Source organism: Athene noctua, chromosome 10 (genome assembly GCF_965140245.1).
Source record: "Athene noctua chromosome 10, bAthNoc1.hap1.1, whole genome shotgun sequence".
Classification (NCBI taxonomy): domain Eukaryota; kingdom Metazoa; phylum Chordata; class Aves; order Strigiformes; family Strigidae; genus Athene; species Athene noctua.
In genome coordinates this window covers 9,362,928-9,434,390 of record NC_134046.1, presented here as the reverse complement: position 1 = coordinate 9,434,390, position 71,463 = coordinate 9,362,928, and the positions used below count along the sequence as shown (strand labels likewise).

Below are 71,463 nucleotides of genomic sequence, written 5' to 3'. Positions count from 1 at the left end.
GCTGCCCCAACTCATGTTGGTTGAAGAGCTGCCTAAAATTGAGTATCAGGTTGAAAACCTTCAACTGCCTATGTGCAGATGAAGCAGAGTCCCTCTCTTTGGACTCCTTCAGAAGCAAAACAAACAAACAAAGCAATGTGTTCTGACCTGCAAAAAGTGGATTTTTTTTTTTTTTTTTTTTCTGTTTATCTCCTTCCTGGAAGAGGCATCCTTGCCTGTTTGCAGTCCTTGCTGCTAGGGCTGCATTTCTTCCTCGCTGGCTTTCCTGCCCCTCTTTGCCTCTGATCGAGGATGCCAATTAAACTCAGACACCAGAGTGAGAAGAGTAGGCTTATTTTACTGTTAATAATTACAGGATATAACTAATTAATACAGAAAATAAGCAGTAAGAAAAATAGTACACTTAAATATTACTACATACAGTTAAGCAAGGCAACGCACTTAATCATTACTACACAATAGGGAGAATAGTGATTGAGAAAGATACATCACTTGTATACGTTACCAACATCCAGACCCACAGTCACTGGGGAGCCCCGGTTGCAGCAAGGATTTGGAGAACTTTTCCCTGCAAGTGGGAAGTCCTACACGATGCATCAATCCATAGGTGAGGCATCCAAAATTGTGGCAAGAGGTTCCAGCCTTATATACCAAAAATCAGCAAGTCAGAATAACTTGAACCTTTGTTTTGAGAAGAAACATCTGGTTTCATCCTCCTGTTGGATTCTACCCAAAGCCTGGCCAGGGCTCGGGGAGGACAACCAAGGGAGTTTCTGAGAAGGGCAGACACTTGGGTTCTCAGCCTTGAACAAGGCTAAACAAGGAAAGGTGGACAGATTCTCACAGCATTTCATCCTCCCTACTGATTATATTCTGTCTAAGCTACATCTTTCACTAGTGAGCATACATATTTCGTTAATGATCAGATACTAATAATTAACGCTAATGGTAATACAGATTTTACTAATTGCAAATACTAATAATAGATAACGTTTAGTTGTGAGGTTCATCTAAAGGTCAACTTTGTTTCAGGGCCTATTATTCAGGCCCTAGCACTAACTACAGCCTCTCTTCTTTTTGTTCCTCTTGTCAAGCAATCAGGGCTGGGTAAATGCTAGCAGAAAGGCAAGGCAGCTTTATTCGTATGGTGTTTCTCTGTCTCAGTTGCCCAGAGCACTGGACAATTATAGAACTCAGATACTTAAAATAACATCTGGATAAAGAAACAAAATAAAGTGTAATTTACAGTTCGCACTCAGTTCCCCCCCAAAAAGAAAAAAAGATTAGCAGTTAATGGCTTGTCTAAAGAAATCCATCTCTTTAATGGCTTTGAGACTTCAAAAAGGCCAGGCTAGGCAAATGCCCTGAGATGACTGCTTCTGCTAGCAGTGCTGCAGTTCTGATGTATCTTGAATCTATTCTTTTAGATTTTTTTTTTTTTTTTTGAAAGATCATGAAATTAAGAGATCTCTTTGGTATGTCCTTTTGGTCCAGTGCAACTTTCCCTGAAGGACTGGCATGATCTCTTGCAGGCTGACTATCACAACTAGGTTTGGAGTAGAAAAATTCAGGGGAGATTTTGATGGAGAGGCAGATCTTTTGTACAGTGCCAAAGGCCATTGCTGAGAGTCTGTCCTCTGCCTGCCTGCAACTTCCCTGGGGCTGAGGGGACAACAGCGAGAAAATAAACAGTATGGAGACAGAAAACAAGTTTTCTGGTCCCAGCTGTGTGTTTGTCTTTACCCTCTGCCAAACACCGAGGGGTTGCAAAGACCCTCTGTTTGGATAATGGTTGCAAAGAAATGGGAGAGATGGAGGTTGGTGGTGGGAACAAAGAGCCTGGACTTTCCCAGCAGCAATTTCTCCTGGAAATCCATGTGTCAGACTTGGTAAATGTTGCCTAAAGGGAACGGTCTGGTCCCTGCTTAATCCCCACCATGCCGCAAAGTAAGAAGAGCATAATGGGTAGGGCACCCCAAATACCCGACGGGGCCATTGCCGTCCAAGTCTCTGCGGTTTTGCCTCTCACCTGTGGGGTGTCTGTGCAGGGTGGAGTGGGGAGCCTGCGGTCGGGGAGCATCAATAGCACCTGGTTAGCTGGGGAAGCACAAGGCTGTAAGAAAGTAGCCCTGGAGGGCAAACGTTAAAGGGTGAGAAATGAGAGTCTAAATGGAGGCTGGAAGTGACTCCTGCTCCAGGTGGTGGGCCGGTCTGAAGCCAGGAGGAACCAGGAAAGAGTTTTAGGTTGAAAATCAGCTGAAAAGGGCTGGAAGAGTTTTAGGAAGGTAGCAATGACTGCAAAGAGTATGAGTCAGTGTTTCTTGTCCAGGAAACTGAGTACATTAACTGGAAAGATGTGCTACAGGAAGCGCACCGTACAGAAGAGATGTCAGCTCCATAGATGTCAAGATCTGGCGGGCAACTTACAGTCTTGAGACTCAATTTCAGAAGTTTAAGATACTTCAACTGGTGGCAAGTCAGTGGGGTTTGTGTCTTAAATTTTTAGAATAGAGCAAAGCCCATTTAGCTATCTTACTCTGTCATATCTTTTTACTACTATCAGCATTTTGGAGTAATTTTAACTATATGGATAGAAGATATAAAAGAATATTCACTAGATTTAAAAAATGGGTCCCATTTATTTTCCCTAAAAGTAACAAATAGTTATTGCACCTTATTCACATCAGCAGTACAGCAAGCTGAGAACATCTTTTCACATTCTTACTTGGATAAAATAGCTTTTGTACTCTTTAATGGGGAGAATAGGTTGCCAATCAGGTGCTAAATTTGACGTAAACCCACGTTATTTGTCTTTGGGCAGAGGACAAGCCCAAATAACGAAGTTGAAATCTCAGTTTTATCCAACACGGTGTTTCTGATAGTTCTAAATAGTCCAAGATGCTGCAACAATGGTTTGAGCCAACCACAAAATGTGGATCCAGATCTTTCTGTAAGGCTTAGGTTCATCTTTATTTCTAAGTTCTGGCTGCTTCAATCTTGCCTCTGAGGATGATGATCCAGTCAAAGCTGCCTAGCAAAAGTGCTTTCTGTAACTTTTTATCAGCAGAAGTTTCCTTGATCACCACGTTCCTGCTATTTTTCAGGCTCCGATATTAACAGCATGTAAAGTAACACAAGACAGGGAAACACCGCAGCATCTCTCCTCTCTTTTGAGCAGCCCTTCCAGACTCCTCTACTTCGTTGCTAGGAAGATCCGGGTGCAGTGCCACTTGAAATGACAAATTAAAAAATAAGTCAGTTTTTCCAACTTTAGATGCTGCGACAATTCAACGTGAACAAATGCAATGAAAATAATTAAAGTTCAAATAGAAACTCGATATCATTAAAGATCTGCCATCATATCCACACAGACCCATAGTAATTACGATGCATGCACAGTAATAGAAGCCTAATGGTTGCAAAATGTTCTTTGGATTAATTGGCTTTGGCAGCTTACACACTCACATGATTTTCTACATTTTTGCCCATCCTGACAATCATTCTGTGCTCTAGGCAATCTTTGCCTGAGCTGTCTGTCTTTATAACCATCACATTATTCTGGCTTTTTGAACATCATAGTGCAGTAGTTTGCCTCTCAGCATCCAGTATGGTTTAATTATGTCCTTTTTTGTGCACCATTGTGCAGAGGATAGCCCTTTCTTTCCTTTCTAGAGAAGGCAGTTTGCACAGGGAGGGCAACGGTGTTCCTGGAGCCATGAAAAGGGAGTGGTGGGGCCTGTGGGTCTGTGGACAGTGACTCTAATCTTGCTTCATCGGGAAACTAACGCTCAGGGATCACCACAGAAATAACGGGAGATCTTAGCATGGCTTAGGGAATGAATGCCAAACCATGATATTTCTATGTGAATAATATGCAATGTAAAAAACCACAGAGCAAGGGCTAGGAGCGTGGCCTCCAAACCCACTTCAGTTTGATAGACTTATTCCTGAGTTTGCAGAAAAGTGGCTGCAGCTAGAAAATTCTATTCCCCGCTAATTCCCCAAAAAGCCAGTGTGCTCAAGCTGGGCAGCTCCGGGTCAGCAAGACCATGACCAAGAGACAGCACATACCCCATGGAGGGAGCATCATACCAGGTACAGTCCCATCCACAGAGCAATGGAGTATTTTACAGCAGTATAACTGACTCGGGAAGAACTAAAGCCCATGCATTGAATGGGATGACACTTAAGCATGTACTCAAGTGCCTTGTTGCATCAGGATCTAAATTGCTTGGAATAAGGAAAGATGACTTGCAACAGACAGGCCATAGTATGGCAGATTAAGCCTGCCTTTAGAAGTTAGAGTTATCTGATTAAATTGGCATCAGTGTCAGCACTAAAGTAAGCCTGTAGTAGGATGAAGCATTTCAGATGACTGGTGGAAGCACTGATTTTGGAGCTCCTAGCTGTGAGTTTCGCAAATGCTGCAATATGGTCCTACCAGTAAGACTCTATCTATCACTTCAGAAGAGGACGACATGTTGCTGTTATCTTACAAAACATCTTGAGAGAAATGAGGAGAATGTCCCCAAGCCTATGTACATGCATATGTGTCAGCTCAGCTCCCACAGGTGATGAGTTTTATTCACGTTGCTATTAAGCTCTGCAGTACGTGAGGTAGGGAGCAGCGGGGGCTGAGCACCACTGGAAGCTGCAGGGAAATCCTTCACCCTGCATGGTCTGCATGCCAAGCAACGCACGCTGGTGGAGCCAGCTGAACTTTGAAATGTGGGCTTGTTTGAAGCTGAAACTTGAAAGCAAACCTCCAGGGAGGAAGCAGTGTGAAACTTTTTTTTTTTTTTTGCAAACCCTGCAAACTAAGAGCACTGTCTGCCCACAGCTTCAAATAAAGTCTAGTAGATGAGCAAGTCTCAGAAAAGTCTCTTGACTAAGTGTAAGTTCAGGCATTTTGGTCTGCTGATGTACCCAAATACAGGGGTATGACTGGAGCTGCACCGTCCCTTTGTGGCTCCAGACTCAAACTAAAGCAAGGGCTGGGTGAGAGGATCCTGCAGCAGATGCTGTTGCAGGGTGGAGAGAGGAATATGCCTGCAGCAGGCAAAATCTCTGGCTGGTGGGACTGGAGGTGCAACGGGGCCAGGTCCACCACGCAGTGACCTCCAGGTACCAAATGACCTCACACCAGCCCCACTTCCAGCATTGCTAATGTTTATAGAAACTTCTTAAGGTTCAGAATTTGGGCTGGAATACTCCATTCTTCGCCATTTGGGCTTCTTTCAGCTTTCCTGCAGTCACTATCACAGTGCAGACAGCTTTAGGATGACGGTGCTGTAGCCCCTGTCAGCAGGCAGACGCAGTGTGAGTATGCTGTAGCTCTGCTGCGCCTCCCTTTGCAACAGCTCATGGCTGGAATGAGCCACAGAGGGCACTGACACCCTGTTTTCTGAGTGTCAAAGACCAGCCATGGACTGATGCTCTCCAAAGCAAGCTTTGCATGGCCAGGGCAGCATAGGGAGGGCTTTAGTCTGCGCTTGCTATGTTCATTCATGCAAAGCCCATGAGCAGCGTTCTGTGTATGGACTAGAGAGTGTGACCAGCCTGCACCACGGTGGGGACCCAAACAACACAGACCACCACAGATCTCAGCCCATCACCAGTCTGAGTTGCTCCTGTGCTGCAGCCCCATGCTGGGGATCAGTGGTGGGCACCAGAGACAGGTTTTGAAGCAGGTGCTATTTTGAGTTGTGAGTAGCACAAGCCAACAGGGCCCCGCTACCTGGAAACCTCTACGCTGCGATCCAAATTACTAATCAACTTGCCTGGCAAAATTCAGACACCTTCTAAGAAATGCATTTGTTTTCAAAAAGCAGCGCCGAAGCCAAGGTCACATTTCTGACGCACCCAGGCAGTACGGTGTGTTGTCTTTTTGTGACAGTCCTTTAAGGAATGATTAAACAAATGTAATAGGCAGGCACGGATACCGAGGTCCCATCTGTCTGAGGAAGAGTCAGAAGTTAATTTAAGTGACTTCTACAACATGTCGCGTAATTCCAGTGGCAGCAAAGCTAATTAAGATGGAGTTGGTCCAAGAGCGCAGTGGTGTGTCAGTGGTACAGAGAAAACACCGCCACAAAGGCACAATCAAATTGCAGTTACGCTAACGAGCCAGTCGGCACTGGGTATTCAGAGCCTGCGAGGAAGTGCTAAGCAACATAATTAACTAGATATCTTGGTGCCATTGATAACTTCATGAATATTTCATACTCTTTTCCCACCAATCTGTACTGACAACTTGTGACACAGAACTAGCTGGAGTAAAATGCACTTAATATGCAGTTGCTGTAGCTGTAAATTTATCATCAGACGTTATTTTCTTAAGAATGCTCCTCCAGGAACCTGACCAGCTACTCAGCAACTGAGCTGAGCTCCGCAGGCCAAAGAGCAAACAGAGCCCTTCTCTAATGAGTGTTTTAATGGTTCTGATAACATAGAGCAAGTCAGCAGCAAGGGTCTGTAGCCCTCGTTAGGGATGTTCAATTAGCAGGTCCATGAGGACGGCAGCTCCAGCTCAAAGGGGTCGTGCCTGGAGAGTAGATGCACCACTGGCTGCTTTTTCTCTGACAGGAATGAGTAACTTTGTGCGAAGTTTGCTTGCTTTTGTAGGGGGATGATGTGCTGGAGGTTGTGCATATGTGTGCAGAGTTTGTGGTTGTTTTCTTAATATCTGGTTCACTAAAAGTCCCCTTCTAAAACGACCCCACATGGGGAGGGCAAGGCGCTCTGCTGCAATGAAAAGCTACCTAAGAGGTTGCTGCAGCCTCTTCCAGGAAAACCAGCTGTGGAAGATGGAAGTATTTTGTGATAGGTAGTAAATCGCCTGTTCATCAAATCCAGTAAGAAGACAATAGAAAAGCAAACTGTCATATGAACTATTGTATGTTGTGTAAGACTAACAGCAAATGTTTAATTGAATTAACATGATAGTGTGAATTGTGACCGGAAGAAAGGGGGGGGAACAACAAGAGAAGAAGCATCTGCACTTCAAAAGGTGTGAAGAGTTGCAGATGCCCAATTAAGCAAACAAGAGAGTGTTCACGACCATAAATCTCCTTATTCAAAGAGACTGCTGGGCCTAGGCTGATAAGGACGCTGCAGACTTAGTGGATCATCACATTCCAGGCGAAAGGTGAAAAGTACACTGTGAGGAGGACCTACGGCCTTCATCCCAAACGACCACCACCCATAATTTGGGGACCCTTACCCGTATTTTTAACAGCTTCTGCGCAAGCGTAAAAGACTGATAAGCTAATTACCATACGAAGCGGGAATAGGCGGGTCCAAGTAATGTATATGCATAAGTGTATAATGACTATGTAACACTTTATAGTATAAGATTGAAACAAAATGCCCTGGGGTTGCGGGCCCTTGTTGGAGCAGGAGACTCCCCGGCCGCCCAGCGCTGTTTTGCTTGTTGCCGCTTGCTAAATAAAACTCTGACTCAGCCAAATTTAAGAAGTCAGTTTATAACAAATTGGTGCCGTGACTCGGATCGCGGTTTCCAGGCGGAGCCCCATACAGGGGAGGCGCCCCGCTGAATTTCGGCGGCCCCTGCCTGAGGACTGCTCCGCCGAAGCCCCGACCGACGAACCCTAAAATTCGGCAACAAACAAAAGAACACCGGTTAACCCCATAATCTTTGTGCACGAAGTCCCGGACGAAGACGCACAGGGTTGCGTGAGTATAGGCCGGTTTTCCGTTCGGTTGGGGTTGGGTTGCCTGGAGCGTGGTGTGTGAGACGCCCAGTAGGGCGAAGCGAGTGCGGACCCCTCGGTAGTGCGGTTCCCATATCCCGCGAGGGACTGGGCCACGAAAAGGGGGAGTAGAGTGTGTGAGTGTGTGCAGACGCTCCAGAAGATGGGACAGAAGAAGAGCAAGCCTTCTGATCCCATGGGTGGCGTGGGAACCCAGGCGAGGTACCCTCAGATACCACCAGATAGCCCTTTAGGATTGATATTAACTAATTGGGAAAATTACCCCTCTAGGCGGGGTAAGGACAAAGTAAAAATGATTTATTATTGTATGGAAGTTTGGGGAGGCAAACAAATTAGAGGAGACCATCTCTATTGGCCTGTTTTCGGGTCTTTTGAAGAGTGGGTTTGCCAAACTTTAAACATTTATCTACACCAGAGGGGGCTAAACCCTCTAAAACGAGGGTTTAACCTTGCTAATCAAGAGGCAAAAAGACCAGCTCTTAGATGCCTTAGACCGAAAACCAAATTTAATAAAAAAAAAAAAAAAAATTTTTAAAAATCATCTCACGGTCTGAAAAAGGGATGAATGAACAAGAAACCTGCAACCGGACAGATCTTGGCTCTGTTCCGAATAGCAAACAGGAATTTACAAGTCTGGCAAAATCAGCAGCCTGCCCCGATGCTATTAATTGATAATCCCGATCAAATGACTCCCCTGATTCGGGGCTTGCCGGACTCTTTGAAATCACATGCAATACAATTACAAGATCGTTTGTGGAATGTATTAGCCTCACAAGGGGGGAGACAGGCAGGGGGGAGAGCCCATGACTTGGTAAGAGATAGCTCAGGACTTAATAAATTATGGCCGAAGAATGGGCCTTATCAGGGGAACAGGTAAACCTAAGCCATCCATATGCAAAATGGAAAAGCAGGAAAATCTGTCCCCTTCCACTCCACAAGTTTTAGGAGCAAAGAGAAACCTCTTGTGGACTGAGGGAACAAGACAGGGGATTCCCCGAGAGTTAATGAATAGTCTGCCTACTACAGTTTTAGAAAAGCTCATTCGAGCCTGGAAAGGCAGAAGGAAGCTGCCTCCACCCCAGCCGAGCAGACCTTTTGGAGGAAGGGAGGGACAGAACTGAAAACTAACGAGATGGTGGTAATTGCTTCACAAACACCAACTGCCCCTGAAGAGGACTTGATTGATTTAGGGTCGGGAAACTGGATGTGCCATCCCCAGTAAGTGAGCTGGGGGATGGCGGGTGGGTCCATTTAAGGAGGCTCACAGAAAATACTAAGGGAGACTTATTGATTACTTTTCCGCTTGGCTCCCTTAAAACTCCAGTTATTTTTCTAGTAGATACGGGTGCTCAGGTCTCAGCACTCCAAACTGATATTACCAAGCAGAATAGCATAATTCCTGGCAAAAAGCAGATTTGGGTTACAGATGTTTTCGGGGACTCTAAGCCACAGCTAACTGCTCGGCTGAAATGCTGGTTACCTGGGGATGAAACTGCAACAGAAACTATTATAATTCTAAAAAAAAAAAAATAAAAATAAATAAATAAATAAATAAAAAAATTCCACATCCTGAGACTTGACCTATTGAAGGGACAAGCCTGGGTAGATTCAAAAGAAAGAAAATGGAAATCTTGGTCCCCAACTACCTCTATAAGACTTTTACAGCAAGCGCCTGCACTTCCTCCTTCTAAAATTGTTAATGTGAAACCTTACGCCTTACTGTTGTGTTCCAGGGAGGAGATTGCTCTGGTAACAGCAGAGCTGCAGGAACAAGAGATAATCATTCCAAGTCACTCACCCTATAATTCCCCAGTGCGGCCAGTCCATAAAGCTAAAGGGAAGTGGCAACTGACAGTTGACTATCAGCGATTATGTGTCCATACAGGTCCTCTAACAGCTGCAGTACCTAACATAGCTAAACTGACTGCAATACAGGAGGCAGACAAAGATGGCTTTGCCTTTATATGGGAAGGTGTGCAATTTATTTTTACATATCTCCCCCAGGGATACTGCCATCCACTGACCATTGTTCATTATGCACTAGTGTAGGAGCTTGCTCAAATCCCTCCTAGGGAAAGGGTCAAGATATATCAATATATTGATGATGTTCTGACTGGTGGTTCTGATCCTGCTGCAATGGGACAGACCCAGTCAGGAAATCACCCTGCCCACCTCGGGAGCCTCCACCTCCCCCAACTGCACCAGAATACCCAGGAGATTCAGACTCCCCACCAAATTCCCTGAGGGAGCAAAGAGTAACCGGGAGTCAGACTAGAGCAGGACAAGGCAACAGCAACTTATACCCCCTAAGGGAGGTTGCAATGGGAGGACCCCCTAGGTGTGGCGGAGAGGGTGGATCAATTTTTAGGACCAAATATTTATGCCTGGGATGAAATGCAAGCCATAATAGCTATATTATTCACTGCCGAAAAAAAAAAATAAAGGAGACATGATCAGGAGGGCAGGAATGAGAATCTGGGACCAACAACATCAGCAGAGCCCGGCAACAGATATGGAGCGGTCTCTAATTCAACCTAACTGGAATAATCAGAATGAAATTGATAGAGGCCATATGCAAGACCTGAAGACGATTGTAGTCCAAGGTATAAAAGAATCAGTCCCTGAGGGCAGAATATTAATAGAGCTTTTAGTGAACAACAGAAGAAATATAAAACACCTACTGAACGGCTTGAAAGATTAAGAAAAAGCTTACAGTTATACTCAGGAGTAGATCCTGCCACCCCTGCGGGGCAGGCTTTGTTAAAACTCAGTTTGTGGCTAAGTCCTGGGTAGATACTAGGAAGAAGCTGAAAGAGATCTAGGATTGGCAAGAGAGAGGAATGGATGAATTACTGAGAGAAGCTCAGAAAGTCTATGTTAGAAGAGAAGAGGAAAACCAGAGAAAACAAATATGAGAGCAAACGAGGGTATTGGCAATGGCCATGAGAGAGGGACAGAGAGGAGCTTTAGCAGCGATGGGAAGGCCTGTCGGAGAACAAAAGAGAGACGCTCCTAGGAAGGAGGCAGTCATCCCTCCGACTTAGAGCGTAAAAAAAAAAAAAAAAAAAAAAAAAAAAAATATAAGGGAAGTGGAGTGTTTTTATTGCAAAAGGAAAGGGCATGTGAAGAAGGTTTGTTGAAAGAGAATCCAAGATGAGAAAATATTCTTTGAAGATTAGTAGGGTCAGGGGCTCTATGTGCTGGGGACCCCAAAGAACAAAGAGCCCTTAATAAAACTTAAAGTGGGTCCTCAGCGACAAGAAGTAGAGTTCCTTGTGGACTCAGGAGCCAAAAGATCTACCATTCAGGCTTTACTTCCAGGTTGTAAGGTATCATCAGAAAAAGTTAATGTAATAGGAGCTAAAGGTGAACCATTTGAAGTCCCCGTTCTTCATAATATAATTATTGAATCAATATGTAAATATGTGATTGGAACATTTTTATTAATACCAGAAGCAGATTATAATTTGCTTGGACGGGATCTGATTATAGAATTAGGAGTCAATTTGGAAGTGGAAGAAAAAGAACTCAAAGTCAGATTATGCCCCCTTGCAGCTGCGGATGAAGAAGAGATTAACCCAGAAGTATGGTATACCCCAGAGACAGTGGGTAGACTGGATATTACCTCCTTTTGAAGCAACCATTAGGAACCCAGAGATCCCGACCAAAATCAAACAGTACCCTTTGCCGCAAGGAGGCAAGAAAGGCTTAAAGCCTGAAATAGAAAGACTCCTTAATAAGGGACTATTGGAACCTTGTATGTTGCCTTTTAATACTCCAATATTGCCCGTTAAGAAAGCAGATGGGAGTTACAGATTAGTGCATGATTTAAGGGAAATAAACAAAAGAACTGGTACTATGTTCCAGTAGTAGCAAACCCTCACAAGCTATTAAGCCAATTGAACCCTGAACATCAATGGTATAGTGTCATCGACCTAAATGATGCATTTTGGGCCTGCCCTCTTAAAGAGGAATGTAGAGATTATTTTGCCTTTGAATGGGAGAACCCTGACACTCACAGGAAATTAAGATGTCCTAGGTTAAATGTTTACCTCTGGCTCTACTAAATGTCAGAACCCAGCCTAAAACAGATACTAGAATATCTCCCTTTAAAATGTTATATGGAATGCCTTATGATTTGGAAATGCCCCCTGATCACCCTCAAATTAAAGATGCAAGAATAATATCCTACCTAATACAACTAATGGCAAGGAGAAAACAGCTGCGAGCCCGAGGGATGGTGGTACAAAGGCCTCCTTTGGACATAACAATGCATTGAATTCAACCAGGAGATAAAGTATTGATTAAATCGTGGAAAGAATCTTCCTTAACCCCCCCCGTTGGGAAGGACCCTATGTTGTTCTTATCACTACAGAAACTGCTATTCGAACTGCTGAGAAGGGGTGGACACATGCCAGTCGTGTGAAAGGACCTATACGAGATTCATCCTGGCAGGTGACCAGCTCTCCCGGAGATCTGCGAGTCACTCTTCGAAAGACCTAAACGAACACTGTGAAAGTCAAGGTACAAGACATCACAAAAGAACTCAATGAGTGAGATGTTAATATTTTGTTAATTAAAACCCATAATTGTTTCCCTTTCGTGTATATAGAATACAATACATGTAAAGAAGGCTGGTAGATTCATAATACACTCGAGGCGAACCTCCGATCTAGTCGTAATCAAGATTACTGACTAGAACGGTGGTTAACTAACTGGGCCTTAAAATTAGAAACAACAGAGAAGGGGGAAAAAAAAAAAAAAAAAAAATAAATAAATAATAAAAAAAATATATATATAAAAATAAAAAAAAAAAATATATATATATATATACACACACACACACACTCACCCTAACTGGCCTACAAAGTTCCAACGTCAAAATCCTTGTCAAGGACCTGAGATTGAAGCTAAAACGGGGAGGCCTATGCAGACCAGAGTAGAGGTAAAACGTACCCCTGAAGAATACGACTGCTGCCGAGAAGATGAAGCACACTGCTGCTCTATGCAACAGAGTAGGCAGAGGAGGCAGAGACGTACACCAGTGGGGAAAAACTTCAAGCCCTACTCTGAGAGAAAAAGGCTCCTAAAAAGCGAAGGCCAGGAAGGGGTGCAAATCACCTTGACTCTACAGGAGCAATGCCCTCCTTCTATAAAAGTTGTAAAAACTTTCAGAATCCTACCAACCTTCTATTGGATCTATTGGACTATCTGGATAACAAAGAAATGGAGTTTCCACCCTTCTCAATACATTCTGAACATACTACTCATAACACACATGCCACAAGCACGGGCTGGACTGAACCACCAGCCCCATCAACCTTTTGAATGGACCCTAACTGCTGAAAGGGGTAACCAAAAGCAAATGCAGACTGTAATAACATCAGGGGCACCATCATTTGTAAGTTCCCTGTGTACACTTGTGCCCGTAATGCCTTGCACACAGGACTCAGGATTTTATATTTGCCCCAGTTCCAACCCAGGAAAAAGCTACTGCAATTATCCTAACCAATTCTATTGTAAGTATTGGGGATGCGAAACTATAGCCTCAGATTGGGTACCAGAAGCAGGGCCACTTATCCTCTTAATTTTAACCTTAACTTTTGGTCCTTGTATATTTGACAGGGTAGTAAAGATCATTAAGAACAGATTAGAAACAGCTCATTCAATGATCATGGGAACTAAGTGTGAACCTTTGGGGGGAACACCGAAATTGGAAGAAACTTTCATCCTGAGCCAACAGGCACTCGAAAGATTTGATGAACAACATAGTAAAAAGAAAAAGGGGGGATTGTGATAGGTAGTAAATCGCCTGTTCATCAAATCCAGTAAGAAGACAATAGAAAAGCAAACTGTCATATGAACTATTGTATGTTGTGTAAGACTAACAGCAAATGTTTAATTGAATTAACATGATAGTGTGAATTGTGACCGGAAGAAAGGGGGGGGAACAACAAGAGAAGAAGCATCTGCACTTCAAAAGGTGTGAAGAGTTGCAGATGCCCAATTAAGCAAACAAGAGAGTGTTCACGACCATAAATCTCCTTATTCAAAGAGACTGCTGGGCCTAGGCTGATAAGGACGCTGCAGACTTAGTGGATCATCACATTCCAGGCGAAAGGTGAAAAGTACACTGTGAGGAGGACCTACGGCCTTCATCCCAAACGACCACCACCCATAATTTGGGGACCCTTACCCGTATTTTTAACAGCTTCTGCGCAAGCGTAAAAGACTGATAAGCTAATTACCATACGAAGCGGGAATAGGCGGGTCCAAGTAATGTATATGCATAAGTGTATAATGACTATGTAACACTTTATAGTATAAGATTGAAACAAAATGCCCTGGGGTTGCGGGCCCTTGTTGGAGCAGGAGACTCCCCGGCCGCCCAGCGCTGTTTTGCTTGTTGCCGCTTGCTAAATAAAACTCTGACTCAGCCAAATTTAAGAAGTCAGTTTATAACATATTTGAGGTACGTGGTCCAGGGGCAGCTGTGCAGACCTCCTTTTTAGACCAGCCTGAGTTGAATGAACAAAGGAAGTCTATCTGGATATTTTACTGTAACTCCCAGCAAAAGCAAAGCAAAGGATATTTCACTTGGATAAAATATGTAAGATGACACTGGAAGAGTGAGGAGCAGGGAGATTGGGTATTGTTTGTGTTGCTGGAAGTGCAGCAGAAGCCCGTGCACCCCGCTGTGGCAGAGGTAAAGCAGGGTCAGTTCAGGGGAAGAAAGCTGAAAACTTGCTGGGAAAACTTGCCGTGGCTCCGCAGAGGAAAGCGCCAGGCGAGCCAAACGCTTGCTCCGTGTTCAGGCTGCTTCCCCAGTGCTGGGGCGGGCGGGGAGCCAGCGTGGTTACGGTACCTGCTGGTGACGCAGATGGCCTGGCCGGCCACGGGACGGTGGCTGTGGGTGGCGGGGAGCCCGGTGACACAGCAGCTCCCACCTGCGGGTGTGAGTCAGAACCCGTGGCCCCCGCCTGCGCCGGTCTTGGGATGCTTCGGCTGCGCTGCCTGCAGTCGTGCAAACCAGCACGCTCACGATGGAACAGCCATGCTGCTCTGGGAGTGAGTAATAGGATGGGTTTTCCCTTCCTTTTGTTTGTTTTCATAAGTTGAACTTCGGAGAGACTGCGCTGCATCCCCGGGCTCCCTCTGGCCATGGCTCCCAGGGGGCTGCTGCTATGGGCGGCATCACGCAGCTCCTCTGGACATACAGAACTGTGTTTGCCCTGAGAAATGTCAAAGCCATGGGATCTGAGACCCACATAAGCACGAGCACTGGCAGGACGGAGGATTTTGGCACCAGTTTCCCAGTAATGATTTTTACTTGGTTCTCCTCAAGCCTAGCTCCAAACACTAGCTGTGCCTGTGCCAGGCAGGCTCCAGGTCTGGAACTCACACAGAAAAAGACCCACAACCTTTTAGTAGCGAAGAAGGAATTGTAGCTTCAAATTGAAAGCAAGCTACACTTTTACATAAACCTTGTGGTTTTAAGCCAAACATGATTCAAAGGGAGGGTCTGAGTTAGTGGGAGTGAAAGTGCATACTTCCTTGTCCAGTCTGAGCTCCTGGGTTCATCCGTCTGGTAAACACACCACGGGAGGTCGGCACGGCACATGCTCACACCTCTTGCAGCCTGCAGTGGAATAAGGGATAATGATCCCAGCCCTGTCAGGGATGGCTCCTGTCCCCTCTTTTTCCCTCATTGGATTTACAGCCGGTGCAAAGCAGCTGGGAGCAGAAAGGATGTGCATAAAGTGAGGAGTCCCAGGAGCCCTCGGGCTCTCTGGCCATGAACCTGGGCGACTCCATCTAATGCCCATTGTTCATAGTCTTTGCACTGCTCTCTTCGATGATTTAGGGGTCTCAGACGTTACTTATTTTGTTGTTTCCAGCACACAAAATGGGTTACTAAGGAACACAGAGCATAAAATCACAAGTGAAGTGTTCTGCATCATTGTTTTCCTGTGTGCCTGTATCAAAATTGTTGCTGCAGAGGAGCTGGTGCTCCTTGGGCCTGGCTGGGGAGCTTGTGAAGAGCTGGCAGGAACAGGTGGCAGGGAGGATGTGGATGGGGCATCAGAAAGTCCTTTTTCTGGAGGGGCCAGGGATTGTCGAACATGTGATCTGGAGAGGTGGCAGGAGCACTCTCTGGGCAGAAGCAATTTAGAAAATCAGCTGTCAGGGAGGGTCTTCCCCCAGGCCTGATCCTGCCTTGGGGCAAGGCACCGGCTGCCTCATCTTCCCAGGTCCCTTCCAGCCCTGCAGCTCTGTGTTTCTGCACCATAAACACTGTTGACACTCCCATATGGCAGTGGGCTGCTGCCACGACCCTGCGCTAAATCAGCACAGCCCAGTGGCACTCATCCGGCCCCAGAATGCGGCTCCCCGCAGCGATGTCCTGCTCTCCCTGTGCAACCTGCTTCGCTCTGACAGGCTGTCCCCATCGGCAGAGTTAGAGAACTGTAAATTCCCACAAATTGTATATTCCCAGGGAGCGACCTACAGTGTGCTTGGAGGATGAGCACAGTGTGTGGGGTGGAGCGTGGGGTCAGTTTTGTGTGAAGTGGGGGATGCTGCCTGCACGGGGGGCTCACAGCCCCCACATTTGCAGTGTAGCCAGGGACAAGTGGCTTCACACAAGCCTCTTGCTTCTACTGGCAGGTTTGGAGGCTTGGGTGAACCACAAATTTGCATTTTACAGTAAAATTGCCCAGGGTGGTGCCCTCGCACGGTGGGGAACTGTGGTGCTCCCTGGGAGCTGCCTCAGCATGTGGAGGCTGCGCCCGCTCCCAGATGGGCACAGGACCAAGGGGATGGTGTCTGACCAAGTGTGACCCACAGAGACATTCAGGTGGGAGCTGGCGACGTGGCTTGCAAGGATTCTTTTATTTTTAAGACAAATTTGAACCATCTCAATTGGCATGTACTTTGCCTCTCTGTACAACACAATCGATTTAAAATTTGATGCATGTTTAAGCAGCACTTAATCAGAAGGGCCAAATGTTAATTCTATATAATTTATTTCATCTTAGTTAACTTTCAAGCAACACACTGGGAAAGATTAATTTTGCATCTCTCTGTATCGCCTGTGCAACAGGAGCAGCAGCAGCATTGCCACAGATATTGCAAGTATCTTCTTACATTTTATTCATTTGAGTTCATTTTTATCTCTTTAATCATAAAACTATAAAAACAAGATGATATCGCCACTGGTAATTATGTAACAAGCCACTGGGCAAGAAAGAGCACATTTAAAGTTGTGGTATAAGCAAAGGATATTTTGCGGGTATTAACGACCTTGAGTATTGAAGCTGAGAGAGTGAAACAAATGTATGGGGTTACAATGCATTTAAAATACAGGAGGGAAATAATAAATCAGCTGAATAGTTGTGAGGAAATTGAAAATTGTGGAGAGAGAGTAACAAAACTACGTGGAGATTGAAGGACTTATGCCTGTTGCTAAGAATGGTAATGAGAATATGCAATCTGAATAGGTCTAAACTGCCCTTGAAATATCATTATAACTTATTTGAAAAGGCATTTACCATTTGTATGATTTTCCCAAATGTAATACATTTCCTTGCATCTTTGTTCATTCAAAGCATCTGAAATATGTTTGAAATAAACCCATATTGGAGTTGAAAATAACATAATGTTCCAGGAAATCAAATCAAAAACATGTTTTAATCGGTAGGGTTTCCACAGGAAAGTATCACAGTGTAGAGACACAGAGGCAGCATCCAGGTTAATTTTCTTTTCTTTTCTCCCTCCTATAAATAAATGACCAAAGGGAATGAAAAGCATCAGTTGCTTTACAAAGTGAACCATCACAGCAGTGCTCTACTGAACATCAAAATGACAAGCATTAACTTTGTTAGTACTACTTATTTCTCTCTGTATTGCAGCTAGCTGTGACCAAATGCCTGGACACACATATTGCTCTCTCTGCTGCCACTGCCCACAACGGGTGTCAGCACAGTAATTGGGGACACTGGGGAGGCAGCGGGGAAGCCAGAGGCGAAGCGATTTAGGGCTGAATCTAAGGTTTATCAAAGTCATTGGGAACCATCACAAGGGCTCCCACAGCCTTCGCAAAGATTCAGCCCTTTCGCTGTAACCACATCTGAGCAAGTGCAACAGGCATTACTTAATAAGCTTGAGCAGGGAAACAGAAGTTTTCTTTGAAAGTATGTGCCAATCTCCCAAATACTATTTCCAGCAAAAAGGCCACTTCGCAGCTACTACCACTACAGACCGAGAGGAAAATCAAGTCTTTCTCCCCTCTCAGTGCCACAGTGCAAGGACTGCTGGTAAATGGCTCTGAAATAGTGGCTCTGGCTTGCTCCATAGCTTGTTTCTTTTATAAATAATGGTTGCATTTGGATAAACCTTGAACTGATGTTGTAAGCATGTTCCAGACAGGGTTAGCTGTTTCTTAGAGATTGTTGCAAGTCACCCACAGGAAAGTGGTAGGGTTTATTATAAAAGGTGGCTGCAAGCAATATTTTAGTAATAAAAACTTATTTAGAAGGCTTTAGTGTTTTCAACACATCCTCCCCAACAAGGTCCTGTATAGACTGGGACTGTATGGGAAGATGTTGCCTTTTCCAAAGAAGGTGCAGGTCGCTTCTTTTCAACAATTACTCCTCTTTGTGTGTGTAAAGTCCACACTTTTAATGAGCCGTGAAGAAGCAGAGGACCAGAAAAGAAAGTGAAAATAAAGGCAAACAGAGAGACACGTTTGCTGCCTTCCAAACAAGTGGAGTTTTTTTCCCCGTTCTTAAAGATTCAATGCACAAAAGTCAGGAAAATCAAACTTATGGTTCCCCCAACAGCTATAACTCTGCTCCTGGCAGAGAAAGAGCAAGACATAACTATAACCTCATACCCAGCAGTACATGCGACATATGTTCAAGGAAGTAAGTTATGGGTGCTGCGGGGACCATGATTTTGAATGTCCTGACTTGTGAGTTTAAATTCTCAGGTCCAATATTCTGGGTAGTTTCTTTCTTTCCTTTTTGCACCCTATAGTTATAAAATGTATTATAGCTCTTGCTCTCCTTTATGCTGGCACAGCAATTTGGATCCTGCAAGCGGCTGAAGACTCTGCTCTTCATGAGAAGGTGGTAACAGTTATTATTCATAGATTTTCAAGGCTGGATCTGTCTTTGTTTGTACCACAAACCTTTATGCTGATCTATGTCATCATTCACCTCTAAAATGAAAGGTCTGATAGGGTAGCACATGTCATTGATAATCTGCATGGCAGCCTTTGATGGCCTTCAACACACGCTCCCTGGATGTGTGTGTGTGTGCTGCACCTGAACCAACACGCCATGGGCATGTGTGCGGAGGTGAGGGTCCTCCATCAGCTGGATGCCTACATCTCAGTGAAGCAAAAGGTGTAACGGGAGATCACGGTGCCTGTTTGCTTTAAAATTGAGCACATGTACCTGCAGCGGGGCAGAGCTGGGTTTAGTTATATCCCGCCAATTTGCTCTGTCATTTCATGCCAATAAATTTGTACATCTCTTTTAAACTCCTACTTTATTTTCCCAGATGAGGCTTTCAGACATTTGGAAGATTTTCTCTAAGTGTCATTAAAAGAGAAAGTCTACTGTGCTTTGCATTTCAATTGGACTTGTTATCCTAAGGAGTATGTATTGAAGACTCTCCATAAAATTCCTCATATAGCTACCCTGTTCTCTTACTAGCTATATGGATCTACCATTAAAATAATTTTCACAGAAATTATAATAAAAAAAACTAGTATCAAATAATGACTGCTTGGCTGTCCTTTAGAATAAATTTGTTAAACTGTTTGGAAAACCTGTCAACCCTGAGTACAAAATCTGCTGTCTTCCTTCCAGCTGTGGGCATCTTGTGCTGAGAAGGGCGATGAGAGGAGGATGAAATAAATCCAGGGAAGAGGCTGCTCAGCAGCTGGAATGCAAGCAGGATTTTGCAGACCTGTTTTGGCAGCCCCATAGCACATAAGCGGTAATCCTGGCCATGTCGTAGGTGTATATATACAAAGGCAGAACACAACCCTAAAATGCCTCAATCATTTCCTTCTGCTGTTGTTCAGAGTCTCTCCCGTGGATAACTACACATACTCTGATTGTGGAGGTAAAACCCAAGCTCATGCTGCATCTAAGGAAACATCTTCTTTATTCTATAAAGTCAAAGTTTCTCTTTTTGAGTCTGTTTGTGTTTCCAGGACTGCTTCAACCACCTTCCTGCTGCATATCCACTTTTAGCCAGAGCCAAGTAGAGGATAGAGAGCTGTTGGGTTAGTGTGTGTTTTGAAAAAAAAATAAGTTTCTCTTAAAGCTGAAAGTTCTTTAATGACACTAAAATTCATCCCTGAGAAGGACAGTGTCTCAGATCCACGTGTGTAAGTGCTTTGGTGACTAGAGACAGGTTCAGATATGCTCTTAAGGGCTCTGTTGATTTGCAGGCAGAGTTTGTAAAGTTGAGTTTGTGCTGTATCACTGTGTTAAAAATACATCTGCATGGGGCCACCTTCTATATATCCTGCCTGACTGCAGATCTTCAGTGCTGAACTCCACGAATATTTAACCATACCAGGCCTACGTAAGAAGGAATAATGCAGTATAAATAAGCTACATCTGACTTTTCTTGCAACGCTTTGCACAAATTTAACATGCAAGTCAGGTGTCATGGTAGCTGTTGGAAATATGTAATGCTGACAGTATTTGGTAATAAAAGAATAATCGCTGCATGTATCTCTGATGGAAAGAGATTCACATCCTTTTGAATCCCTAATTGTGTGCCACACTACATTAGAGACAGATAGTTCATTGTCTCCACCTTTCAGAGACGGGAAATTCAGAGCAATATGCAAGACGTTCCAGAAATAAGCCGGTTTAATGAAGCAGCAAATTAGACCCTTCTATCTCTTTATTTAACTTGTAGTCCCTTGAATTTATCAGAGTTCATTACAGAGGTGCAAAATAGAAAAGAAGCTGCAAAATTCATTTGTGATTAGAGCTAATGATTTTGAAAATGGCTTTTCATATTTTTCTAGATAACAGCTATTATTTATTATTAAATTTATGTCACGTTTGCTCTAATGAAATTACATTCTCTCCGTTCCCTTGTTTCTATTGTTTATGGTTTGGGTTTTATAAAAGGAAGAATCATAAAGATGCTATACGTTTCTTGCCAACTACACTGCCTTTGAAACAGCTTCTGATAGCTTACTCCTGTGACTCATGTCAGAAAAATGGTTTTAAAATTTCCTTCCCAATTTAATCCTTCTATAACACTTGACAGATAATGAATCCAAGTAAATGCCCTGATGCCTTTTTCCTCCACGATTTCAATTTCAGACATGGACTGAGTAATGGACTGAAGGCTGTAAACGTAAGGGAGGAAAAAACCATTTGAACAGAAAAACAAAAACATGAAGAGTTCCTGCCTCTTTCTAAGGTCTGCTCTCCATCCTGCTCCTGGCAGGCAAATAGGTGCAAACTGAGGGAGGTTTATGTCCACCGCTCTGCATGTTTCAGCAAGTCCCTGACAGCACTAATCCTGCTCAGGGCTGAAATGAGGGAATTTGGGGATGGTAACATTAATTTGGCTGTTGTTTGTCAAATGTTATCGCATGTGGGGGTGCAGGAGCTGGCATCAAGCACCCGGCTGCAGCTGGAGGGAGAACGGGGACCTTTTGTGAGAACCCTTCCAGTGCATAAAGACCTGTAACAGTTTCCCTGATTTTGTTGGTTTTGTCTTTGGTACTATCATAGCTTCCTGAAGGAGGGTTTGTGTGTTGGTATGAGTTTGATAAAGCACTTTTAAAATGCTTAATAATAATCAAACTTGCTTAAGATAATGCCAGCCCATTAGTTCACTTACTCATGCGATATCTTTTCTCTGCTTTCTTCACTATTTGTGTGTATTATTAATAGCTAATGGTCCTTATTCTAGAATACCAGAAGTGGAATCACCATTTCTGACGTAGGGTGTTAAGTGAGCTGCGTGTTTTATTTTTGAAAAAGAATCTCCTGTAATGTTATTTATAATGACTAATGTTACTTTGCTCTGCTCTTTTTTTTTTTTTTGCAGCCTCTCTCTTGTTGCAGTGTTTCTTCTCTTTCTTCTTAATGTGATGAAACCTGAGTATGAATGGGAAAAGTTCACTCATAATGTGGCCAGTCCTGTGGTGTCAAGCCGAGAAAGTTTGTGGTTATTATTTCCTCCTATGGGGAGTTTGTGGATGACCATTTCAGCTTTGAGAGAAAGAGTTTCTCTGGCAGACCATGTGCAGTCTCTGGGTAACTGAGGCCAGAATTTCCCCAAGTTTATCCTGTTAACCAGCAGTGCCTGGGTCAGATAGCTGCTCCATCCCTGGGAGATGAGGGATTACAGTATTTATTCCGCAAGCTCTTTCTGGATGGGTTTCAGATGAACTCAAAGATTGGTGCTTGTGCTTTTTTCCTTCTAATTCTCTTTACACAAAGGACACACAGGGCTCCCGTACCTGATATTTGACCAAGCAACCTTGCATGTAAGTTTGTTAAATACACGCCTAGAGATCAGCTGTAGAAATCTCCCCACAGAGCTCAAGCAACACAAGGAAAAACTCATTATTCAATACCTTATTTCATGCTTTGGAAACAAAAGCAACAACCTTAGCACCTCCTCCTCTTACAACCACGCAGTTTCCATCACTCTTTTCAACTCATAATGAGATGTAGTGTTAGAGAGAGATGATTGTGCCAGAAGGACCAAGGTGAGACCTTTCTGATGAAAAACAAGTATTGATGTTTGTACAAAAGCTCCATTTCTGTGTGAAAGAACAAAGCTAATGCCACCTTTGTAAAGGTCTTTGGCATTGTCCCCCGACTCCTGCTACGTCAGGAATATGTTTATGGAAAGTCTGCAAGATCTTACTGAGCGAACTTGCCAGAGATTTTCTTTACGCCAAAAGAAATGTTGTCCCATGGATGCTTGCAGCAGCCTCGGTTAACTAACAGATTAGGTCGGTCTGGAGATGCTGGGAATACGCAGCTATTCTCCTTCCCTGCGTCACTGGGTAGAATTGCTGCTGCCAACGGGCTGGCAGAGAGGAAGGGCTTTTTTCAGAGCAATTGGTATCTTATCGCAAAGTGAAAGAGCAAAAAACCTCTGTGGTTGTGCACCTCCTGCAGTAAATTAAATCTGAAGGCAGGAGTGCAGTAAAAGTATGTTTTCTGCTAATAAACTGAGCAAAAGTGACAGGGAAGTCAGTGCAACATGGAGCATGCACCTTACTTTTTGCTATTTTCCTGATGATTTTGTCATTTTGCAATACCCAAGGAATTTTGTGGATGAGTAGCGTTAACCTCTTATCTCTGGTAAGGCTGCAACATGAATTGCAAATACTTGAAATGTTAGGCTGCTGTAAAGCTGTAAGTGAACTCTGCAGCTATGCAGGGAGTATGATAGTAATAAATCTTTGACTTTTTTATCTAGCAAGCTTAAAAATACCTTGAAGTTTTTTGGGTTTTTTTATTCAGCGAAGTTCAAAATGTGGATTAATTTCTCCCAGCTATGACTAGATAATGTGTTAGTAAGGGCTAGTATGTGGCTTGGGGTGCAGTGATGGGCATGTACTGTATCCAGCGTGCAGCATCCTGCCGCCTGGACCTAGACCTGCTCCTGCCTGTATGCGACCCAGCGCCAAAGGCAGCGGCTACTTCTGCTGCAGCCCAGCCTGCAGAAGGACCAGCACCCTCAAGGCCTGATCTCTGCAGCTCACCAGCCCAGAGCACCCTACCCACTGCCTCCCTGATCCCATCCTGGCCATTACCAATGGAGAAGCACCAGCTGTAGGGATTTGGACCAAAAATACCAGCACGCAAGATTACAACAGCAGTAGCAGTGGTTCAGTGTTCTCCTTTTATTTTAGCCTCTTTGGCCACTATTGAAACACCACAAGGGCTGGGGCAGGAGCACACAAATACCTCCGGGCTTGCTCACTCCTGGCTCTGCACTGCTGGGCAGTGAGGCCCAGGACTGCTGCTCTCCCTCCTCCTGCACCAGCAAGCCGAGCTTGCGGTCAAGATTGCCAGTGCCCTTGGCTATCACATCAGCAGCGGAGTGAGCCCCTGCTGCAGGCTGGAGCCGGCCAGGCCATGCTGAGCACTAGTACCTTCGTGTCACCCAAGGGCTAGCCTGTGCAGCCTCACGGGAACTGCCATAAAGCTTAGCCATGCACCTTAAAATGATTAATTTCCATATTAACACAGCCCTCATGAATACACCCAGGGCTCTAATCTTAATGAATCACATAAAATGTTATGCCCTTTGGAAAGGCAAATAGAACCTGAGTAATTATGAGCCGCTTTCTTTCTTTTCTTGACGTCCAGCTCTGCCTATTCAATTTGCTGTCTCTACATGCAAATTTTCTTAACACACCTTTGCCTTTGGAGCTGCAGCAGACCGCCAAGCGAGCTCTGACGCTAAGGTCACCCCCCCCCGTGCCTGGAGCACCGATGCGTGTCTGGAAGTGTAGAAGCAGATGCTGGAGGTGCAAAGCAGAGACAGCAATTACTCATTTCCCAAATGAGCATGCACGAGAGGAGGCACTGACCCAAACCCAGCACTGCCGTGAGAGTAACCCCAAAGGGGAGAAATACCATCAGGCTGGGCTGGGGAACGAGGCCTCCTTCCCTTGGGGGGCTGGGGGTGGGCAGCAGCCCAACCCAGGGTCCCCCGGCGTTGAGTAAAGAGCCGCAGTGTGGCCTGGTGTGCAAAGGGCTCGAGCAGCTGCCAAGACGCTGGGGTGGCCCCGCTCTCCCCTGCAGGACCTCCATGGCATGGCCCGGCCTTTGAAGCTGCAACGGTTGGGGCTGATGCTGAGGGAAAGAGCTGAGGATTTGGTTTGTTCTTTTTCAAAGGCTTTATTCCTCTGACAGCTGAGCTGGAGTCAAACCCGACTGTCCACTGAATCCAGCCCTTTTATTTTTCCCTCTTTAAGTTCCGAGTTTGCACTTTATATACAGTAAGGGCAGGCTTAAGCTCAACTGTCAGAATAAAAGCCTTTTCTTTTTATATCGCTTCATATCGCTTCCTCCCCACAGTTCAAACACCTCCAGCCCAAGTGATAGCAGCTTCAAAGTCTTCCCAGCGCTGCAGCCTCGACTTTCGCCTGCTGCAGCCTGTTTTGGTGTCTCTTGATGGCCTGCAGATCTGAGGACAATCTGTGGGATTTTAGTTGTTTAAATGAGAGCTGTTAAGGTGCAGCAGAGGGCACGGCTGTAGATAACAGCAGGTACCCTGCATGCTGGGAGCTGCAGCGGGGAAGCCAAGGCAAAGGGAGCTGGTGTTTCTTATGCAGAGGGATTGCTCTGTCCTGCTACTGAGAGTCGTGATGAATTTGTCCTCGTACATAGAAACCTCAAGAGCTTCTCCAGCTTATGGTGGCTTAGAGGAAAAAGCATAAACAACCATAGCCACCCCAGGGCCAAAGGAGAGCCTCAGCTCCCAGGGGACGGGGAGGTAATTCCTGGATGCTGCTGCTTGAACTCAAGTTAGGGTTTGGCTGTGGCAAAGCTTGCTCTTCCTGTCCTCGTTCTGGACAACTTTTCTGGTAGAGGAATTTGTTTAAGATGCCAAAAAGATGATAATGTATGGAGTGATTTCTTTAAATTCCTGATTTATTGAAACACACCCTTGTTTTCCCCTAAGTTTGTGTTTAACGTTAAGCAAACAGGACTATTCATTTGGAGAAAATTATGTGCGTGATTGAATATGTTGCTCTATTTAGCCTTATTTTCAACAGAATATCCTGTTTATGCAGTTAAGGAAAAGTAAAATTCACATCCATGAAAATTGCTCCTGCTTTTTTAAAAATCCATGCAAATTGTTGACCATGTTGCACCAAGCTGTAATCAGGAAGGGTAGAACAAGGAGCAGATATGGGGAGGTTTCAGCTAATAACATTCATTCACACAGGAGAAGGAAACAGCAGGAAAAGGTCAGTGTAGGCTAACAGTTATGCATTCTCTTCAATGGAAGATACACTCCTCTCTTTTCTCCTAGGCAATTATCGTAATTATGTGAACAAGCCATTTAGCAGATTTCTGACTGAACAAGCTATCGGCATTGGCTCCAAGAGGTAAGTCACTTGATATCACGCCAGTTAAACACAAAGCACTTGCTGCTTAAAATGTCATCTCAGACAAGACAATGAAATGAGCTGGAACTGTCCCAGCTCTGACTATTAACCTTGGCAGGATGAAGCATGTAAGGACACCATGATGGCAGATGTGAAAGGAAACTGAAATAGGTAGAAAAGTTTTACTGGGGGACTTAAATACCCGAGTGGTCTGTTGAGAACTGATTCATTCCCACTCTGCTGCATTTGGCGATGTAAAACTAAGGGATTGCTGGTTACATCACTCGCTGGAATTTAGGGTAAACTGAAGGAAATATTTCATCATCCGTAGTGTAATTGCTCTGCCTTGCTGCAGGAAGTTGAGTAACTGGGTTTAGAAAGAGTTGGCTTTAGAAAGAGCGGGAGCAGTACCTGCCTGTTCCGCTCTCGATGCATCCGACAGGTCTGAAGACAGTTGGTTGTTCATGCAACCGTGCGTTGAGGGACTTTGAGCTGATGTCTCAATGCTTCTCAGAAACAGGACTCCAGCACTGCAGGGCAATCCAGCTGGGCAGTGATGGTCATAAGAAAGCCTATTCCTGATTTATTCATGGAGCTGCTACATAGATTGATCAAGGGAGGAGTCAATTTAGGAAACAGTGCTGTTCCCCGGAGACCAAGTAATGGACTGAGCTCAGGAAACCATGCTTAACTGGTTTCTCACTGCTGCATGCTGCTGTCATGGTACTGAAATGTATTGGTCACCAAGGAATTCCTAAATTAGATGTGCCATGATTGGAATGAATAGCAATGTAAAAGAAACATCACTCTTCAAAATATGAATTACAGCTCTCTGTGAGCAACAACCTGCAGGTTATACAGCCCTGAAGCCTGGGGAAGTTGGCTGCAGGTTGTCTTTGGACTCAGCAGTTTTTGCATGAGGCTCTCATTAAAGAACGTGAGTGTTTTGAACATTGGGGTTATTTTGTATTTTCAAGCATTATTTTCAAAAGAATAGTGGTGTACTGGGAAGGGATTTGCTATATAGTACTTGAAAATCCAGCCTTTAGAATGAGAGACTGGAGACTCTTCCTGGGAAAACAGCCAGCCCCTTTCTGAGGGCAAAACCCCACTTATCCTAATGATACTACCACATGTGTCAAAACTGGGTTTTGCGAGTCTAGTCGCTTGCTTTGTTCCCAGCAGGGTTTCATCAGTGGGTATTACCCCAGCACAAGGTTAAAATAGATCTCTGGACCTCAAGTGTTTTGTCAAGGCAGTAAGAAACAATGGTGTGGTCTTATTCAGCCATTCACACAACCGAGCTGCCCTCAGGCAAAGCTGTTTCTGTGGAACTCTGGTCACAGGAGGAAGGCTCTTTTGAGGACAGGAGATGTTGGCTTTGGGAAAGGGAAAATGTCATTTCTACGTGCCCCTGGGTTGGCTTTGTTGTTTTGGCATAGTCAGTAGAAGGGGAAAATGTGGACCTGGGCAGTGAAATGGGTGGTGCAGGTCCACATCTTCAGCATGGAGATACCTACTAATGAGCAGGTCTGTGGTGGGGAGATGATCCCACCCAGGTGTGCATGGCCTGAACCCCCATGCTATGCCCCAAGGTGACCCAGGAGACGGAATTAAGACAATATGCAGCACCCGGTAAAGCAGATTTGAGATGGCAGAGCTGCTGCCACGGGTGCTGCCAGGCTGCATGGCTGAGCACGGACAGCCTCTGCTGCAGCTTTTGCCTCTCACACCCCAACCACACTCCTTTTTGCTGCTTCCTTTCCCTCAGCCTCGTGCCATCCTCGTCCTCCTCTCCCTCTGTTCCTCCCCATCTGTGGTCTAGCGACTTCTACCAGCTAACGAGCTGTTCAGAGGATGAAACGCATCTTCCCAGCACTCGGTTAGCTGCTGAGGCAGGCAGCCAACACCAGCCTGCATTGCTGGGGGTTTGGTTTTGTTTGATCTTTACCATAAAAGCAACCAATTTGAATTCCTGGCATAATTATTTGCCCTTTGCACTAGTGGCTCTTGAAAAGCGAGCTGGCGGAAGAACAGAGCAGGGAGTAGGAGGGCGAGGTGGATGATTTGTCCTTTGTAGCAGCTCGTCCTTAGGAGGTAATGCAGTAGGTCACACTCTTCCCTCGAAAGCCAGGGGTTGGCAGGCACACTGAGCTGCAGACGCAGCCAGGGCTTCCCTGCCTGCCTCCTGCCCGCAGCCACCTCCTGCTGCCCTGACCCCAGGGTTTGCGTGAACCTCTCGGTCAGACTAACCCAGCCAAGCCAGTGGTTGAAGTGGTTGCAGGACTCCAGCCCAAGGCAGTGTCCTCACTTGTGTGTGCAGGACTCACCCTAGTGACTGCTGCTTGTCAGGGTCCCACATATTTGGCTAAAAGATAAAACCAAGATGCTGACGTCTTGGTGATGCTAAAGTCACCATGGCTTTTCCTGAGAATAGCCCAAACGGATCTAAGCTTCACAATAGCACTTTATTTTCTGCATCCTGAGAGAAAAAATAAAAACAACAACCCCACCACCACCAATCCAGGGGTTGGATTCTTTTTTCTTTTCTAGTCCAGAGTTGTTCTTTAATGTGGGCATGTGAAGTTAAACACTAGTCAGTTGTCACCCCAGATCTGGTTGTACTCCCGCCACAGCTAAAGTCATTCAGAAGAATGCGATTTACTAAGCGCTTCTGGATTCTCAGAAATGCAAGTCACTAGAGAGACATTATAATTTTCTAAGTTCATACTTATGAGAGTAGTAAGTGAAGTTTCTGTGTTGAAGATGGCTCTGGTGAGGGGAAGCATTTTGCAGCCATCCCCACAGGGTCTTTAATGCCCGCTTTTTGCTAACATGACGTTTCACTGGAATTTTCACCTTTCTGAGCAATCATGCACATGGATGAAAGGGAAAAAATGGAATTCAGTGGTACTCCAGATCCTGGAGACACCTCATCTCTCCTGTGCTTGTGGCAGTGAAAGGTGAAGCAGCACAAAGTGCAGGGGAGGGAGAAAAAAAACAGATATGAGAAAAGGGGGAGAGAAAGCAAGAGGGGAAAAAACCTCATGGGGGACCTGGAGGCCAAGACAGATTAGAAAGTGGATGAGATCATTCTGTGCATGTGTTCTTCCTGTTTCTGCCTTGGATGACCAACATTCAGAGCATCAGGGAAGGCTGGAGAGCCATGAAGCTGCTAATCCCCCATTAGCAGTGGTGAACGCCCCATCCAGCGGGATGTACAGAAACGTGGTCCCAGCTGCACTATTGCTTCTACTTCCCTCCCTGCAGATCATCCCCCCACACCCTGCCACACACCAGAGACCTACCATAAATACCCCAAATTAACAGGAGAAAAGCTACAGCCATCACATACCTTGTGAAGAGAGCAGGACAGAATGAAAAGGTGCAGGACAAGGGATTTTAGGAGTGAAATTCCAAGTTGATTCTGGGAATTTGCAACAGCCAGGATGTAAAACCAAACAATGGACTGTTGCTTCTGGATATTGCCTCTCTTGACTTAATATGCTCCTAAGGGCAAGAGCACAACCCGCTCTGTATCCTCTTGCTGGCCACCACCATGTTCCAGCAAAGGACTGGGAAAGTGAAGCAACAAAATGAAAACAGAAACTAAACTGTGTGTTAAGGAGAAAAAAATTTCTGCCTACTTGCTGCAGGCAATCCAAGGAAGCCATGCAGCACAAGTACAGTAGAGTAAATAAAACTGAACAAGCAACCTCTTCTTGGTGCCCTTGGAGATAGCAGGAAGCCAGGTATTAGCAGCATTCATAGTGCTACCGTGGGTTTCCACGATAAGGGGCACAGAGGAGACTGGGGAGGTGTGGGAGGCAGGGGCACGTACTCGGGCAGCATGACCCGGGACATGCAGGCACCAGGGTGGGCTGCAGGCATGGACCTGCTGAGGGTACAGGCAGAACTGGCAGGGACCAGAGGGCTCTGGCAGGGAGGAAAGGTGGGTTGTTCTCTTTGTTAAATACCAGACCTGCTTAGCATTGGTCTGGCCAGCTCCTATTAAGGCATATGAGGCATAGCAGCACTACAACAACGCCCTCCTAGATAACCCACCTGCTTTTGGTAGATTTCTATGGCTATGTAAGAATTTCCATCTCCTTCCCCTATGGCCCAGTGAGTCCCATTTCAAGGAAGAACTACATCACTCCGTAGGTTTAAGTTTGTGCAGAGAGAGAATGGCTCCACCAGCCAGTCCCCTACCCACAGCTTCCAGCTACTAATCCATTTGGGCATGCAAAGGAAAGATATTTCCTACCAAAAGCAATCAGTAGGAAGAAAAAAGGTTGAAAGAATGTTTCCTCAAAGTTCAGCTAACTCCCCAAACCAATACTGTGTCTTCTTGGTAAAAATTTTACGTTTTTTTAAAGACATATCTGAAAAATTACAGAAAGGCATTGAGTCCCTGCCCATCACATAAATCCGCAGTCCCTGCTGAATCACTCAGGACTGTGCTGCCCTGGACTTTGCACACGCAGTCACAGGGATGTGTAGAATTCTAAATAAAATCTGTGTACAAGTCGAAGGAGTAATTTTTCAAGAGCAACTAGAAATTGTTAGTTTTGTTTGTCTGTTTGCACCTTTTTTCTTGTTTTACCACTGCCACTGTTTCAGGAGTAAACTGTAATATTCCACTTCAATCCTTCTGAGCTGATGGGAGAACGTGTACTTCGCAATCAAAATGATTCACGCGGTTACACGATCCAGTGCAGAGTAATGGAGTAAGAATCCCTAATCTAGAACATTAGCACTTATCTGTTAAACGCTCTTTTTTAACAAACTGCAGAACCATCATCTTTTTCCTTACATAAGGTTCTTCATGGACTACTATGACAACAGCAGCACTGAAAAGCAGCATAATGAGACGCAAGGAGAACTAGGAACATACCGCTAGAACAGCAGCTCATCACTACTATTCTTATCTGACCTCAGAAATAAAAACACTTTGAGATGCTTTTTTGTTGCTGAAGATTTTTTAAAATCTGTTTCATTTTTATTAGCGTATTCACAAGGCTGTTTCGGTGTATATGCTGATAGTTGACTCAGTCTGCAAGAATGTATAACTAAGAGCAGAGCTGTGTGGCTAATTTTATGGGGTGAGAATATTCCTGAAATCACACCAGGAACTTAAAAAAGTTTGTTGATCTATTGGAAAGGGCTTGGAGATGAGCTACCAGAATAATTTGATGGTGGCGAAAATGTTGCTTCGTAGTAAGAGAGTAAGAGGGCTCAATGTTAATAAAGAGGTGTTGTGCAATTTGTTCCCAGCTTGTAATTACATGCAGAAGGTGAAAAATCTTGATATTGGAGGGCATAATATCATCTGTTTGTCCAAATCCGTGAAATTCAAACAGGAAATGAGGTTTTAAGAGTTGGAGCAGTTTGCTGAAGGAAATGGTGAATTCTTTGTTGGTTTAAGTCAGTGCTTGATTTCTCTTGAGATATGTGCTAGTTTAAAACACAACTTATATCTCTGTATTTAGGATTCTCTAATGAAATTTATGGCTTGATTTAGTAGGAATTCAGACTACAGTGCCGCTTGTAATCCTAAAATGGGCACGTCTCTTAAGACTTTTTAAAAATGAATTAGTTTATTTGATGTCAGAAGAGGCTAGATGTGAGCCTGGGGTGTGGTAATCATGAAGAACGACCACTGTGGCTTACTCTGAACTGCAAATGGCAAGGTGTCCCCTGTATGGTAAGTGGTTCCTTGTGGCTGCTGCTGCTCTCCACACTGCCTCTTCACCTGCATCCCATCCCCGGGCAGGTAAGTGCTGACCTCTCAGCTGTGCCTACAAGTTCACGCAAGCAGCAGCCTCATGGACATATCCAAAGGCAACTACTGTAGGACTTGTGTATAGCAGTCAAAATTACCTTTCATTTTCTGTACGTTACACAATTTCGCAAACCATTGTCTATGTGATCAAGGATCATACCCATGGGTGCCCAGACTTGCTGAGCCATTTACGCTTCAGATCCCAGCTGGGGTTTACAGTCTCAGTGAGAGTTGCAGGTATGAAGCCTCCATTTCCCAGCCAGCTCGCTGCTGGTAACTTGTGAAGGCATTGGACAACTTCAGCCACATCAGAGAGAGAGGGAGAAAACTTAGAAGTAATTTTCAAAAATCTTTGCAACTTAAAAAACTATAAATGGTAGTTAGGTAAATGCTGGGGACCCAAATTAATGCCAATACAAGCAGAAAGGGTCTCTTCTGCCTTCTGTACAGACCTGAAGACAGAGGACAAAGGATTGAGAAGGGTCTTGGGCTGGTTTGGACTGGCCTCTGCTTCACTGAACATTAATTATTGGCATAAAGCGGAAATGGTGAGTGAGAAAAGGATGGCATCCCAACCCAGGTTACAGTTTAGAAATTAGGATATTCTTGCATGGATTGTGTGTTCAGGTTATTCCAGGAACTAAAGACAACAGATTTGAGGTCTTCCATACCTTGGGTGAACTTCCACACCTAGACTAAATCTACATAAGCATCTGCTATAGATAAGTTTGTTATTCCTGTATGAGAGTCAGCAAACTTACACCACTGCTGAATTCAGACTATTGTCAGATATATAGTGTGAAAGATTAAACTAATTAGATACTGTCATTATTAAGAGAGTTTTTAGGACAAAAAGTTAATTCTCCTGTTCTCACATTATATGCTTTTTCTCATTTCATTTATGAGAAAATTATCTTTTTAGATAGCTGATGTATTCACATTCTTAGTCTTCAAAAATCTGTAAACTCTGTAGTGCATTATCACTTGAATAGGCCAAATAATTATTTGAATGCCTACTCATAGACAGTTAGCTTTCAGTAAAATTGAGGCTTTGAGAAGAACCAGAGAGAGTTACCAACTGCACTGAAAGCTAAAAATAGGTATTTCACTCTGGGTTCTTAAAGCAGCTGAGGACTTTGGGATGATCGTTAATGTACTGTGTCAAATCTAAAGAATTGTGAATAATTTGGAGTGATATTTCCTAATTCTGATATTAGAGTTTTTATAGTAGAAGATATTCAGTGGATTAGTGAAGGCGACCTGAAAATGGGACTTCTTGGGTTCCGTCCTGGGGAGAAGCCTAACCCTCCCAAGCATAGCCAAAGCTGTAGCTCCACCGAAGCCTTGCCTGCAGGGTGACTACACGGGATCCTACTCCTGGGGGCTTTCATACGGAAGGAAAAAACTTCTTCTAAGGTAGATCCGTTTATACCAGGACAGTATTGCAGATGTCAGTTGGTCAAGGATCTACATGGAGGAATGAGGATTGCTTAGTTAACTGCATTAATTGTGATAATGTGAGAGAGAGTCTGGAAAGCTGCTTCTGCACTAGGCTGGGTTATATACGGTGTCTGTCCCTCCTGTCCCCAGGCACACTGGTGGGTTTGGTATTGTACAGGCAGAGACAGAAAGAAGTACAAAGAGAAATGTTACAGGTTTCAGAATGAATGGGTTCAGTATAAACCCCCCTATGCAAAAAATCCTTTTAAGCTAAGAAAGCTAACACGAGGCTGTCTTTCAAAGTGAATCAAAAGAAATAAAAGGACTTGTGAAATTCTGGTGCATTTGTGAGATGGGCACTATGAAGATTTACTTTTAGGACACTTTGTGGATTTTTACTACTTTTGTAGTTGAAAAATTATCTAGGAGATAATGGCACAGAAATTCAAAGATTCACCTCCTCACCTTTTTTTTAGAACAGAAATAATTTAATTGGATTTAATTAATGTTTCATTACAATTTTGTAATTACCTAAAGGCCATATAGATGTGTAAGATCTCTTCTAATAGCAAACCAGTTCTAGTGCAAGTTGGTAGTAAGAATATTGGCATCAGGGTGGATGTTAGTAAGTCTGTGGCATACCCATCTTAACGTACAACACTGCCCTTCCAGGCTAATCACTGGCAATTTTTCATAAATGATACATTTTATGTAAAATGGCTTTTAAAAGAAACGACTGAGTGTACATAAAACTGCAGAAAAATTCTTCCTCTTTTTTATTTCCCCTCAATCCTGTAGTGTTTTTGAAGGATCAGGAGATTTAGAGCTAAAAATTATTATTTGTTTTTTAAAGTTCTGGGCACTTGGGGATTGTGAAAATAATAATTTCTGGTTTAGATTAATTTTGAGTTTCTAGGATATAAATAAAATTTAGAAGCAGCTCATCACTTCACCTGTTTTAAACTGGTGATGGTTCAGGCCAGTCACGCGGGTTTACAACAGCTAAGGATCCGTCCCAGGTATTTTTAATACTGTCATGTCAAAATTGGCTTATCCCAGTTTATTTTAAAAGCATCCTTGAAGTAATGCTCTGTTTACTCAGCCTGTATTTGTCTTGAGCGCACTTTTACAAAATAGCCATAAACAGCCAAAAAGGCCACATTTGTAAGGAAAACACCTCCAGACAGACTGACCCCCCGAGGGGATGCTGCTAAGGAATCGATTTGACAGCTCCTGCCTGGGAGTGAACCAAGCAGGAGCACACCGAGACACTCGGTGCATTATATGCTCCCCTTCAGCTGCGCTTAAGTTCACCTCAGCCAAAGAATGAGACTGTTTGAGGACTTGGGGAAATGTGGGCTCTGCAAAGGCTCAGCCTTCCTGTTTAGAAAAAGAGAATTTAAAAAATCTGAGAAAACAGGGACCTACGTGCGAGAACGGGACACACTGGGGGTGCGGGAGCGGCACAGAGGGACTGGACAAATCCAAGTGGGAACAGAAAGGCAGGAAAAGGGACAAAAGGGGAGTTAGGAGGGAGAGGACAGGTAAAAAGAAGTAAGTTGGAAGAGTTGGAAAAGTAAAGAAAATAGGGAAGAAAAACTATGAGAGAGAGAGGCAGGGAAGGAAACCTTGCATGCATTTTACTGACTGTCACTGGGCTCTGATGTCCTCCCTCCGCCAGGGATGGAGGTGCCCCAAGGTAGCACAGTTAGTCATTAAACCTTGGCTTGTGTTAAATCTAAACGGTGTACATCTGGAGAGAGGAGCTCACTGAGACAATCAGACCATGGCCTGGCATTAGGGCTGGAAGGAGCTAGCGGTGCTCTGCCTCTGAAAAGGGGGACCCTGCTCCCCCTGCCCCCTCTTCCCCCCAGATCTTCGGGTGGGAGCCAGCCCTCCCGAGGGAGAGCACCGTTTCCCTCCTTGTGTCCCTGGGTGCTGTGGGAGCTGGGAGGGCTCAAGCAGGGCCAGGGGGGAGCAGGAGAACATGAGTTCAAAGGCTTTGGGGGCTCCAGAGTGCCCTGATGCTCAGGTCCACAAAGGAGTATGGTGAAGTACACGAGTGTTACTTTCTTTACTCAGCATTGGCACTTCTTGGGCTAAGTGCAGTAAGCAGGAGCTGAGGTAATTCAGTTCTTACAGGGTGGGTGAGGTACATTTGCTTTGATGCTCCTCTGCCACAGACAAGGTGAGGTGCAGCCCGCGTGTCCCCCCTCCACGGCCATGCCCACAGCACTGCTGGGGTTCAGCAGAGACCAGGCTGGGGGCTGCAGGTGGTTCCTGTTCATAGAGGGGAGCAGGGGGAGCGTTGGAGCTGGGGCTGACGGGGGAACTCCTGGGTCTGCTGCAGGCCAAGGAGCTTGAGGAGCACAAGCAGAGGAGATGTGGCCAAGACAGGTCTCCCCGCTGGCTCCAACAGCTCTGGGCTACCACTGACCCACTGCAGGATGTGCTCTAACCTGCTGTGAGACCCCCCCACCTGCTGTGGGATCCCTCTGGACCTGCTGTGAGATGTCCCCAGCCAGTCCTGGCATGACCCCCTAGACCTGCTCTGGGGTGTCCCCCACAGACCTGCTGAGTGATATCTCCAGCATGCTGTGGGATGTCTTCCCCCTGTCCCAGACCTCCTGAGGGATGTCCCCCCGCCCCCCAGACCTGCTGTGGGATGTCCCCAACATGCCGAGGGATGTGTGTGTCCCCCACAACTGACCTGCTGAGTGATGTCCCCTAGACCTGTCGTGTGATGCCCTCGCCACCCCAGATCTGCTGTGGGATGTCCCCCCTAAACCTCCTGAATGATGTCGCCAACATGCTGAGGGATGTGTGTGTCCCCTGACCTGCTGAGTGATGCCCCCCCCCCGCCCCAGACCTGCTGCGGGATGCCCCCCGCCGCCGTGGGCTGCCCCCCAGCCATCCGCCGGCTCTGTGGGGGTGTGCGACGGGGTGCGTGTGTCCCGCGGCCGCGCACCTGGGCGCGGTGGGGTGCGCGCAGCGGTCCGCGGCCGCGGCGCTGCCAGGGCGGGGGTGACTCACGCTGCCGCCAACGGCAGCCCCCGGCTTTATAACGGCTGGGGCGGCCGCCGCGCCCGGCTCCGCTGCGCCGCGCTGCGCCCGCGGGACGGCACCATGCGGAGCTTACGCCGCTCTCCGCCGCCGCCGGTGCTGCTGGTGCTGCTGCTGGTGCTGCTGGTGCTGCTGGCTGCGGGGCGCGGCGCCGTCATCACCGGGGTGAGCGCTGTCATCGACGGCACCGACGGGACCCGCCGCGCTGGTACCGGCGGCCGCAGGCGGGCTGGAGCCCGGCGGGGGCTCGGCAGGAAAGGGTCGGCGGAGGTGGGGGGGAGAGGGTCCGCTTGGGGAGCGGGGACGGGACTTGGCGGGGTGTCTGTCTGCGGTGAGTGATAGCGGGACGTGGCGTGGGGGGCCGCCCGGGGTGAGGGATGGCAGCGTTGAGGGGGGAGCTGGCTCTGCCGTGAGGGATGCTCGGAGGTCGGGGTGGGCTATGCCGGGGAGTCGGGGGTCTGTCCCGGATACGTGATGCCAGGACGTGGGGGTCTCTCTGGGGTGAGGGATGCCAGGATATGGGGGTGTCTCTCTGCAGTGGGTGACACCAGGTTTTGCAGGTCTCTGGGGTGAGAAATGCCACGGTGGGGGGGCTCTGTCCCTTTGGGGTGAGGCATGCCTGGACTCGGCGGGGGGGTGTCTCCGGGCTGGTCCGGGAGTGTGTACAGACTCCAGCTGCTTCTCCGGGGCTGGAGGCTGTGTCCCCGTGCCCCCCCAAGCACCCCCAGCTGCCCCCAAACCTGCTCCGGGAGGGCCCGTCTTGGGGCACTGCTTGTGCACCCCGAGCTCCTTCAGCCCCATCGCTTGGAGGGCAGGCACCGGTATTGCCATCCTCGCAAAACGCTGCTCTTTTTTGCTTTTTCTTTTTTTTCGAGTATGACTCTGCTGCTTTTTTTCCTCAGTAGTCACCCATTGCATATGAGCCCTCTGTTGTTGTTTTTAGGCTTGAGATTTAGTTTGGTTGTGAAAATATTTTTTTTTTCAAAAATGTTATTTAACCCGAAGCCTTGCATCACTCTTAAGTAAAATGATTTTTTTTTTTTTTTTTTTTTTTAATGTTTGCTTTGGATTAATAACCCAGCGCCTGCATTCCTTCGAGAGCTTACATGTCTTTTGTAACCATCCGAAGTTGTACTCACAGTAGCAGATTACTCCGTGGCTGTCCAGGCTCCCTGTCAGGACTTCACCGAAGTCCATGAAACAGCTTGTAGGCATTTCTTTGGATGTCAGATCAGTTCCCAGGACTGATTATTTTTCAGAGCAGAGAGTGTGAAGGAATTTTTTAATATTTGAGAATTTCAAGTTCCTTTTAAGTAGAAAACTTTCCAGCAATGGAGGACTAGTTTATATAAATCTGTGATTAGAGTTGTGGCTGCACCTTTAAAGCATAATTAATCCATTAGATAAAATAATTGTGAAGCACTGAATAATAGATCAAGGACAAAGCAGATTCAAAAAGTAGAAATAAATTATTAGAACTAGGAAATGTTACTTTATTAGCTATTGCTTAAACTACTTTGATGCATTTTTGGCTTCTGATGAATGGGCAAATCTCAGACAAGAGCTGACGTAGGTGTTCCCATCCCCATCCTCTGAGTCTTGAAGGTGCTTTTTCTTTGCAATTTAAGGACTTGATTCAAACCTTCCTGACTTCAGTGGTGGTTCGTGTGCTGACTTCAGTTGGTTTTGGAGCTTGCATTTCACCTGGGACTTCTTCCTTGAGCTGAATTTTCCACAAAACTGTGTTTAAATGGGGTGCTGAGGAGGAATGTCCTTCATGTTGTGTCCTGTGAAGATTAGGAGTAGCAGTATGAATTACACACTGCAGATGAGGTGTGTGCAGGAGCATTTGTGTTGAATATTTTCAAAACTTGTCACACATTTTTGGAAAGGGAACCTTAAAAGTTCTGCCAGGTGTATATATGTGTGTGTGAGTTTTAAAAAGAAATTGTTCAGCACAGTGTTTTAGGTACCCTTGCTTGCTAGGACATACCGACACCCATTTGGCAGCTGAGTGGTACTTCACATCAGGACCAGTGCCACAGAGATGGATGGGGTTTGAGATACACAACTGAGAAAAAAGGGAGTCAGGAGCTGAGCAGTGAGGAACAGTAGAGCCTGTGACTCCAGCTGAGCAGTGAGCAGGGGCAGCCAAAATCACTGGACCTGCAGGTTTTTTGTGACTAGGGCAGAATTAGACCATTAGAGTGGGTTTTGGGTTTTGTTTTTTTTTTTTAAGAAAGAGGTTAGAAAGTAAACATTGTCTACCTGGTAGGCTGTAGTGGTAGTTGTATGGCCATAATAATCTTATAAGTAAATACTCTGTGTGTTTGGTCTCACCTGTATCATAGTGCTGTCTGCTTCGTTACATGTGTGTTCAGGAGGAGTGCTAGCTGTTCTGGTTACACACACTTTTTAACAGCTTGACCTTAATGCAACAGCTTTTTCCTAAATTACTGGCTGATCTGTAAAGACATATTTTGATCTGACTTCTGCTGGTTGAACTAGTGTAATATTTACCCAGTAGAGTACAGTCTAATGGCATTTATCATGTAAATCCCAAGGTAGGACCTGTAAGCGTTTTTCCTCAAGCGAGTGTTTGTTCTGATAGGCAGTCTTCCCCACAGCCATTATCATATTTTATGTACATTTTTATAAGTTGCTTGTTTATGTACCTCTGACCAGTGCCTTTGGTCTGTCACTCCACTCCCACTGTCAGACATTGAGTAGTGAGTTAATTAAGCTTACCTTTGGGGTATAATCAGAAACTTTAACTAATGGCATTTCTCATCAGAGAAAGGAGATTGGTTTTTGCATTAAATTCATGCAATGAAAAGTCTGATAAGCTTTTGGTTAAAAAATAAGCAAAAGACACATAGTAACCTGTTTCCAAACCCTAACATGTCAATTGCTCTTCATGGTTTCTGTTTTTTAAAACATACGCAATAGTCTGCAGTTTGGTTTGTGCTTATCTAAGCTGTATTGGTTAAGTGGCTGAAATAATTTTCCCTGCCTTTGCAGAGAGAATGCTACCACTTGGATGTGGACACTTATGCAGAGCTTTTTGTATTACACATTTAAGACCTCTTTTAGTTACTTGTAATTCTAGATAACAACCACAGAATCCATATTTAAACTTCTATTTTAGCTACTTCCACTTGGACTTCTCTAACAAAACTATCATGCAGCCTTGCATTTACAAAGGCACTCAACCATAAGATGTTATCATAAAAAAACTAGGAGGAACCGTTTCTTAAAAAGCTTTAAATTAGTGGATAATTTCTTATCTAGCTTCTCCATAAAATTGGATTCCTGACTGTTCTGTGTGCTTGGTCCTTGTACTGCCTGAGCTCACTTGGACTCCAGTCTGGGAAAGTGGAGTGGCACATGCGATGGTCCATCAGTGCTCAGAAGTTGGGACTGTAAATCACTGACAGTCCTGGATTTGGCCCTGAGCAGCTCCATATGTGGTTGTGGCTTTAAACATCCTGGGCTCAACTCTGAAACGTGCCAGGAGCCTGTATGTTCTGATCTACGGGAGGTATAAGTATTGTGAATCAGCCTTAAATCTTGTTATTCAGCTTTAGTGAGCCATGATAACTTGTGGGGTGTCAGAGGCACTCCTGATCTGCCCTATTTCTGGAATATATTTATTATTCATTTTTAATGCTGTATTGAACTCCAGGCCTGTGACCGAGACCAGCAGTGTGGAGGAGGGATGTGCTGTGCGGTCAGCCTCTGGATCCGCAGCCTGCGAATGTGCACACCGATGGGAAATTTGGGAGAGAATTGCCATCCGTTGAGTCACCCAGTGAGTACCTCATCAGGGGCGCTGTGGGACCAGAGCTGGCAGGGCAGAAAGAAACTTGACTATACTGCGCTGTACGTCACATTGCATAAAAACTATACATGGTGAAAAGGCAGGGAAACATCCCATGCGTTACAATACCCATCCATTTGCATCTGTATGGAAATAGAGCTGAAGGTGCCTACGTAAGGAAATACATTACTGTCAGAATTATGCTGAAGAGAATCCGAGGATGAAAGTACTACATGCTTTCCAGATTATTTTCTTATTAGTTTGTTGCTGCTGTTTTGCTTCGTTACGTGATCGGAAACAGCTTTAGCAGTTCCCAAGCCCAACCCGGCCAATGCCTACGTGCATGAGCAGGAGCGTAGCAAATGCCACTGTTTGCAGTGGAACTGGACAGGATCCCATCACAAGCATAAAAATGTCACCAGCCAGTGTTGCAACACCAGGTGCATCACTTCAGCATGGTCTCTGCCATCCCATTTCACTCCAGAGGCTGAGAGCCACTGGTGCCTTCAAAAGCCATGGAGAAGATGTTGGCACACACTTGTACTTGAGAAAACTCACCACGGGTTCTCCTTGCTTCTGTTCTACCCATTAATTTCAAATATATATGTATATATACATATACACACACACATATATAACACTAGGTACATATTTGTACATTATTATATGATATACTATTATTAATAATAATACTATTGTATTATTAATACAATGATATTAAATGCATTTATTTAAGGCTATGTAATTATGTGTATTATATGTACTATGAAAAAGGCTGTTTATAAGTAATTCAAAAGACTGAATGGGATGTTACCAAGGAGTGGAGAACCTGGTGGTCTTCAGAACTGTCCTCAGGAAAGAGCACGGCCTAAGAGTCATCACAGGAAAGATATCATGGCAATAAATGTAGATTATAAATGTGCAGCTAGTTAGCTGCCTCCCTCTGTCTCATCCAATGCCTGGTTTCTCAGATCAGTATCTATGGTTTATTTTCTCAGTATTAGGAAGCTCAAGGCTCTGTTCTAATACAGTTAAATTTTTAAATATTCTGCTGTGATACTGGGGACCAAATTCTCATTTTTACTAATGTAGAAGGTTTTTCTTGTAAGGGACCTTTGCATTAACAGGAATCCCAGGGTAAGAAATTGTTTTCTAGGAGGTTTTATGAGCTTATTGTTATTGGGCAATAATTTATACTGTCTGATATATTTTAAGCTAATTGCCTGCATAATTACAATCAGAGAAGATGCCTGTTCACTCCATACTTACAGTCATAGTCAGTGATGTTTATAAGCTTTATGAGGTTAATTTTAGATTTAGACTAGATTCCTCACCCCACTAGTCTTCATGACAAACACAAAGCAAATTGATTTACTGTAGCACGTGAAATTGAGTATTTTTAAGGACAGAGAGTTTGCTCAGCGATTCCTCTTCTCTCAGTATCTGGGTGGGGGGCAGCTGGGAGACCAATTGCCCTGAACACCAAAACCTTCCACCTGCAGATCAGGTACAAAGCAAGCACCACCGTGGCCATGCCACCGCCTCGGGACCTCACGAGGAGCCTGGAGATACCCTGGAGGAGATGGCTGGTGGTTGGTTTCCTTCTCAGCAACTAGATGGCGTTGGCTTGATGCCGTTAACAATCCCAGTTGGCATTGAAGAGGCAGGGTTTGCAGGCAGGAAGGCAGGATTCGCTGGCAGGGCCAGGCAGGTGAGGTTTGTCCCATCAGCAGACAGAGCTGGCAGCACCAGGGGTGGCTTTGCAGCTGCTGTGCACCTTGCACATAACCCCCACATCTCTTCAAGGATCTCCCTTGTTTCCTTTTCACCTACAAACTCCCATTGCCTCATGCTCATTAAAACCTGGTGCTGGGCACACGGCATGGCAAAATGTGCAGCGGCTCAGCCGGCATCGCTGGCACCGGCTCCGGGCACGTGGGCTCTGCCTGTGCAGGCAGAGGCTGCACGCCCCAGCAAAGCGCCCATCCTGCAGAGCTGTCACCCACTGCCTGTCCCCAGCCGGGTGCGTTATTAAGCCACATCTTCAGCGTGGGAGTCCCACTGAAAGGAAGGTTTCCTTGCAGCAAATGTAACGCTTTGAATAAATCACTTGAGCTGTCGGAGGGCTGAGAGGTACCTCTGAGTCAGCCTTACCAGCCCAAGGAACTCACATTTTAGGTTTTTCTGCAGTGCTGTGCGTGGGCACCTGAGAGATGTGATTCCCATGGGGAGTCCCCGGCACCTGCGGTTGGTGGCCTCTCTGCTCATGCCAGGGCTGAGGGGCTGTGGTGGATGGGGAAGCCCGTGGCGTCTCTCGCTCTGGGTCTGCTCTTCAGATGGTGCTGGGCAGGGGGCTGGCACTGGCCCAGGGCACCGCAGGTGATGTTAAGCCCCCAGCTCAGCCCCCCCAGCTGGTGGGGTGTCACCAGAGTCAGACAGGTCCATGGCGTGATGCACAAGGGAACGTATGGGGCTTTCTCCCTTCGACTTCCTTAAAGAGAAAATTGCACACTGACACAAAACAATCTTGGAATATTAAAATCACAGGCTCAAAACACTCAGAAATCTGAAAATGAGGGAACTGAGGCTGCCTGCCCAGCTGGCAGCAGTGGCTTTGTACCTCTGTGCTTCCCCTGCTGCATCCCATGGATGCTCGGTGCGTGCTGCCGCCTGGCAGCACCGCAGCTCCCAGCACGCTGTCCCACCAGGCTGTCCTGCTTGGCTCAATGTGCTGGCAGTGGCATGGCTCCTGTAAAAGACAGAGCTTGTGATCAAGTTATTAAAGTGTGTCAGTGCATGTGCACGTCATGACGCAATTAAAGTTGTTTAATGCAGTCCGTATGTGTGCTCCCTGCAGCACAGATGTGGCTGGAGGAGGATGGGATGAAATGAGAAACCTCTGCCCTGTGGCAAAAAGGCTCCTGCTCAAAGGGAGGTCAGGCGAGATGACCTCCAGAGATCCCTTCCAGCCTGAATTACCACAGGATCCTGCAGTTCCCAGGTCCCGCTGCATGGCTGGCAGGCTGCTCTGTGCCATACAACAATGCAGGAGCCAGGGCAAGCAGAAACCCCTGCACGGGGAGCAGTGCAAAACGTGATGCTAAAGGCCAGTGTAGTTTCACAACAGACTCCTTTATGAAACGGGAGTAGATGGAGAATATGTGTCACAGATGTAGATTTACACAGCAACACAGACTGTTAAATTTTGCTTCTAACTGTGGCTTGACCAGGAAATGCAATAGGATTGGCTTTGCCATCTGCTCTCCAGCCCCCGCGCTGCAGCTCGTGGGGATCTCCTACCACGGAGGGGACGGGTGGCATTCCCCGTATCCCCACTCTTCATCCGAATCCCTCCCCCCAAGCACCACCGCCGCTGTGCTCCCTGTCCCTGACGTCTGTGCTCTTTGTCCCCAGGTCCCCTTTGCCGGGCGGCGGATGCACCACACCTGCCCGTGTCTCCCCAGCCTGGCCTGCGTACGGACTTCTCCCAGCAAATTCAAATGTTTACCGGACTTCAGAAAAGAAGATGTCTTTTTTTAGCAGGAGCTATTCTGCTCTAGAAAGAGCCACTCGATGTATTCTTTTTCTTGTTATTGTGACAAACGAGGTACTTGCCAGGAGAAACCCTTTACCATACTTTCCTGCCTCATCAACATTGAAACTGAAGATGAGATACTGTGCTGTCGTGGCCAATGTTTTCAGGAGGGACTTGCAGTGGCGGGTGCTTTCATTTTGGGTGAGCAAAATGACATCTGCTAAAGCAATACTGCTTTCTGAGGGCAGGAGCTTAATGATTCCTGAACTGTCTCATAGTCTACATGGTTCCAGCTTAACCCCAGAATGAAAACATCCAGGATTATTGTCAGATTTGAAAAATTCTGGCCATGTTTTTACACTCTGGAATGCCTGAATCAAACCGAGAGTTGAAAAATTGCGTAGTGTGAAACATATGACAATTGCCAAAAACCTGTATTTACATTACATTTCATATCTTTATTAATATAACTGTGTTTGTAAGTTAGGTACAACTCTAGGATAAAAGTTTAACCAATAGACATAGTTTTTACACTTTTTAAAAGTGGCAGGTGGAACCAAAGCATTTCAATATTCAAAGCATTAAAAGATTTTGTTATTTTAGTATTCTAAGATTAGAAGAAGTTGTTGTTACTTGAGTTGGTGTAAAGCTACCTGATCATTTCAAAATATGTATTAAGATGTAGTTTATATTAAAAAAGGAACCCTGAAGTTTATTGTAATGGGCTGCCTGACTTCTTGTATATTTATCAAATCTGCTGTGTAAAAATTCTGTATCAGAATAATGGCAGTATATGATTTCATTTATTTTAATATTATAATATTATTTTGTCATTGTGGTTTTCCATTTTTATTCAGTGTAATCTGTTATCACAGACTGGATTCACCCAAGCTAGCAGAGCTCCTTACAGATAGCTTAGCTAAAGATTATATGCCTCTGGCTGATTTTAGGGAAACTCAGCAGTTTACAAGGCATGAACTCCTCAAACAAGCTGCAGTCTTAGACTATGGAGAAATCTTGGTGTAGCTAATACGAGAGGTTTTTCTTGGCACATGCCTCAAAGGATCAACTTTAGCCCAGCAAACATAAAATTTGTGGCTTTTCTATGAAATACTGTGCAACTTCATATTTACTTGCCAGTCCCTGAAGCTGGAATTCCAATAGTTTATGTGAGTTTCACACGTTTCGTGCTCTCAGACATGCAAACATATGCTGGAACTGGAAAAGTGAAGTCATTCATCTTTCAACAATCAGTGCTTTGCTGCTGATGATGATGCGGAGGTTGGGAGAAGTTAGCACACTTGTATTAAGGCAAACACCTGTGTTACTTAGAGAAGATGAGAAATATCCCAGCAAGTTTCCCAGGTACCTTCCACTGGGCTCCACAGCCTCCCCGAGGAGACAGAAGGGAACAACTGGACTTGTTATTTTGCCAGATCCTACACACGTTACAAAAATAAATGTCTTGAGAGATAGGATTGCATCTTCCTGGCTCAAGGCAGCCCAACCCCAGGGCTTGCACTCCAAAGCTTATGTATTTTGCTTCACCCTTTGCAGTGGCAATACAGCAAGCTGTGCAAGCGGCAACAGATTCAGGTCCTGTAGAAAAAAAAAAAAAAAAAGTTTGAGGTGCCACCAAATGTTAATTTTTACATGTGGTTTGCATTATTGTGATCAGGTACAAAGTGCATGTATTAGTTCTGAAGTCTTACAGGGGCTTATTGCTAACCCAACTGTTTGGATTGTGCTGGTGAAAGACCAGCTCATTCCCATGCTAATGCAGTGACATGCGAGCACTGCAGAAATTCCCATAACCTGGATTTAAAAACAAACCCAAAACCTGATCCTACCACTGCCACTTAATAGCCAGGCTCCCCAAACACCCCGTCCACCCACACAGTCTGAATCTGGAGAGGAAGAATGCACTAGGAGCCTGCAGATTGCTTTTCTGTCCATGTCTATCAGTATAAAATTTGGTTAATACCATGGACTTCAGTTTACACTCAAATCAGGAAGGAAAATAGAAGCCTAAATATGTATGTGTCCCATCTCTTGTTCCATTAATTTTTACCAAAGCACATTATCATGGTGCTCAAAACAATGAACCATAGGAGGAAACACCAGCCCTGCTTTTCATCTGTCACTGGCATAAATCATCAGTGACTCCACTGAAGGTAATAATCCTGGTTTATATCATTGTAAATGAGTGGACAGTTATATCTGATGACTGCCTCAGACCTGCCAAACTGAACTCCTAGGAGAGTTTATCAGACAAGAGCAGAGCGACTTTGTAGTTGTAATTTGTGCCAATTAACTTGTGGGATTAGGCATTTATCTAGGTAATGAGAACAGCCCCACTTACACGAGTTCAACGTTCACACCATCTATAGGAGGTCAAAGTACTCGTGTCCTGCAGCTGCTCTTGGACAGAGCAGGAGGAAGGTCCTTCTCTGAGAGAGATGTGATCCTATACCCGCCCTCGATGGTTTTCTCCACACCACCTCTGCTGCCGCCTGAGCACAGCTGCTGGCATAGAAGAGCTAAAGGCAAAACTTCACTGTCCTACATCCCCACTATATTCACTTGGCAATAATTATTACGATTCCCCTTTTAGTAATTTAATTCTCATTAACTGACACAATGGAGGTTAGTTGATTTGAGAGATCATTTTGGAAGGAAGATTATGCTTTTGCATCCCAATTCTGTCCTAAACTCTGTCCTAATCAATTATCTTTTCTCCCATCCTAGGGGAGATTTCTTAACCCAAGCACACCTGCAAAGTGCCTTTGGTTTCTTTCTGCAGTGGAAGGAGGCAAAAAAAGCCTTTATCTTTGCTTTACAGTGATAATAGTTAAACCAGTGACCACAAGAAATATTTAAAAATGTAAATGGCCATGTGTACCCCTCTGCTTTTCCCTTGAGCCAGCTTTTGACTTGAGGGCACAGCAAACTGGACTCAACGTGAATGATGGAAAAGGTGGCCATCCTCGAGCCAGCTCTGCCAGGAAAGGTTTTCTGCAGCCCCCTGGGCAGCTCAGTTTGGCTCAGCATTTCCCTGGTTATAATCCCAGGCCAGGAACAGCTTCCTCGCCCACCTGGGAGGAAGGGAAAGGGGCAGGACCTTGCAAGAGAAACCAGACAAGAAAAGAGAACAAAACTTGTGCAACCCTGGAAACACAGAAACACCTCTGTAAAAGGGAAAAGTCTCATACTCCAGTATGTGTAGCTTGTTAAGAGAGAACACTTTCCTTTATTCACTCCACTTAGGAGATTCGTGCCAATGTTTGGTTTAATTTTATTAATATTGGAGTAATATTATTAATTATTAATATCCATTTGTGCATTAATTTTTAATATTATATTAATATTTATATCACAGATATGCTATAGGATAATGATATCACACCAAACTGCAGGAGTTTCCATCTTTATTACCAGATATTGGGTTAGCAGAGAGCCATTTCAGGAGAGGACACCACTACATCTAATGAATTGCTGCCTTAATTTGATTACATGCTTATTAGGAAGGGTGAAGCAAGGTGTTTTGGGTTTGCGGGTGTGAGCTGGCTGAGCAAGCACCTGTAAGCCTGGGGGGCTGCAGGGAAAGCAAGCTGTGCTGCTGATCTGGAGAAAACCCAGCTGAAGCTCAGCCTCATCTGCATCCTCCTGCCCACAATTTCCCCCTGGGAATTTTTTTCACTTAAAAAAAAAAAAAAGTTACAAAGTCTTTGAGTGATGGGGTAACACAAATTCTCCTGGTTCTGGAGCAAGTGGGACCAGGTCTGCATGGGTGCTTACTGAGGAGACAGGTCACCCTAACCTCAAACCTGCTTTTATAGGAGGAGTAGCTGAAGTGACACTAGCTGACACAAGATTGATTGAAGAGTGATTTGGTGGCTGAGAGAGCAGTGTGGAGCAATATATACCTGTATGGGGTAACCTAAGGTAAAAGACAAGTTAAAAATTACTTTTATTTGTTTGTAGGTGGGTTGGAAATTTTAGATTTGTTGCTTTTGAATTCTAGAGTGTTAGAAGATATTATAGCATACTTTGTCAAGAGAAATTTTGCTAATTTGTGTCATCAGCATAATGCACCATAATGATGTATGGTAACAGCAAGTATGACCACAGACTGAGGTCATCACTGATGCCTTCCCCCAGCCCCAGTAGCTTATTTTTTTTATTACTGCACAGATGGATATTCAAAAGAAACAGAAGGTGCTAAGAATCCCTTGATTTAAACAAGATGTCTCAGGAATTTGATCTTGACAATGTGTAACATGTTTTCCAGAAGGAATTAGAAAATTGCAGGAAGAGAAAAGACAGTGCAAATACAAGAGGATTTTGATAACAGCAAAATCAATGTGCTTTTCTTTATTACATAGATATGAAATGCCAAAGCAGCAGGGGTACAGTGGTTAGACTAATCAATAATTCTGAGCACAGGAATGGAGATGAATTTAATGCACATCAAACACAGAGCAAATCACTTACCATTTCTCAAGCAGAGTTCTGAGTGCGGGCAAACACAGCCCAATGCAATAGGCTACATCTCAGTGAACTGGCAGGGTACATTCCCCTGTATGATCCAGCTGCCTTGGAGGATGGTAGTAGCCTTTGGGCTACTCTGCCTGGTCATCAGGGCTGAGGAAGGCTGAATGTGAAGGGCTGAAGCTGAATAAGCCTATTGTACTGAAGGAAGGGTGGATGGCAGCATGTTTCATGGCAAGGGGTACAGTGCAGGGCAACAGCAAAGTGTGCGGGGAAGGTGGAATGAGCACTATAAACATACAGCTCACTTGTAAACGCCCCCATGGCAGGGGTTTCTCAAAGGTCTGAGTTGAGACAGCTTAGTACGGGGGGAAAATGAATGCATGCACAATGTAAAAATGACAGAAAATTCTCCTCTGCAAGCCCCAGTTTGCCTGAGAAACTGGGTAAAGGTTAACTGTGTGCCAGGAGTGCCCAGAGCATCCCCGATTGATACTGCTTTGTACCATGGCACCAGATATCAGTGTGTTACAGGCATGTCCCTGTCCCCAGAAGGTTTTGACTCTCACAGACCAGACAAAGAATGTGTCTGTGCTGTACGCAGCGTGTACCCACACTGCCGCAGCCTGAGCTATCCTGGGATGCATAACTGTCCCTGTGCTGTGTCCCAGCTGGTGGTGTGGGAAGGATGGGCTGTAGCTGTGTCCCTGCCAGCACCACACGGCTCTGCATCGCACCTGTGGGCAGTGTATCCTGGGCTGGGAATTCCACCCAGGCCTCCCGAACCCCAGCGCCGTGTCTCCACCACAGCATCGCAACACATGGAAGGGATTAAACCTGGTTTAAATGTAATGTGGCTTTGTAAATCCTGAGGCTGTAACACAGTTCAGAAGCAGACTGAAAATATGGCCTGGTTTCAGCCAAGCGAGTCAGGCTGAGCCTTCTTTATTTACTTTTTTTTTCTTGTACATGTGAGTGCATCTCCGTCATTTCACACAGATGTTTACAGGCCCTTTCAGTGCAAATGAGCAGCCGCAGCTCTTGCTGCAAAGAGTTCGCAAATCCGAAAAGCTGCTATTAATTTCAGGGCGTGCAAAGCTGGGCCCATCCTTTATTTACATCTCTAGACCCCACTGGAGCCCAGGCAGCAGAGCGCATCTCTAACTGCTTTCATGGGGCCTGCCAGAAGGGCCAGCTCAGGGAGAGGCACTGGCGAGGCAGCTGCAAGCATGCTCACTCCAAAAATTTCATTGCATCCTGTCAAATTGGTAGAATTTTTTTCTTTTTTTCTCCCCAGTTTCTTCTCTCATATGGGTGAAACCTTGACAGAAAGGTCCTCCACCCCCTCAAATTCAATGGCAAAACTTCCTGACTGCAGTGGTGTCATAATTTCAACTCCCTCCCCGCCCTGGTTTCATTAAACTCCCCAAAGTCGCTAACAAACCTTTCACACATTGCAACAGAGCCTTCAACTATTTGGATTTGGTTTACATCAGCACTTATGCTCAGACAGATATTGCACAAACAGAGAGTAAGAAAAAGTCTGTTTGACTGAGAGTTTAGATCTATTGGGGAGGAAAATTAGCACTGAGACCTCTGTCCCCACCAGCAGCACTACGGGCAGGTCCTGGCTTCTGCAGCATCCTTCGCTGCCCTGCCAGGAAGCGCTTTGGTGATGCTCAGCCTGAACGTGTGTCCCTCCTCGCTTTCACACCATGGCTCCAAGCTATACCTCTGCCTGCAATTCTGCTGGCTCCTTGGCTTGGGTGCCCATGTTCTCCCCCTTTAGTCATCTGCAGCTTGGCTGAACATATTGCACGTTCATCCGCCTTCCTCCATACCCAGATGTCTTCTGTGGCTCTGCTGGAGCTCGGCCCCGCAGGCACCTGGAGCTGGTCACTGTGGCCTGGGGCACCCAGGGGACTGTCCCATCTCCTCCCTCAGCCTTGGTGCAGCATGCTGGGGGACCTGCTGTGTAGCGTGAATGTGCAAGGTCTAATGAGGGAGAAAAAGGAAAAAGCCCAGCTGATTTACTCGACTATCAAGCTACTCAATGGTTTCCTTTCCATCACCCTCCTGCAAGCACTCGGTGACAGATGGGGACAGATTGAGTGGTTTGATGGAGCGAGGTAATATTCCACTAAATCATTCCTCTTTCTCTCACTGTCAGAAAGCACCCAGACTTCAGCCCTTCCTTCTGAATCTTCCTGTGTTTCCCTCTGTGGATTTTTTTTTTAATGACAAAGCCATTTTATCTCTATCTCTGCTAAAATTTCTGAGAGGAGCAAGCGCTGGTATTTATAAGGTATGATAAAATGGGTGTTGTAAAACAGTTTGAAAAAGGGAGGCGTGAATCACCGCAAGACAGAGAGGGTTCTGGTGCTGTTTACTGGTGTTTCTGACTTTTTTTCTCCTGACGTGCTCAGGCTGAGCCCCAGACCCTGGCACAGGGACCCCGGCCAGGCAGGCAGCAGGCTCCTGGGCAGGTGTGCCGTGGGCAGGCACGCAGGCTCGAAATGCATGTCTCACAGATGGAGGATCCATTTTTTTCAGGGATGATTTGTTCCAATGGTTAATCATCCTCACACAAATGCAGGATTTTTTTTTTTTTTTAATGACACACCACTAAATAACAATCAGAAACTTTAGGATGGGCTTTCTCTTCACAGGGCAATCTCTTGATTTCTGCCTACTCTATTAGTGCTGTGATGACTGACTAAAATTAACTGGGACTTCAGAGCTTCCCCATGCCCTTGCAAGACTAGCTTTGAACTTGAAAGCCTCCTACACAAAGTGCTTTGCGCTACCAACCTGGTCACAGTAGAGGCGAAAAACGTGGCACCGAAGAAAGTGGCTTTCTGATAAATACATCCACAGTACAGCCATGCATGGCTCACAAGATCAAAGACAGAGTGCAAGTACTGAGGTCATTAAACATGAATAGAAATACAGAAATGCAACAGCTTGCATTAAAGGCTTAGCTTGGCTTTAAAGTTAAGTGATGAAAGCTTATGTAGTCAGCGATTGTTCACCCGTGATAATGCTCTGCTCTTGCCATTAGTAGTTTTGAGCTTTACAAAGGTGAGTAAGAATAATTAATCATTTTTCAGATAAAGTATTGAGGTGTGGGGCGGTTAATGACTTGTACCAAGTGAAAATAGGCTCAGAGATGCTGAGCATCATCAGTTCTAGGGAAAGTCAGAGAACTGCAGATGTCGGCCTGTTGGAAAATCAGGGCTTGGTCACCAGTTCTACAACCAATGGATAAGTAAAGATTTACCCCACACAACGTCCTTCATGAATGACACCGCATCAGAGGTCACCAGCACAAAAGGAGGTTTGGGGTAAGACTCCCACCAGCACAGCCCCAGCACAGCATGACTCTGCACCACCTTTTAAGACACCGTCTTCATTGACAGTCTTTCTCTGATAGCTGCATTTCTTCGAGAAGTTGTATACTTTGTAATATTCTGAAGCTTAAGAACATCACAGCATGGAAGATGCTTCCTGGTTTGTATTACAATAGAGTTAATTGTAGCCTGTGCACTTTTTAAAACAACTATAAAGGAAGCTGTGCTAAAATTGAGGATTTTAGAGGACCTCTATTAGAAACAGCTCCCATGTTTCTAATTTTATTTTATTTGCAGTATTACTATCAGATAAGGTTTCTGGGGTGTTCTGATCATCTAACCTGCAGCCTAAGTTAATGAAGTACCTTGAGATACTTAAAATCGCGTTCTGCCAATATGTGTCTGTTATTCTGGCCAGAGCCACTTCTCTTGAGGTGGTTTGTTGGCAACTGTGAGCAAGTGCAGGTGCTACAAAGGAGTGATATGACTGTGCTTAACCGTGTGGGGCAAATGGCAGAGGTCCAGCCAAACTCCACACATCCTTTGCTGGGAAGGGAGGGAAAATGCCAGCTTTGCTCTCCTCTCAGCTCAGCACAACATGGCCCAGGGCAGTCCCGCAGCATATGGCAGAGCAGCCTTTTGGAGGTGTAGCTGTACCACATCCAAGTAGAGCCCCAGGAAAGAATTGTTGCTATCAGACTAAGCCAAATTCCTGCCCTTTTCCTCAAGGCTACTGGCTTCACACCATTCTGGGAGGCAGCTTTGTCTCCCCTGGTGCAAACCTGATACTGGAAAAGCAAATGATGAGAACTTACGGGCTATGCAACCCCCCTGCTTGTCCTCAACCTCTAGCACAACCACTGAATGACACCTTTACCCAACAAGATAATTTGGCTGGGGCCAAATATTTCAGCCCCTTTCCTAGCAAACTCATTCCAAATCTAATAGCAGAGCTAAAAGCACCCCACAGTACTCCAAGCATTGAGTGTCATAAATCAGAGATTGCCATAGCCACTACTTGTTGAGATTTCAGACCAGTGTAATTTTTCAAGCTGCCCTGACATTGAAATTCACACTAAGAGCCTCCACTGACTTGATTTTGACTGGGAACATTTGGAAGGAATGTGTTAAATACCTGGTGAGTGAGTGAAGATCCCAGGAGCAATCAAGGTTTTTCCAGAGCAGCTTTTGGTGCAACTGCAATTCTTCACCACAGATATGCAAAAGCAATGGTGCTGTGACCTCTGAGCCAGACTGTGGAGAATCTCTGGGGGAGATGATGTTGGTATTTCCTGTGATAATTGGCACTCCCCCAGAATATGGAAAACTATCGTACATCTGTCTGCAGGGGTACAGATAAGACTCGATCTATATTCTGTTCAAGCACAGGTAGACGGAAGAGCTGGGAGAGCCCCACTGCCACGCAGCTCACCAAACCCTCTGAGTACTTGGTATTTTGGTCAGTGGGAATGGGGAGAGGGGTTCAGACCATCTAAGTTTTTGTAAGCGAGCTCAGGACTTGCACAACAAGCTGCAATAGCTTCTCACGTGGACGTGGGAGGTGATTATTAACACCCAGCTCTCGCTGAGTCTCAGCTATTACCACTGCTGTGCAAGACCAGCAACACTCTGTTTTTTTGATGGGCAGCTGGGGGTATGGAGGCTTACAGCCATACCTCACGGGTCCCAACAGCATCAGTGATGGCTTCCTGCGCTCAGCCCATTCTCCCTAATGGTATTTCTCTACTTTTCTTATCCAGAGCAGGTTTTCATCCTCTCTGACACCCCTTTTCAGATCTTGGTCAAAGCATTTAATCTTTGTGACCCACTTTCCCCATATGCCGACTGAAGGATGCTGTGAGAACATGTTAATGCTGTGCTTAGGAAATGCTATTTTTTTGCAACTTTCTTATCTTTTCTCAGATTTCAGAAGGAATATTTATCCTATGGTGCCTCTCCAGCCCCCTTCTGGTTTTTTGTACTTTCTTGGTGTACGCTCAGCCAGCAGGATACGCTTGCAAAATGGTTTGTTGGTGTGCCGGCACAGCGTACTGTTTGATTTTCTGCCATGTGTCTGTCCTTGATATTTATTTTCACATTTTCTGGAACGAAGCCCTATTGTACAACACCCATCTAAACCCTGAATTAAAGCTACTGGAGTTCCTCCTCTTTTGTACTAGCACGGCCAGGATCATAATCTGCCTGATATTACAGGTACCTAAAATATAAAATTAACTTCCAACAGTGCTGATTCTGCCCTCAAAGTACGTCAGAAGCCCTGAGACAGCCCTTGAAGCTACATGCAAGCAAAGGGCATGATACACAGATGCTTTTTTTGAACTTTTTTGTATCCTTTTGCTGTAGCAAGGCCAGGTCTGGTTGCCACTGAAGGGTGATAGCAAAGCATCCGTTATCTTCACTGGTAAGAACCGGACCTGCCCATCTAGCAAGGGCATTGATGAGATGGGGGATGCCTATGCACACAGATTAGCATTCAATACAGCAGCAGGGCTTGATAAACTAAGTCTAAATAAAACCATCAGGTCACCCAAAGGTGATTTTTCATCCCCCGCATATATGATTGACTATACAACTTATGCTTAATTTTTCTAGAAGTGAAAAATCTGGTTCTTGCAGCCTTTAAGAAGGTTTTAAAATAACTATTCTCCCATCTCTGTGGTTTAAATAGAAACATAACCATACTACTTATAGCCTGGAAGAGAGAGAGGATGCCAAAATATCAGGCATTTTTAACTGAGTAAGAGAAAGAAAACATTGGCTTGGGTACCAGCAGGATTAGGAAAAAGAAGGCAAGATTTGAGTTAGAGATTACCATTCTCGACCCCTACACAGGAAGCTTTTTAAGTTTTAAGGAAATAAATTCTGCAAAACTTGGAACCCTGCTGAAAAGGCCCATCAGTAAAACATGCATGTAAGGTATACTTGGAACAGAATTCCCAGCAACAGCATCGATGCCTTGCCCCTAAGTCTTTGTAACATAACTTTACCTCATTATTCTCAAAGATTCACTAAACTATGATCTGATATTCCAGGATGAAAATGTGATTTGCACTGATAACCAATTTCTGCTGTCCTCTCAAGTTCTTGACAGCTTTCCTTCAGGATGCAGATGCATTTTCAAACAGCTCTAGGAATGATCGTTAAATCTTACTTTGTTTTCAAGATACCCCATCCATGGTGGTATTTCCTAGCCCAGCCCAGGCAGTATCAGTACAGCTCCATCTTCCTCCTGCCTACCTTCTCTGCAGCTGTACGGAAAGCTCAAGTTGCAAACTTATCCTTATGCACATCAAGAAATGGTGCCTCTCTGGTGTTCAAATCTGAGTTGGGAGTGGAAAGCAAGACATAAAACCAAACCAAAAGTCCCACCTCATTTCATTCCTTGCCTAAATCTGAAGCTGCCACCTCAGCCCTCTTCTGATCTGTCACATGTCTCTTCTGTGCTCACTTCACAGTCAGGACAACTATTTCTCAGCTGGTGTCTAACAACTTTGGACTACTCTCTGCAGAAATATTCTTAGCACAGATGCAGATTTCTTCATGGAAACTGAGCTTCTCTCTCACTTTGTGTGTGACTTGCTCCAGCACTGCGATGATCAATGTTTAAGTGTTACACGATACATCAGAAAGCAAGCACATCGGGGACAGTTCCCGCAGAGATGGCTAAAAAGTTGTGTCAAAATCCTGCCATCAAGTTAAAGTACTTCCAGAGAAGTTTTTGTAGAACAATAAAGCAGGTTAAAATGCCATGCTTAATAAATATAAACTACCCGTTAAGAATACAGCTTACAAATGAGTACAGTATTAACCGAGCCACCATGTTAAAAAACTGCTTTGCCAACCAGAATTAGTGATCCACAATTACGCACTCTTTTCTAGCATTAACAGAGGAGTGATTAGCCAAAACAGAAACTTGGTTTCAGAAGACACAAAGAATTGTGCTCTTTAAACCTGTTGCCCATCATGAACTTAAGTCTTCTTAAAAATAGCTTTAGTCACTTTTATTGGTATAAACACCTAAATTGAGATCTAACAGCAAATAAGGATTGTGCTTGTCCATAATAACCTCAGCTGTGAAATCTACTCAGACACAAGACATACAACCTTCCACATACACAAATTATTTGTCAGCAAAGCAGAATGCTGCCATTCTGAAACAATTACATACAGTAAAGGTTTTCAATATTTTATTAAAGAAAACAGTCAAAATGTACAAGTATTACCCAGGTTTGTAGATAACTTCCTATAAAGGCAGTAAAATATGAATTTCAATCTAGGTTTTAAAAACTGCTATAGTTGATTATTTTTAAAGTTGATATTTTAAAATCACATTTCACAAATAGTTCGGAAATATTACCAAATGAATAGTGCAACAAGAAAATTGAAATTAGTTCTACACTGTTTGCATGTCAAGCAAAAGTTATAAGTAACTGCTTCAAATACTCAAACCATTTGAGAATGAATGAACTCAACAGCTCCCACCAAAAACTGACTTCTGACCACATTAGGAACGTCCTCTTCTTGTTCTTCACTTAAAATCAAATAATAATAAAACAACACCTCTTGAGGTCATCAAAAATAACTTTAGTATAAAATTGTCTTGGCCCTTATCAAATATTACATGAGTAAAATTGTTAAGCCTTTATCAAAACAGACAGGAATAGGGAAACAAAAAAAATGTCATGGCCTTAATCCGTATCTGTTGGAATCATGTCTAGAAACGTTAGAAGCAAGACCAGAAACTCGGAGCCCTGTTTTGTTTTTAAAAACCACACAATCACAAAGAAAAACAGCTTCTTACTGCCTAAGGTCTGGGGGTGTTCTGCTCAAGTACCTCATTCCATAGACAGCAACCTTTTATGTTCTGAAGAGAGCATACGCAAAATATAGAAAAATAAATAAAATAGCTTCTTACAGCCTAAGGTTTGGGTGCTGGGTGGTGGTTTAGTACGTCCCCCACAGGTCACACTCTCTTGAGATCATATGCAGAAACATGGAAAATTATATCCATCTTTCTTTTTTTTTTTTAGAAAGAGTAAATCCCCCCTACATCCCAAAGCTCTTGAGATCGCAAAGGATGGTGCCCTGGGTGCTCTGGATGCTTTGGCAGCATGGGAAGTGGGCTCGGAGACAGACCCTGAGCTCCTTGTTGAAGATGAAGCAGAGGATGGGGTTGACCCCTGCCTGGGCAAACGTCATCCAGACAGAGGTGGTCAGGTAGACCTGGGGGATGGAGCTGGCCTTAATGAAGACCCGCAGGTAGCAGGCCACAATGTAGGGGGACCAGAGGAGCAGGAAGAGCAAGGTGATCATGTAGAACATCTTGCAGAGCCTTTTCTCCATCTTAAACTCCTCCAGCACCAGCAGCCTCTTGATTTGGCTGTGGGTGGCCTGCCTGATGCCCACAAGGGTGGGCGGCGTGGGCCCCCTGCCAAAGCCAGCCGTCCAGTTCGCAGCCGCTTGGCCGGTGGCTCCCGGCCCATGGAAGGTCCAGTTCTGGCTGATGGCCGGTACCAGCTGGGCCGGCTTCATCTTGCGGTGGCCGTGGATGAAGAAGAGCAGCTTGATGTAGACCAGGTGAGTGGCAGCGATGACGGCCGCCAGCATGAGCATGAAGCCCAGCGTGTCGTTGGCCTTGACGTAGCGGTGCTCGAAGATGCACTGCTCCTCCTCCCGGATGAACTTGTAGGTGCCCACGTCGAAGACAGGGGGGAAGGCCATGGCCATGGAGAGGGTCCACACCATGCACACCACTGCCAGGCAGGTCCAGCCCGTCATGCGCTTGGCGTAGAAGCGGTGGTGGGCGATGGCCATGTAGCGCGTGACCCCCACGCAGAAGAGCAGGAAGGCGGCGTGGAAGCAGAAGAGCACGGCCAGGAAGGCCAGCACCTTGCAGCTGAGGGGCCCGTGGGGCCAGGCGGCCCCGCTGCGCACCGACAGCATGACGAAGGGGAAGCAGGCCAAGGAGCGGAGCCCGTCGGCCAGGCAGAGGTCCAGCAGCAGGTAGTACGGGGCGCGGTGCAGGTGCCGGTCCTTGAGGATGAGCCAAGCGAAGAGCACGTTGCCCGCCAGGCTCACGCAGAGGATTAAGCCCAGGGTGGCCAGCTTTAGCCCGGAGGCGCTCAGCAGGCCGCCGGCGCTGGGCAGGTGCGGGCTGCTGCTGCTCCCCAGCTCACTGCTGTTCGCCATCGGGTCCTTCCTCCTCCTCCTCCTCCTCCTCCTCCTCCTCGGCGGCGCCGCACAGGCAGGGCCGGGGTCTCAGCGCCGCGGCAGCGCGCCGGGGCCGAGGGCCGCGCCGCCCGGCTCCCCCATGCCCCCCCCCGCCGCCGTCCTCCCCCCGCCGCCGCCGCCAACGCCGCCGCCCCGGCCCCGGCCGCTCCGGCGACGCGGGGCGCTGCCGCCGCGCTCCCCGCGGGCCATGCGGCTCCTCCGCTCCGCGGCCGCGCTAGGGCCGCGCCCGGCGCCGCCGCCGCCCCATGGGGATGCGCTGACGGGGTGGCGGGGGGTGAGGCGCGGAGCGGCGCGGAGCCACCCCCTTACCGCCGGCGAGCTGCTCCTCCGCGCCGGGCGAGGGGCCGGCCGAGCCTGCGCACAGCGGCGGCGGCTCTGCCCAGCTCCCGCCGAGGACAATGGGGTAAATCCCCCTCCCTTCCTCCCTCCTTCCTCCCTTCTCTCCTCCTCCTCCTTCCCTCCGCCCCCCGCGCAGCCCGGCCCCTGCGGAGCGCGGGGCTGAGTCACGCGCGCAGCGGCGCGGAGCGGCGCGGAGGTCCCGCTGCCGCAGCGGGGCGCGGAGCGGAGCCGCCCGCAGCCGGGGGTCCCGCCGGCCCCCCCCGCCCTTCATCCCGGCATCGCTGCGGGGCTTGGCGGGGATGATGCAGCGGCGGGGGTGGGCGCCGAGATGGGGCTCGAGGGGAGGCGGACATCCCCGCGGGGCGGAGCGGGGCGGGGAGGAGGTCCGGGCAGCGCTGATGTTCCGCGGTGGGGCGGCCTCGGGGACCCCCCACGTCCCCATGGGGAGCGGAGGGGTGGCGCCGCTGGTAGCTTATGGACCGGTGTGTCTGTGCGCGAGGCCGGTGTGGAGGTGCCCCTCTGCGCACGGGTGGGTACCCGCCGCCTGTCCTGCCGATCCAGACATTCACCATCGCACTGCTCCGTGCCTTGGCGATATACCCGTGTCACATTTGCCCATGTGCTCTGGCTACATGTAGCCATTTCTCCCTCTCTCTGCACGCAGGGGAGGTACCTCCAGTAGCGCCTGTTGCAGCGCAGCATCGGGGCCCGCGGTCCCTTGCTGGGCAGGGAGGTTTGCAGGGGAAGGAGGTTTGCAGCAAGCTCATGTGACAAAGGTTTCAGTGTGATCAAGGAAACGCTGCCTCTGCAAGCCAGGCGCCTGACATTTGGGGTCTGACTGGGCTTCCCCAGAAGGCAGAACGGGAGGGGAGGTGGCAGCGTCCCTAACCCACATGGATGCTTTCAGTGGCCTTGTGCAGGGGCTTGCCCAGCTCCCAGGCTTGGTTACACGGGGCCGGTGGAGGGCTGGGCAGGTTTTTGTGAGCTGGGTAAAACGCCCTTGGCCTGGCTAGCACAGAGCTTCTGCTGCTAGCACCCGTGCCGTTGGTGTGGGTTTCTAACGGGCAGTTTAATTAATGTAGGCCAGTGAGATGCTGATCCTTCTCCTTTCCCACTTTGCCATCCTTGTGTATGTAGAGCAAGGCCTCTCTGTGTGCCTCGTAAGGCACGCACCAACATGCAGCCCTGGGCTTGCTGGAGATGCTAATGCAATTATCGTACAGTTGCTGAGTTTCCTTCATGGCCTCTTGTGAAGGACACGTCTGAAATCCTTTTTGAGCATTCTATTAAAAGCCATCAGTAAATTCAGCATTATTCCAGAAACGATAGCAATTAAATCATCTGCATCAGCCCCAAAAGCGGATGTCAGTGGAGCAGCTTTTGAGCAGATCTTTCTGGCTGGTTTCAGAAAGTCTCACTGCATGTGGCAGGGGCCAGGCACTGACCTTGATTGTGCCACCAGACATCCAGAGCTGCTCTGCTGAACGCCTGGCATTTAACAGTGGTGGAACCAAACCAGACTTTGGCCCAAAGATATGTCGAGGGCAATCTGTAATTGCACACAGCACTTCATTTGCCTGTGGATCTGGTTTGTATCTGTTATTTATTGCTAGTACTAGGAGAGCAAAGAAATCCTGAGAGGGGGAAAAAAAAGCGCGGCAGATAATTGAGGCTGCTTTTTGCTTCTTACCGGTGCGTCTGAGCTGTTTTGAGTTAGGTTTCCCATTTGCACTGAAGTTTCACTGTGACAGAGAATTACCCGCAGGTTGTTCAGTGTTTTGTGCAATTTTCAAGGCATTTCTCACATTTGTGCAGTGACTTGCGTGCCAGGTGCACAGTGTCCCCTAGGTAGCCCTGGCACCAGCATCAGGTCCCTCGGCATCCTCTTTCTGGAGGAGCCGGGGACACTGTGTACCTCACTTGTCCCCGGTGCAACACGAGACCCCATTAACAGACTCTTGCTCGGCAGGGTACAGCAGCCAAAGCACATTGCCAAGCACAAGTACGAGGATCAGTTGTCCTTGGGGGTGCGTGGCTTTTTGGAGGAACAGAGAAGACCTTATGGCCTGTGTTAGCTCTGTGATCTCTGCCATCAAGTGAGCAAAAGTGAATAACACACCTGCTTCCCTCCTCCGCGCCTACGGGTAGGGTTTCTCCTCTCCCTGAACGCTCGCCAGCGCAGCTGAGCTGGCTCAGGAGCTGCCGTAATTCACTGCTATCTTGCCAGGCCAGCAGCAAATTGCTAGCTCATCTTTCTCCCACCTGTAGCGAGGGGAGAGCCGGCAGGGAATGGTGTTTCATCCATCTTCCCAGGCCTGCTCCCCCGATTTGGGAACGCTATATAGCACTATAGGAGATGTGAGCCAGGAATTTGGGGCCAGTCTCCTTGCAGGGCTGGCTGAGAGGTGTGACGTTACAGGAACAGCCAAAAGGAAAGGAGAAAATAAGGGGCAGGTGGGGGGTTAACAGTTTTCATAGGAGCAGGGTCCTTACCTCCCAAAGGGGCTGATGTGGGGTTAGACCCACCAGGATAACTCTACCTGTTTTACACCCCAGTGCTTGGTCTGATCTCCTGGGCATAGCCCTCCCTGCCCCAGCCAGGTGCCCCTGTGCAGGCATGCCTGCACCTCAGGGTGCTTCACCTCTTCTTTGCATCAGACCCGTCACATCCAACCAAGGTCCTCGCCCAGGCTCAGTCTCAGCTTGGACCTTAGGACAGTGCCACATTTACAGTATTTGACTAAAAAATGAGAAATAGGGTATTTTGTAACCCCTTCTGCTGTCGCAGAGCTGCTCAAGGAGATCTTCCAGCCTGCAGGGACTGTGGTGCCTGAGGAGGTGGCCACTATTAAGAGTATAAAGGAGCAGCAGGGACTGCCCTGTTATCCCCACAGCAAAGCCTTTGCCCTCAGTGCTGTTCGACTCTGTGCCTGCTGCCAGGCATCCAGCCCCCCCACCCAGCGGGAGCACCTTGTGTATGGGTGTACCCCTGGACATGGCACGGGTGTACCCCTGGACATGGCACGGCACTGAAATGCTGGGCTTTTGCCTCTGGTGCCCAGGCAGGGGCTGAAAACGCTGGGTGTGTATTGATTTGGGCATAGCCGGACAAAAGCCAGATCCATCACAGCAGTTGTGGGGAACAGGTAATTTCCAACGATTGTAATGAGTGTGTTAAGCTATTTCCCTTTCTCACTTCAATCACTTTCACAAAACTAGTTTAATGAAGAGCTATTCGCTGCTTACAAAATGGTGCGGCACAAGCTAGATGGTTTCTTCTGACCTTTCAGCGTGCTTTGCTTGAATTGGCTGCCTCTTCATGTTCTCCGCTCACTGCCTCGAAAAGGGAAGACAGCTGAAATATAGACTCTTACAGCAAATACTGTGGCATATTGCCTTCTTTCCACCAGTCACTGATAATCTTCCTGCAGCCTTAGCATTTATTATTGGTGGTGTTATTTGTGTTCTTGTGTCTGGTAGCTCTGCATAACGTTTCTGGAAAGAGAAGTGACCTGTAGCCTTGGTACTACTGTAGTAGAAATCAGTGTTATCTCTGGTGTGACATGAAGGAAGAAGTAGGAAATGTCTGGACATGCCTGAAAGACAAACCGAGAGCCCTTCCATGGCCGAGATGCCACTGGGAAGCAGGACAGGTGAAAGCAGTCAGTCAAAAAAATGTTGCTGTCACAGATAATTCAGGCAAGGAAAAGTTTTCAAGCTTAGTAATCAAGGAGATGGAAAGGTCAGTCCGGAGCAGAATGGGATAGCAGAGGCTTGAGTCGGATGCTGGCACAAGAAAGATTTGGATCCTCCTTCCCAGTTTCCTGTAATTCCCAGACAGGTCTCTGGATGACATTCATTATTTGTGTTATCTTTACACCTAATGGAGTGAGTCAGGGGCCAGGGTGCTCCATAAGCAAAACAAAAATGCTGTCCCTTTGCCAATGAAACTTAAAATCCAACTGTGAGATGGGAGGGAGAGCTGATGTGAACCCTAGAGAAGGGGGAGGACGAGCTAACAGCGGGGCTGCAGCCTAGGGAATGGCATCAGTGTAACCGTGGCTATCACTCATCCCTGCAAAGGGAGGAGGGAGTGCAAGGAGATAATGAGGTAGGTTTGTGGGTGTTTATAAGGATCATGATAATACTTTGTGACAACGACAGAACAGAACGTGACACATTAAGGTAATGTTTGGGCACTGGCTAACATGAAAACAGTGTGAGAAGTTTTAAGTCTGCGAAATTTACAGTACTACCCAAAATAACTGCTTTGCACAGGAGTCATGCTTGCCCTCTGTAGCCGGGGTGCAGCCATGGTACATGCCAGTGAAATGAAGACAGATTTAAACCAACACTGGAAAACCCTCACCCTACCTCTCGCTTGCAGAACGTCCAGATGTCAGGTCAGGGATGGGGCACTGGGGACTGCCGTCAGGCTGGGAAGAGCTTTGGGCTAGCAGAGGCTGGATCTGTGCTCAGCAAAGCACTAATAAAGCATTTTGGATGTGGTCTTGTTCTCAGAAGTATTAGCACAGTGGTGCAAAATGTACAGATGACACTGAAGTGGATGAGAGTATTGATGTCACTGTTGAATCCTGATTTCCTGGGTGGCAGCGGAGGATCTGCAGGCGAACAGTCACAGAGCTGCAGCTATTTGGCAGAGAGGTATCTGACAGCTAGCTATCACATTTTTCAAGGGCTTATTCCTAGCTGTTTAATACTTCATATGCTCTCTTGGGGAGGGAGGAGAGAAGAACGGAGGAGTATATTTGGCACAGCAGGGAAGTGGACTCGGGTCTTTTCCATCCCTCAGTGCAGTGCTGCTGCAGAGGGAGAGAAAGCCTCCTTCCACAGCAGTACTAATCCTCCTCCACAGCGAGCTGAACGTTTTGAACTTGAACAACTCCTCTCATTTTTCCCCCATGTGATTGTGAGTCAGGCTGAGCTTCTCTATTCTTCTCCATAATTGAGTAGGAGATTATTTTGACTGGAAATAACCAGACACAGGTATCATGGCTGTGAATGCCTCCATGCATGCTACTTGCTAAAAGTTCTGTAGCCTTCTGCAAAGGGAGCTGGTCTTTAAAGACTTTGCTCAATGGAGAAGGAAGAAAAGCAGAGGGGAAGAATAGCTCCTTCCTGCTCACTTCTAACGCTGGCTCTGCTAAACTTAACCCACTGAATTGTTGGTGACACGCTGTTCTTCAGAAGCAGCTCTTTTGTGGAAGAGCTCCCCTGTGACTTGGGGAATAGCCGCAGTGAGACACGAAATATCCCTGACGTGATGGCTTTCTACAGGAACTTGTAGCTGAGATCCAGTCCCACGGACATGCCGAGAAAGTTATGAAAAACCATTCCTATAAAATCTCCAGGGTCACCTCCCTAGGCACAGATTTTTTCTGTTTTTGTTTTTGGTTGGTTGTTGGTTTTTTTTTTCTTTGTAGTTCTCTCTCACGGGACAGAGACCATCTGCTTGGGTTGCACTTCCCACCCCTCTGCCCTGGGGACAATGAGTGACCGGAGAAGCGCAGAGCAAGGGAGAAGCAGATGCAATGTGAGGCCATGTTGGGGCGCGTGGCTTCCTCCGCTGCCGTGGCCGGTGATGCTGCGAGATGCCATGCCCTGCTGGTTTCAGCTCTCGATGGGTACCAGGGAGGCGGGTGCAGCCCCTCCTCAGGGCTGAGTTTTAGCTGCGCACTCTCCTACTAGCAAAGCCGGATACTGAGGAGCATTTCACAAGATCAGGCTTTCTCCAGTTTATACATAAGTGGGATTGCTTTGGGCTATTGAACCAGTCTGCTGCAGACTAGCCAACCCCAGAAATTTTCTCTGTGCTGTAGCAACCTCAAGTCACTGCTGTTCTGCTTGTGCATGTAAAGAAAGTCTCAGCTGCTTACTGAGGAGCTAATGAGCTTTTGGAGATACATGGGTGCTATAAACTCCTTAGGCCGGAGATAAGCAGCTTACTGCCTTTAGGAGCACTGCCAGCCCTTGGCTCTGCCACTGTGGTGTTTCTCAGGCCCCAAGTTCTTCATTAGCAAGAAGGGTTATAACGTCTTGCAATAAATAAATGTATTCCTAATTACATGCATACATGCGCGTGCTGCAGCCATCTCCAAGGGTTGAGGTAAAACTTGGCAGCAGGACAAACAGGCAACAACAGGCTTTACACACTGTATTGTCATGTCTCCCTGCCCCACTGGCTGCAGCCCTCGCAAACTGCCATCCCTGCACAGGGACCGCGCCGTCTCGGCAGTACAGGATGAACCCACCACCCTCACCATGGTGAAATGGCCTTTAGCACCCAACAGAAAATTCACCATGGACAGCATGGTCAGCCTCAGAACGAAAGGGGGCTATTTTGATTATGAAACAAACAATTTATTTCCATTGCTACCCTTTCACTGCTTTTGGATAGACCTGTTATGAATGCCTGCCTAGAAAAATCACTGGGTAAAAAAAAAGAGGTAATGCATAACTGAAAGTTCACCTTCAAAGTCACTGTGAAAGCAGGTTTTTACTTCCTTAGTATGAATTCAGCCCTTGCTGTTCTCCACTCGCTGCCTACAGAGTCTGCCATCAAAATCAATCCTGCTGCAGCTGGTCAACAGGCTGCAGTTGCTACTCTTACTAAATGCTAAAGAGAGCCTTCAAATAAAATCTGCTTGGCTAGTCAAAGCATCTTCATCTTACATACTACCCAGCTATAAATTAGCCCAACAACACTCTTTAAGGGTATAACTAGAAACATAATTTGGTATGCAACTCTCAAATTTTTGTTTAGTTGCTCTCCTTGGAGCAGTTTGGAATTAATCTAGTCATCGGGGAGAGTTATTTGAGGTGCTGGAAGTACCTTCTGATACCATTTTTTAACTTGAGTAAATAAAATCTGAAAGCTGATTTCTCTGCTGCCTTATTGTCCTTAATATATTACCTTTCCTGTTGGTTTATACCTGTGCACAGCTTAGACTGGAGCCAGAACTGCTCTCTTATTTTGTCACTCTGTAAAAATGGATATCCCCTCCTTGCCTACAGCCCCTTCCCTCTCCACAGCTGGTGGAAATGAAAGGATGAGCTATGTAAAAATCTTCAGTGTGACTAAAACTGTGAGAGTCCATGAACACTACTTGAACGCTGAATTCTTCGTTAAACGGGTGTTGTCTGTTTACATAAAGCCCTTGCCAGGGGGCTGGAGTGGGATTATAATCCAGCAGCATATTCCTGTGACCAAGAGCAGTGGTTCGGGGGTCAGCCCAAGGCTCCCCACCACTGCTGCTGGAGCAGTACAGACAGTTCAATGCCACGTCTGGAATTCAAATCAAGGCATCACCGGCTTTGTGTTCCAAGGGCTGAAAGTGGCTAACCCCTCCGTTCTGAAATTACTTCTTCAACAAAGGCATTCTTTCGTCATTTAATTTTGAACTATAGAATTAGCACGTAATAAGGTTTTGTGGTTTAGAAGTGTTCATGGGTCTCAACCAACTTTGTAGGCTAAGTGAAGTGTGAGAAACATTTTTTACCAGACTATCCTATCAACTGAGCTTTTAAGGCAGGCTGATGAAAAGGAATCTATTATTTTAATAGCACTTTCTCTCTGGTAAAAGGTCTTGCTAACTTACTGAAATAGAGCTTGAAATAACAGATAAAAACTGTCAGAAAAGCTGTGATGTAGTTTGGAGCCGAGTGAAAATTGTGACCAAAATCTGAGCCTGCCCAAACCCTGAGTTAAATGCTAAAATGCCCCAGGATCATGCAAGCTGTTAAGGATGCCAAACATCTTATTTTTGGGGGTTAGGTTTTTCTTAATTGTTTTGTGCGAAGGGTTTTTCTTTGGGAGGATTGAGTTGTTTGATTTTTTATTTATTTAGCCTTTTAATCTTGCATTTTATCTAATAAAGTTCACTTCAGTGATGCAAGGCTGATGAGGGAAAACCTCCCAGAGCTCTGTTAAACCTGAAGTCTTCATATCTGAGAGGAGAATATGGCCTTTTGGGAAGATCCAACAGGATTTCACATTTTTTGTGATATTGAAAAAATTGTTGTGGTTAAGTAAAAACAAAACAGGAAAAAAAAAAGGCATTGATTATATGCATAGCAGAAAAGCCCTGCAGAAAGCCTCTGTATATCATTTGAATGCCAGTTGAATTACCTTTACAATAAGGACATGATGACTGGGAGGATCGTGGAGAGCTGCATGAATTTCATCCATGCAATGCCTGATTCCAGCCTGGGAAACAAACCTCATCTGCCAAGTTCTATAGGGCCATTTCCAGCTTTTCTTCTCAAAGGGGGGACCCAGCTCTGCTACCAATAAATAAAGTGGGAATTTTGACACTGATTTTAAAGGGAGCTAAACTGAGCTCTATGAAAAGGGAGCGCCAGCATGCAATGCTGCTTTTATTTTTTTCTTATTAATGTGACTAATTAAATGTGTGTATTTTTTAAGCACTAACTGTTTTTTGATGGTTGTTTAGAGACTTTGAGAAAGTCAATAATTTTGATGAAATAAGACTGTAGACTCCAGAACAAAGTCCACATGGAATCCGTGATGTTGCTAGGATACAGCTATTAGTATTTTCAGTGGCTGGGGTATTTTTTTGGTGTTTTTTTTTTTTTTTAATAGAGTCGACCTAACCTCTCTTAAAACCATAGAAGAATACATGACTGCCTGATCCCATTTACACGACGCTCCCTCAATTTACGGTAACGAAGCCAAACTTGACCCATTAGTTTCAGCCAATTTATTTGTGAAGAAGAAACACAAAGAGTAATTTTGACGTGAGCTATAGGGAGCACATGTTAACTGAATCTTGATTTTTTTAAAATGATGTGCAGGATTTTCTCCCTGTGGTGTGACATTGCTGAAGTCAGTCTCCCTCTAGTGGTTTATTTCCAGAGGGGCCCTTGGCTTTACTGGCTTGGCTGGGTACCAAATTTCATAGGGTGATGCAGAAAGTTGAATGACCCCTATGAGCTGAACCGTAGAGCAGCATTGAGCTCATAATTTTTAAGAGATGATCCTAAAACCTATACAAATATTCTTTTTGATGTTTTTTTGTATTTTAGAATTTATTTATTTTTTGCCATATGAATAGGAGATGAGGCTTTCCATCCCAGGCTGACTCTGCAGTACAGGCTAACATGGTTTGCTCAGTGTGTAGGATGTGACTCTTGCACATTGTTTCCTTCAGCTGTATACTGGGATGCCTGTAAAAAAAAAGATCAGTATTTAAGCTCATGTTTCATATCAAAGCCAATGCCAGATGTGGTGCTAATAACATTCTTTTTTATTTAATGTAACAGAGAATAGCATTGTGGATGGTGCTATTTTGGGATCCCCATGTTTGGGGAAGCGCTAAGTGAAACACTCTGTAGATACTTTACTAGGAAATAAGGAAAAGAAAGCTCTTTGGAGTTTCCAACATACAACTTAGATTTGAGGTCTGTCAGGTTTCTTGCCTTTATGCCCCTGACCTCACCTTTGCTGAGCTTCTTTCGTTAGCACCCAAGCTAGCTCCAGTGCCTTACAAGCGTGGGGAATGGGAAGGGGAGGGGTGAAGGCAGAAGCCTAGTATCCCAAGCTAAGTAAGAAATTCAAGTCTAATACCCAGTGCATGGATTGGATGCTGAGTTAAGCCAGTTCACCTCCCTGAAGATGGCTAGGTAAGGAATAAAGATCTAATCTAAAACATATTGAAGTCAATACATGCCTTTACTTAACTGTAAACGGTTTTGGATAAGGCTCAGCCTTCCTTCACAAGTGATGGTAGCTAAAGAGAGCTGTGATTCTACAGTGCATGAAGGATCCTGGAAACACTGATGTCTTTCCAGCTAGTACACTAATCTGAGGTAGGTAGAGGACTGGTGCTGCCTTCTTTATGTTCACATCTGGCAGAAGTCCATCCTGTGATTTGCTTTTTCATATACCAGAGAAGCTAGTTGGCCTTGGTTTTCCTTTTATAAACTGTAATAGAGAGAAATCTTGGAGAAATTTAGGATTACCTGCCCCAGAAGTTAGCAGGCTTCCATTCCTTTCTCACAGGCCCTTGGACACGGAGGTTATGAGATGTCATCGCCCTCCAGTGAAGCATTTTACAATATGTTCAGTTAAGTAACAACTTTAAGGGTAAGGTTTTACTTTTGTTTGACTTTTACTTAATGCTCAGCTGCTATTGGGCAATCAGGAATCTTGCTGCTTAAAACACTTTCCTTTGGATGCTGCTCCGTAAAAGCTGCACAGTGATTCCCATGATAGTGATTCTGGAGCCAATTTTGTCTTTCATTATTGTTTTCACTTTTCAGGCTGCAGTTTCCACACAGTGTCCTGGCCAAAGCTGATTTGATTTTGGTTTATAACTTGAGCAAGAACTATTCCATTGGTTTTGCTTATATTAAAAATATGCATTTACTCCTAGCATGTGGAACAGAATTCTTGCAGTTTTTAACAGCTCCACAGCTAAAAAAGCAGACGTACAAATTCAGTATGCACATGGTCTTCTCTGAGATTTGTTCTAGCATCACTCACAGCCAGTAAGTTAGTAGGAGTCCTATGTTTACAAGGAGGTCATGGACACTTATGGGATGCCCATGAATGCATGAACAAGATTTACTTTCATGTAATTGTATAGATTTTATTTTTTTTTAGACTTTCACAATGCATATGTAGGAACTTTTTTAGTAAGGAAGGAAAAGATCTAGTTGAACTGCACTTCATTTTGGACTAGTGAATGGTTATGTCAATTGTACAAGCTAAGGAAAGATCTGCTTTTTTGACTTCGGTAGGTTCATGCATTTGAAGGAAGACTTGTATGAACGGGAGTTTGCAGGAACCGGCTGTGTGAGGAGCCTCTTCCGTGGAGCAGTGCTTGGTACTGTGCGGGAAACCTTCTGTCCCAGGCAGGACTGGACTCAAGCCTGCGAGAGAAACAGGGGCAGCGAGCCAGTTTGTTTCTAACAAAACAAAGTTATGCAATATCATTTAGTTCTGACATGTTCCCAATATGCAGCAAATGAAGAACTCACTAAATACAGTATCTCTCTGGCCATATCATTTGAATATAACTTGTTTCCATGACAACCTCTGCTTAACAGCTTGGCTGATATGAAATCATTCCTAGATGAGGGAGCTTTTGCCAAAAGCATTGGGATTCAACACTTTAATATTATGTTTTAGGTTTTAAAAAACATTTATTGAAGCCTCTGGAAGCAAATATCAACCAAAATCCCCTCATCCTCACCTCTGCTTCAGCTCTCGGTTGATCAGTTCATCTTTCTTGGAACCTCTCAGAACAGCTCTTGTGTTACTTAATATGCTTCTGAAGTCCCAGGCAGTGTTTCAAGAGCAAGTGATCGTGACACCAGCATTTGGTATAGAAATTACATTTCATGGCTGTTGGCTCAGCCTGCGAGGCAGTGGGGCAGCAGCTGGGCACAGCAGCCAAGGCTTGTGCTCGAGCCATCCCTCAAGTCTGTGAATAATAGTAGGAGCTCCAACTACCTCTGCCTCAGGTTAAAAAAGAGGAGCTTCAGCTGGAGAGAGGTCTAGCCTAATGTTTCACACAGTTCACTTTGTATCAGGAGCACTGAACAAACAAACCCAGGTTATCTATTAGATGTTTTCTAAGGTGCGGTACCTGTCACCCCAGAAATAGCTGTGGAACGCTTCCAGTGTGGAAATGCAGTGTGACTGCTCATATGGTGCTTGTTCCCTTCCTCCTTTCCAGGTGCTACGTTGCATTAGAATATAGCTAAAATAAGCCTAATGCTTTCCTAATATTTCTCGTGTACGCAGGCACTGCAGTTGCCACAGCGATGGTACACAACTGCCAGTGGGAGAAAGGATGGTCCTGAGGGTTTTAAGAGGCCGTCTGCCCGCTGCCCCTTCGAACCTCCATTGCTTTGTATCACAGGGATTTCCTGGACTAGCTGGGAGCAGGGGCTGTAGGAAGAGCTACTGGAACATGCAAATAACATTTCAAGCACATGTAATGTACCCATTGCTGTCAAGATTTTGGGATCAGCAAGCATTCTAAGAGTAGGCATTTAAATCTTAAGTAAACCATGGGAAGAATTATGAAGTATTCATTGTTTCTTCTGGCTATAATGTGCCTTCTTCAGTGCTAATTAGCCCCAGCGTGGAGCAACTTGGGCCTTTGCTGTGCCAAAGAGCTTCAGGTGCCTGAAACTGGGTGCAGGCAAGCAGTACTAGGACCAGACAGAATGGGGCACGACAATATTTCACACTCCAGTTGTTTGGGTTTTTTTCTTCCCCAGTTGTTACCTGGGAAAACTTCAGCTGTTACCCATCTGACATCAGCTGAGCTAATCTACTGCCTTATTCCTGCTCTCAGCCACACAGTCCTGCTTTATAAAGCCTTAGCAGAAAGTTACTTGTTTACCTGGATAACTCTGTAAGCAAAAGGAGGATATGTCTGGGAGAAGATATAAGGAGTAGAGCCAGAAGTTTGTTCTGTGGTGGTGAGCTTTAAGCAACTCGTCTCACCTGTGCACTGTCTTGTAGCACAGGACTGCACTATAACACTGTTTGTTTACTGTAAATCTGCTTGAGAAGGTACAAAAGCACAGGAGGTGGCATCACCAGTGTTTCTTTAGAAAGGAACCTTCCAGATATATGGCAAATAAAAAAAAAAAAAAAAAATTAGTGAAAGCCCTATAAATATCTCTCTCTCTGAAGATGCTAATAACTTCCTGGGATTTTTAGTCTCTGAACTGATTTAATTCAAGGTGTGTTGGCAGCACGAGGTGGATAAGCAGAATCAGAATGCTGTTCTCAGGATCATTTTTCCTTGCGAGATCCATCTCTGGAGACGCATTTTTGCCTCTGTGTCACGACTTCTTAGAAATCTCTGTAGGCAAAGGATGTGCTAATTCAATGCATCCTGTGATTGCCCTTCCTCCACAAGCAGTTTAATTTACTGTTAGTTGAGAATGTACCTTGTGCCACTGTGAAGCCTGGTATTTACCAGTGTAAACAAGAAACAAACAGAGGTTTTACATGTCTCGTTTGGAATAACGGTACAGGCTCTGCTGCCTGGTACCCGCTCCATGTCTCGGAGGTGTGGGTGTTGTACTTCTATATTGTTCCTTGCAGCTCAGGTTGTTTATTGCAGGATAATTTGTTTTCAGCCTGAGCTATAATGTTTTAAGTGATGAGCAGCTCTCTAATAATGGAATCTGAAAGTTTTCACTGAAGTGTGTGGTTCCTGTCAGAGGCAGGTGCTGGATTAAAAGTTAGCTAGTTTTTGTAATATAGTGTAGTGCGTTTGGCCTTATTTCCAGAGTGATGCTGCTGCATATCCAAAATGTAATACTTTGTTGGCAACGTCAGCAGAGGGCACCAAAAATGTATTAGCTGTGGAGGCTGTCAATGGCCATCACAGAGGCAAGATGTGGCCCTTTAGGGTTGTAAGAAATTAGCACTCTCCTCCTCTCCTCCTGTCTTATCCAGCTCTTCTGAGGAACTGTGCCTAGATACAGCCATTTATTGTGGGTTTTTTTCAGG

General features: G+C 45.8%; 2 protein-coding genes across 2 annotated transcripts; one reads left to right on the top strand and one right to left on the bottom strand.

The window, feature by feature from the left end:
- The first annotated feature begins 36,217 nt into the window (after positions 1-36,217).
- PROK2 (prokineticin 2) lies at positions 36,218-43,534 on the top strand. The gene is made up of 3 exons (XM_074914416.1): positions 36,218-36,319; positions 39,840-39,965; positions 43,389-43,534. Exons 1-3 carry the CDS (start codon positions 36,218-36,220, stop codon positions 43,512-43,514), a joined length of 354 nt encoding a protein of 117 aa, XP_074770517.1. The 3' UTR covers positions 43,515-43,534.
- Positions 43,535-55,406: 11,872 nt separating this feature from the next.
- GPR27 (G protein-coupled receptor 27) lies at positions 55,407-57,682 on the bottom strand. The gene has a single exon (XM_074914117.1). The coding sequence runs from the start codon at positions 57,558-57,560 to the stop codon at positions 56,418-56,420; it is 1,143 nt and encodes a 380-aa protein (XP_074770218.1). The 5' UTR covers positions 57,561-57,682; the 3' UTR covers positions 55,407-56,417.
- Positions 57,683-71,463: the final 13,781 nt, after the last annotated feature.

Excerpts from the sequence above, each read along its gene's own strand:
- GPR27 (XM_074914117.1), bottom strand. The coding sequence starts at position 57,560 with ATGGCGAACAGCAGTGAGCTGGGGAGCAGCAGCAGCCCGCACCTGCCC.
- PROK2 (XM_074914416.1), top strand. The coding sequence starts at position 36,218 with ATGCGGAGCTTACGCCGCTCTCCGCCGCCGCCGGTGCTGCTGGTGCTG. Across the intron at positions 36,320-39,839 it reads GCGGCGCCGTCATCACCGGG|GCCTGTGACCGAGACCAGCA; the intron begins GTGAGCGCTGTC and ends ATTGAACTCCAG. Across the intron at positions 39,966-43,388 it reads GCCATCCGTTGAGTCACCCA|GTCCCCTTTGCCGGGCGGCG; the intron begins GTGAGTACCTCA and ends CTTTGTCCCCAG.